Here is a 72,089-nt window from a genome sequence, read left to right on the forward strand (position 1 = left end):
ACATGACTTATCTATGCTTCCATTTTGCAAGCATGTCTCCCAAGGCAAATGCTACTACTTCATCTACACCGTCTGACAAAATCCTTTATGCTTTGATGGATGCCTATAGCTTATCCCAAAGCTCTCATTCAACAATTATGAGATGATCAATCAAGAGGAAATAGTTGAGAGCTTAGAGTGACACAATTTTTAGATGGTCATATGAAATGAAATGGGCATGTGAGTAGAAAGAAACTAGAAACACATTGTGTATAGATGAAGGCATGAAATGGATGGTTTTGGAGCACTCAGCATAGACACTCAACATTCAACACATCATTATTCGAGATCAAATGCGTGTGTGGGATTATACGCATAATGAATAATAAAGGAGAGAATTGAACCCTCCCTGAGGCTCACACTTGTGGAGGTCCACTTCAACAATGGCCCTTCCTGTGAAATTATTGTATAAAACCTTTCTAATGAGATAATGTGTTATGAGCTCTTCATTAGTGGGATGGAACATGAATCCAGGAGGCAGTTGTGCATCACCCATATCATAATTGTAACTAAAGTTAAGAGCCTTTATTATTGAATTCTCTTCCTTATTTCCCATAGCAAAGGAAATGAATATGGGAGATAGGGAAGAGAATTCAATAATAGAGGCTCTTAACTTTAGTTACAGTCATGATATGGGTGATGTACAACTGCCTCCTGGATTCACATTCCATCCCACTGATGAAGAGTTCATAACACATTATCTCATTAGAAAGGTTTTAGACAACAATTTCACAAGAAGGGCCATTGCTAAAGTGGACCTCAACAAGTGTGAGCCTAAAAAAAATTTTGACCAAGCATTGGTCGAAATTTTGACTAATGATTGGATGTTCTTGACCAAACATTGGTCAAAATTTTGACCAATACTTAGAGTTTTTGTCCAAGCATTGGTCAAAATTTTGACCAATGTTTGGTCAAGAACATCCAAGCATTGGTCAAAATTTCAACCAATGCTTGGCAGAATTTGGGACAACATGTTTGACAGTTCTCGACCAATGTTTGGTTGAGAACTACCAAGTATTGGTCAAAATTTTGACTAATTTTTGGTCGAGAACTACCAAGTATTGGTCAAAATTTTGACCACTGTTTGGTCGAGAACTACTGGTCAAAATTTCAACCAATGCTTGGCAAAACTTGGGCCAACATGTTTGACAGTTTTCGACCAATGTATTGGTCAAAATTTTAACCAACTAGTAGGTTGGTCAAAATTTCAACAAGAAAAACTTCAACCAATGGGTTGGTCAAATTTGGTCAAAAATTTGTTCAAAATTTTGACCAATTTTGGTCAAAAAATAGCCTCAAATGTACTAGTGTATGGATGAAAACGTACGAAGATGAGACAACCCTGAACCTGAACTGTTAGCATTACTCTTTCACACCTTTCCAATTTGTAATCTTTGTCCATGACTTAACCATGTGATGCTATGATCACCTTGACTTATCTATTTTCTCATTTCGCAACTTTGCAAACAAAATTCATAACTGCAGATGAATCCTTGTGATGTTGCACTAGTCATCAATTATATTACCATTTCTTTGTTTGCAGCTTCATAACCATGAATCTTAACTAATTACTTAAATTTACAAAACTCCAACAACATTTATTTTGCATCATCGTCACCTTAACCATGGGTTACCCTTAATTGCATGTGAAGATGCAAAAACATTCACTTTAACTATCCTGGTCACTATTCACACCTTTGCAACATAGTATTTCATTGCAGCTTAGACATTATGACAATGGGAAGACCTCCTCCTTTGACTGTTTGATGCCCCTTGTAGCTTTGTAACCATAGAATACTTACTTTTGATAACTATTGTGACCCAATAATAACCACCTAAGTGCCCTCATCATAGCTTCATAGCTTAAAATCATTAACTCGACAATTGACCTTGCGACGATGTGAGCAAAGAATTTCATACCATCGCCAAATTTACTCTAGGTAAACCTTGATTGCGAGTGAGGATGTGAAAGTTAGCTTTCACACATTCACAACTTGAAATCTCTATCGACCATGTTGACCTACGATGCTATGAAGACTACTCTGTTCGATGCCCATAACTACTTATCACTATATCTATCTTTTTGTGATTATCACCCACTAATGATTGCTATGGCCTATAGTGATAAGTCCAATTTTACACAGCTCTAACCCATGAACTGTCAAATGAGAAAAAATTATTCATTCGATAACCAACTCATCCGATATGATTCCTCTAACACACAAAATTGCACTATGTTTTGTGCACCTAATTTTGCCTAAAACTACACACTATTTTTGGCCAAAACTATAGAAATTGCATCATTGAGTGCCCAAAAACCATATAACTTATCCCATGGAAGATATCTCTAATCAATTATCTTCGATGGGATAAATGGTGAAAATTTTGTCAACAACAACCTCCACCCACTATGACACAGACAAAATCCTTCACTCAATGTTCCCCTTCAACAACCATGACCACTTATAAACACTCTATGTGCATACCATTAGGTCATCTAAATGTTATGCAAGAGGACCTCATAAACCAACTTACACAAAATACCTCTCACATTAGCCAAATGGTCAATAGATTGAGGTCGTCTAGTCTTTCTCACCACTCAATCTTTGCGGATACACTTGTTTACCAATAGAATACTTTAGCAAGATGCCAATCCATTTTAACTGGATATGACATGAAGGAATTGGTGGGATCGTTAAGTAAAATAGACAAAATATAAGAGAAGGAACTTTTTTGGTATGCAATTGGTTCATTTTGTGTAAGTGTTGGAATCATGAGGGAGATCAAGTGATATAGTTGGAAAGCTAATAGAGAAAGTAAGATATTGAGATGGGGGGTGGGTGAATCAGGATCTATAAAACTTTAACACTTCAAACATGAAACATATTTGATGTCTTTAAATAAACCCTTATTTGAACATTAACCTCATATCAATGCAATCATATACTTTAACATAACATCAAATCTAACTTCTAATTGCATGAATGAAACTCACAAACACATAACGCTCTTAACATAAAGATTTGGTAATGCAAAAACCCTCCAAGGTGAAGGTAAAACTGCGATAGGGATGATACCTAGGAAATCTTCACTATTGCAACAATAAATTGTGTATATTAAGGCTACAATGTTTGATCACTTTTGATGATCTACCTTGTGAGGGGTATTCCCTAGTTTACAAGACTGTTAGGTCTAGCTTGATTAAATGATTTTACTTCATAGATAAGTGAATAAGTTTTTTAGGAGATTTACAAAGGCCTGTTAAAGCTACTCTATTAAGAGATTTAAACCCTGAAACACATGTTAAAATGTATCAGTACCTAATCCTTCATTTTGCACTTCAATTTTGTTTTCAAATCTCCTTTATGTAATGTATTATCATCTCTCTATGATTGATCTTCAATAACTCTATTCACAATTCTTCACTATATTGCTTAGTTGCTCTTCCTAATTCACCTTCTACTTTGCATACAACTAAACTCTTAATCACATATGCTCCACAAATGCAAACTAGGTCTTGAGGCCTTCTTAAATAGTTGGTAGGTGAAGCTTCTATATCATGATCAATGATCTAGATTCATTCATTTTGTTGGTTAGTCCTTGCATTTTTTTGATTGGTGGATTTCCTTACGTAGGGATTAATGATCCTCTATTGGAGGCATAATCATCTCCTCAATTAGCTCATTGATCTATAAAACATGCTTCCATCTTGGCAAAAATGATTTATATAGGATTATGTGCCATTCCAAACAATCATACAAAATTATCTTACTCGGCATTTATACCATAGCAACGCTCAGTCCAAACTGATCTTCATGTTGTCCCTCAACCTTAACTATGCTTGGCATACTCCACTCTGCTCAGCCTCTATATCACTTGGCTTCTATTTATTTCTCTAAAAAACTCAGGAATCACTAGAGTACTCGGCGACCTCTATCTTGCTCAAAAATTAACTAAAATATGTACAAGTTGTTAGTACATGGTTCAACCTATATAGGATGGCTTATTCGAAGTGATGATCGACCAATCTCGCCTTGTGAATGGCTGCGTGTTTGACACTAATAGACAAATTTTCCTAAGTGATCAATAGATATTACATATTCTTTATGAGGTGAAATAAAATGAATAATGGTATAATTTAGAAAAATGGGCTCATGTGGTGGAATAGGGCATGAAGATGAAGAGACAAAGAGATCTTGGGAAGGATTTAGAGGGATGGTGTGATATTGTAATAGGCATAGAAATGTAGGAATTATTTGATTTGGAATTGGAAGGGGGTCATCAATGTCCATATTAAGGGTATTATGTTTTTTTTTTTGGATTGAACCATTAGAAATAAATGGGATGTGATGATATTACTTAGAAAGTGGAAGTTCAATAAGAATTGGAAGGGCGGTTTTCTTGGGCTAGATGGGATTCCTTTTTGACGGGATGGATATGGACGACAAGATCATCATTAGATTTTGAGAAAAGGGATCTCGGTTAAGAGTTGTATTGGATTGTTCATTCTTGGTATCTTGATCTTGATTTGTTTTAGGGTTCATTTGTTCATGTATTTTATACCATCCTCTTAACATGGAGTATTGACTATAATATGTGTGGGGGATTCATTGAAGAATTCAATCGTTTAGCATGATCTTTTAGCTTGTACTAAGGAATAAATTAACTTGATTTTTCATTATATAGCCCTTGGGAGGTTTCAACATAGGCTATTCTATTTAATGAAGGTGTTATCTAAATTTCCTTGTAAAACTTCAAGGGTTGAAGGAATGCTGATAGATATAGAGGTTAATTGAGTAGCAATTTCTTGATGGGATATGAAGGATTCATTAATGGGATTTCCATGGAATAAACTATTTCTAGACATGGGTAAGTAATTTTGATTACACTTAGACATGGCTTATTGTGTATGACCTAGTTTTTTAGTTAAATCTTTGAGAGTTTTGGGTTAAATTATGTTACTTTTGAACAGTTTTGTTTGGTTGCAAAGTTGTAATTTTTTCTCACCCCACCTAGATTTAAGCTCAAGCCTTGATTCTATTATCTATTAAAGGTGAAGGACACATGTAATAGGGTTACTAGGCATCAATTCTTTGATAGCTTCATCAATTTTCTCATAAGATATTTTTGCTAAAAGGTAATGACCATCTTGTGAGGGCTCTAAATCTAAGGATAATTAAGATTGAGTACATGAATTTTTTACAATTCCAAGATGATTCAACTTGGACATAATTATAACTTTTGTGGGAACTTGATTGAACATGTAAGGTAAGATATTTGTTTCATTTCTCAAAGTCAAATGCAAAAGAGGAGCTAGGTCTAGGGAATTGGGAATAATCTCAAATTTTGGGTTGTTGTGGTGGTCCAAATAGATTTATATACAATTTTATAGGTGATTCCCAATTAGAATCATAATTAAATATTTATGTGGGATCAAATAGTTTTGAGTGAAATCATCCATGGTTGGTTGTAAGGAATTTTCTTGTCTCTTAGAAATTTGGGACTTTATTTGAACCATGGGTATGCACCTATATGAGAAATACCTAAGGAGGATACCTAAAATCATTATAAATGGTGAAAGTAAAATACAAGATAACAAAGTTGAGGGGTACCTTATAGGTCTAAGGTGTTTGGATAATGCAAGCTAAATATGACCAATGGGATGAAATGAGACTCTAAAGGTGGAGAACAAGGACCTAAATGTAAGCTAGGGGTGAGTAATAAATGAAGGATGACTAAGGGATATGATAAGTCCAAAAAGATAATAAAAAATGGTTTACAAGGTCCTAAACAAAACCTAAGATCATAAACTAAGACATGTGGAATGGATGATCAAATAAGGTATTAAAGAAATAACCAAATGGGCATTATGGAAGATTAGACCCTAAGATCAAGCATGCAAGTAAAGCATTAACCTAAGGACTACCTATGTACAAAGGGTTGAAACAAAGTTGCAATTTTTTTTATCAAGGTTTGACAAATGTGTTTTGCTGTAAATTTTAAATGTTTGGACAATAGAATTTTGATTAGGAAGATGCTTTAAGCACACATTCCAAACAAAGTGTTGTTTAGGTATTGAAGACAAGCACAACTGAAGGTTTTGATAGGACTATACTTTTTGAATCTTTTTGTGGTGAACTACCACTTTCTATATTGGGTTTTATCTTGAACAAAATCATGTCACAACACCAAACACATCAAATATTTTGGATAAATTTTAAGCACCAAATGGATTTTTTTCTATACTGAACATAAATTTGGCTTCAAAAAAAAATCTTTGACAAACATCCTAAAATGTCACTAGTAAATTTAAAATTAGACCTTCAATAATCTATCACTACCTGCACAATCCCACAAATAAAACTCCCCCAAGAAAAAAGAAAATCAAACTACGATTTAATTAAAATATAATCCAAAAAAATAAAAATCATATCCAATTAAAAATAATAATTCTAATCTAATTAACAAAAAAATCTAATCTAATTTAATAAAATCAAATTTAATCTTAAAAAAAATTAAAAAAATTAATCTAAGTTAAAACCAAAAAAGCTATCCTAAAATAATCTCGACTTATCTATTCTAATTCTAAATCTACAAAATTAAATTAATAACAAATTAAACCTAATCAATCTAAATTAGTAGCAACAATAAAACAAATTAGTAACAAAGCTAACTCTAATCAAAACCAATTCTAAATTACTATCGGAATAGAGATTAAAAACTCATTCTAGGTTGGAAAACATTATTATACACATTCTTAATCCCACCAATAATGCATTAAACTTCTCAAGTAACTCATAACAATGACCAATTGACTCAAAAATCTTCAAATGCCATTGAAGTGCCAAGAATGAATTGGAACAGGTCAATAATAGCAATTATAGAGCATTAGCAGGTTTGTAAAATGTTTGGTACAGTCTAAATGGTATAGTCCAAATAGCAATAGGAAACTCTGTAATTACTTTACTAGGATGCATAGACCCCTCAAGGTGCGGATGGCTTAAATCTCACATACTAAGGCTTGATTCCTAGGCTAAAAGTGCTAAAAGTGTTAAATGGTCAAAGTTGACTTATTTTTCCAAGCTTAATTTCTTCCTTAGTATGAGATATTTAAGGGTGGTCCTCAACATGATCTCTAACCACTATATAACAACCCAACATTATTATTTTCTTGCAAAATGATGAGGTATGACAGATTCTAGGCTTGCAATAAGTCTTGAACATACCAAACATATATAGAAATGGAGATTGATCTAAACTTCAATAGTGACTAGCATGAAAGGCTTCATAACTCCTCATAAGCATGTTTGTTCTCCATATTAAGGCCTGGAATAGAAGGGAGAAAGGAGAGTGAGGTGCATGGTCAAGTTTCTCCCTATGTTGATACTTTTAAAAGAAATTGAAAGAAAGTTATTTATTAGATTCATTTTGTACCTAGCTATGAAGTACAGACAAAAAGGTTGTGGGTTTGAAATTAAGTACCACCTTCTTCATACTCACTCAAGTGATCCCTGAAACTTCTGGATGGCTTAAACATCACACACTAAGCTTCATTCTAAGAAAAAGTGTTAAATAATCAAAATTGCTTATTTTTTCTAAGCTTAATTTTCTCCTTACTATATGATGATTAAGGATGGCACTTTGGATGAAAATAACAAGCCAACTGAACAACCAAAGAAAACAAAATTCATTAAAGCAAAACGAAATTTATATTGAATTTTTCCAAACCTACATGAGGTTCTTAATTGTATTAGCCAAACTCAAATCTAAATCTTGGAGGCCATAAATTTAGAAATATCCCTAAATCTTGTATTCATTGTCGAGGGACATTCATTAACCCTAACAATTCCTTTAAATTTCGTACACTAATATGATGTTTGACCAAATTAACCAACAAAACAAGATTTATATATTTAAAAAAAGACTTGGTAGCCAACTAAGGATCGTAGAGAATAATTAATTTATGCAGCTTTACAAGATGGATTTGGCAATGAACCTAACATTTAGAGCTCTACGTCTACAGTAGATCCAAAAGTCAAAACCAATTTAAATTCTACCAATCTAATCTCTATTTCACCTTCCTTTCAAAATCCAACAAGCATGGACTGCACCTTCATGTTGGGTTTACTCGATTAAAAAAACTCCTTAGTATACTACGAAAGCTTCAAATTATATTCAAAACAACCCAGATCATTATAGAAAATGGTCAAAATCGACCAACTACTAAAAAGGGAAGTTAGAGACCTAGACCATTTTTAAGTATCTATAACATTTATGTAAATTCCTTTCCAACTAACCACCTATTATGTTTTCACATATCACCAACAAATATGAAAACAATTATAATTAATCCTACCAAGATGTTGGTAGCGACGATTTTTCTTTCTTAATATAAAACTAAGACTTCAAACCATGAAACATTTTACTTTAGAATTTGAATCATACAACTTCGTGACATGGGAACATGAACAATTTCATGGAATCTTCAATGGAAATAATAGGGAAGATCCATTTATGTCTTCCATCTATGTTTTATGCTGCAATAGTAAAGAGACTATTTTTCACCTTTTTTTCAAGTGCCTCTTTGCCAAACAGATTTGGCACTTTGTTTCCCCAATATTTTACAGAGAGTTTAATTATATTAATTAATTAGAATGGGAGAGATTAATTCTCAACAAAAATCAAAATCTTCTCTCTCCCCATACTTTTCTCTCTCCCCGTACTCCAACTTTTTGCCCTAATCTTAACCCGTACCAAAAATCAAAACAAGAACCAAAGTGTGTACATTCAAGCAAACATGAGAGCTTCTTTGTATAAACGAGGGTAGTTGATGAGCATAGAGCACAATGGTGGCAGGGTATGCAAAAATGAAATTTCTATATTGTCATTTTAATGCACTACAGATCTCAACAAATTTAGATACTATGCTTTCCCTATGCTAATTCATGGATTCATAGAATGTCAAGACCATTGAAATGTTTGTGGAGAAGCAACAACAACTCTCTTAGTTGGACAGGGTAGATTCTGGCAGTGAACAGAATTATGCAATGCCTCTTCAAAATGGGAAATTAAGTGGAAGAGAATAGATTAAAGCAGTGAGAAATTTGAAGCATTTATGCAAGATTTGCAGGTGGGGTTCGCAAGTGGAAGGGTTCTTTAATGGACATATGAAAGTTCATGGTAACCTTGAGAAATTAAAATTGACGTAAATTAGTACAGAGGTTGCCATTGATGGTGCTCTGAAGGTCTGAAACAAGAAGGGGGTGAAATGTCAATGTGAATACCATTCCTAATGCAATAAAGGAGAAGACATGACTAACTGTGTGGTAATTCTCATCTTGGCAGGAACAAGCAACACGGAGGAGAAATCCACCGAGTAATTCAAGCTCAAACAGGTGGCTTGATGGAAAAAGATTCCTGCCACGGTGGCACATGGAAATACGAAATAATATGGATAGTGGCATTTGATGGCTTGATTAAACTAGTTGTTTCTAAACTACTAACAAAGACTTTAGACCAGCCCACAAATTGTTGAAGGCACGTGATCTGTTTGCCTAAGCCACCAGTACAAGTCGTGGAACAATACGTGGGCAGAACATTTGAGGACGATTCAGAAGCCAAACAAAAGAGGCAACTGCACCCTTAGGGAAGAAGCATATATTTCTAAAGGTGCCTACTATCTGTTTGACATAATGCCCTTAACTCCACGCCACAACAATTCTTTTGAGGAAAGGCTCTGAATGGGATTGGTTTATTAATCTCAACGCTTCAGATTATCCAATTGTAATGCAAGATGGTCTACTTCATACATTTTCCTATTTGCCAAGATATCTTAATTTTATTGAGCACACCAGTAACATTGGTTGGAAAGAGCACCAACTTGCTAGACAAATTATTATAGTTCTTGGCTTGTCGGATGTTTTCTAGGTTACCAAGAGAAGAGGTGTGCCCACAACATTTAAATTATTTACAGGCTTTGCTTGGATGGCACTATCAAGAGAATTCATTGAATTCTGTGTATGGGGTTGGGATAATCTTCCTCATATAGTTTTTATGTACTATGCAAATTTTATTTCTTCCCCAGAGGGATATTTTCACACGGTTATTTGCAATGCTCAAAGTTTCAGAACACCACTGTCAATCATGACTTACACTATATATCTTGGGATACACTATATATCTTGGGATACTCCGCCAAAACAGTATCCCCATTCTCTTGTCCTGAGTGATTTTATAAAGATGAATGGAAGCTTTGCTCCTTTTTGCAAGGAAGTTTGATGGTGATGATCCAGTTCTTGATAAAATAGATAGTGAACTACTGGGTCAAAGAAATTGTAGTTTTTGCTCCTGGTGGGTGGTGTGTAGGAAATAGAGATAATGGAAACGATCCATGTTTAGTCATGGGTGATAAAAGTGTTCTTAAGCCCGGTCCAGGTGCAAAGAGGCTCAAGAAATTAATTGTAAAACTCTTGTCAAAAGAAAATTTTTGAAGCAGGCAGTGCAAGTAGTATCTTGAAACTATCTGCATTTGAGGAATCACATTGTAGACAGAGCATCCTGGGTATAGTTTACTGAAAAATTGGATACAACTTCAAGCTTACCAAAGAATACATCGTGTTGCACATGCTCTATGTTTGTACATTGATAACTTATATGACAAAGTCTTTGTTGGAAGGTGGTTTCTATTGGCCTTGTTGGGAAATTTAACCTAACAAAACATGTGCAAGAACAGAGTCACAGGAGAAGATATAGCATGAAAGACTATGTCCCAAGATTGTCCACAAATGTTTACAAAGAAGTGGAGATTATGCAGCATCAATCTGGTCACCCCAATATCGTAACACTACATTTAGTGTATGAAGATACAAACTCTTTGTATCTTGTAATAGAGGTTTTCTCTGGAGGATGTTTGGTTGGTTATTTCAAAAAGAAATTTTATTCTAAGAGAGAAGCCACACAATTCATCAAACAGTTTCTCAGTGTAATTCTACACTGCCATGAGATGGGAGTTGTTCATAGGGATATAAAACCTGAGAACATTCTTCTCACAAGTGATGGACAAATGAAATTGCCTAATTTTGGCATGTCTCTGCATGCTGCAAATGGCCCAAATTTATCAGGTTTGACAGGAAATCCAGTGTATGTTGCCCCTAAAGTTTTAGTAGGGAAATATACGGAGAAGGTGGATGTATGGGCAACTGGTGTCATCCTCCATGCCCTCTTGATTGGTAGATTACCAGAATGCTTTCAAGGGATGTTGAGAAGATGGTTTCTCCAAAGGAAGCAAAACCATACATATAGCAAGAGAATTGTTCGATGGAATGCTTCTGTAGCATATAAGAGTTGGATCCTTTAAAGTGAAGTTAAGATTTTGATGAAGTTGCATGAATGCCATAGATCAAGGAACAAGTTCAAGGAATTAAAAGTTAGAAGTATTTTTGTCTAAAGTTGTCTTAGAATTTTATTGATGTATTTTGGTAAAAATGTCAACTTTAGAGTTAACTCTGGTTTTGGTTTTTCTAACTGTAGTTAAAACTTTAAAGGTTAGAGTTGGTTATGAACCATCTCCAAGTAGTCCAAACTCTAATTTTCTGGGTAGTTACGAACCCAAAAAGTTGGTTGTTCTAGATTGGTTATAAATTCCTAAATCTCAATGTAATAAGGGACTTTTTGGACTTGGATACAGGGAACACTGATGCTCTAATCATAAAGCAATTTTTGGAAAGTGTGTACAATTGTTGTTTTTGTGTAATCAGTTATTCCTTTCTTTCTTGGTGCAAGAAATAAAAGGAAGTACATTTAGCGTTCTCTCTCCAAGGAATTTGGATTGTTAAAGTGTTGATTCATCTATGATTACTTTCATGGTATGATGTGAGTATTTGTGGATGGTTGAATTAGCATTGTGTTGGTGAAAGTTCTCAAGTGTAGTCCTTGATAGATCTCGTTTATAGTTTACATTATTTTTATGAAAACGTTGGAGGCGTGTGGTGCATTCACTGTCAATAGTTTTCCTTCTCATTTTCTAAGTTCTTTTTATCTTTATTGAAAAATCTAAAATTTCATCTTACGAGGGAGCTGCCCCTCTAAACGCAAAGGAAGGCCGAATATCAAGGGCCTATCCAACTGTTGTGAACGATTTGCCACATACACTCTGTTGGGCAATTTCTACAATGACAAATCTGTTTACCAACACACTTCTAGTGGAATGTGTGGGGATGCATGTGCTGCCATATTTCCTCCTTGCCTAAATTCTAGAACCATTTGGGCCATCCCCCTTCCAAAACTTATTTTCTTTAGGTCACTTGGACTATTGGCCCTTCCCTTATTTTATGACATGTTTGGCTTGAGAGGAATAGGAGGATCTTTCATGATGTGCAATTTGAGATCAAGCACCTGTGGGGAAAAAGTGTTAAACTCTTCATGAAACTCTCCTAGCTAAATGTGATATTGGTGGAGGTTTGGATCCTAGAGATGTTGGTATTTACTCGCACCTTTCTTTTCCTCTTCAAGGTAGCACTACCTCGGTCCCCCATAGCCACTCTAGGAATAGAGCTAGGCAACACTCTTAGCGTGTTAATCGTGAGGGGCATTGGACTCCTCCCAAGGCTGGAGTTCTTAAAATCAACACTGATGGTTCTTCTTGGGGAAATCCTGGTCCCGCTGGTATTGGGGGAGTTGGGCGTGACAGTTCTAGTGATATTCAATTTTTGTTTTCTATATACAAGGGTTACCATACTAATAACCTCATGGAAGCCTTGACTATCTTGGTTGCAGTGGAACAGTGCTATCAACATGGCTGAAGAAGAATTATCTATGAGACTGACTCGCAGGTGGTTGTGAATTTATCGAATAGAAGGAACTTTGTGCATGTAGATTGGCATTTGGCTATGGTTATTCAGCAGATCACTCAATTGTGCAATTCTTTGGATTATGTATCTTTTATGCATATTTCTCATGAGTGGAATGGTGTGGCTAATTGTTTAGCTAAATGAGCCTTTGAGCATGGGCTAGCTTGGAACATTATTGATCATAGGATGTTTCCGCTTGATTTATCTAAGATGGTGGATCAACCTATGGACCAGGATAAAGCTCTGTAGTTCTCTTTGTGTCTCGTGTTGTTCTACTCTCTTTGGTATTCAATAAATTTTTTACCCCTCTTTTAGTTAAGGTGCTTCAAATAAATCACAAGCAATTGACTCTTCCTATGAATTCTATCACACAGCAACACCAATATTCCCTTGAGATTCTTTTGAAAGAATATTTGTTAACTACTCCACTAGTCTTAAACTTATATATTTCTGTCATTTGTAACTTTAATTACAACTATTGATAAATTGATAGTTTAGTGTTCCTAACCCTTGTACTCTCATATTCAATCTTACTACACTCGCATTACCCCAAAAAAAATATGTGAAAAACAATATCTTTTTCAGTTCTTGAAAGACACTAATAATACTAACACCATCTAAGATTTTTATATTAAATCAACGAATCTAAAAGTTTCTTCATCAATCCAACCCAAAACAATAGACTTCCATTCGTCACTACTAGTATTCCCACGATTAACGTTCATAATGATTACATCTCAATTTTTTCATATTTTCGAACATAGCACTGATCAATAAATTCAAGAACAACATTAATGCTCTAATTCACTATCGACAATTTAAACAATGTTCTTTAACAAACAAAAGAATTCAGAAATAGTTGATATGATCACCAGAAAATACTTCAATCAAATGAACACGTTTGTTTTTTCATCTTTTTCCTTTTCTTCGTCAACGAGAATACTTTTCCTGGTTTTTTCCACTGAGATACCCACTCTAAAACACAAAAGATCAACCTTCACAAACCCATCCCATTTCCATGGAATCTCCTAGAAAACAATTTAACACAAGATATCACAACAGATCGACATGGATCTCAATGCAAAACATATATCCAGGCCTTATTTATTCCATCACCTGCAAACAACTCTCTTTGATCGATAATAATACAGACGACCAAAACAATGAAAGAGGAAACGAAATCCAAGATCAGAAAGTCCATCGATAGCAACGAGTGACAGCCGTGCATGATCTGTGGTATGGATTTACAGCTCCACCTCTTCCCCAACAGTTGCTAGAATAATATGACCTTCCTGAGCGTGGACGACATGCTACTCGATCTGCACTCAGCGCTCCATAACTTATGTAGTAACGCCTTCGCCACCCCCACAGTTCCCTCCCATGCTGATCGCATTCCCCATCGCCTGGATCACACATTTCACCACCTTCATCATCATATAATGCCGATATCTCTTCCTCTCCCTCAACGAAAACACATGATGCTGCAACCAGTACAATGCAGAGAGTCGCCATTATTGCTATGTGAAATCTTCTTGTGATCCCCATTGTAGAACTCCTTTGATTCAATGGAGAAAAATAGGATTTTGCAGGCGAGAGACCCATCTGGGCACGGTCAAATATATTGATGGGAAAGGAATGAGGCGATTGAAAAGCAAGAAAGTAGGGAAGTGTGATTGTTTAGGGACTTTCAGCTATATTCTCAAATTCGATGGCGTTCTCATGAATATGACTGTCTTACACTTCTGCCAGCTCATATAGGACAGTTGGATTAATCTAACCCATGTTTCCAATTTTTGACAAACTACAGATTAGTGGAGAGAAAAGAATTTGGAAAACTTTGGTCTTACAGAGCTAAGATTGGTGTAAGAGTTATCAAACAAAAAAATGTGATCAAACTTTAGAGAAGTTCTCTGTGTTTTGATAAGCATTACCAGATAATTTGATTTGTTTTCGATGAAGTTACTAGTGATTATTTGTATTCCCGTGTCCTGCCTTGAAAATAGTGGCCCCTAAAAGAGGAAAGATTAGAAGAGATATGGCTATTGGGAAAATCAAGGTTTGAAGATTAATAAGAAAAACTTTGTCCGAAGAGTGAATAGCTGGTGCATTGATTTTGAGGTGTTGAAGGCAAAAATTCTCGCATGTGAAGAAGAGTTTCGAAGCATTGGAGCCAGCACTGTTGATTCGTTGGGCAAGGCAAGACTTTCTATTACCGAAGCGTATGAAAATGATAGGATGAGTGAAGAAATTAATTTTCCGTCAGCTACAATAGAATATATTTGTATTTTTCATTTTTAATATTAAATGGTATTTTGTAAAAGATACAAATGGTCATAACGTTATATGTGTTTTTATCTGTTTTGTGATAGCATTGTAGTGTAAATTGTACGAAAATGCAAAATTCGAATTTTGTATGAGTCTATATAGTGGTGCTGTTCTGCATGGAGAGTTGAATTTTTAAGAGATACATTATATATATATATATATATAAATGGATCAATTACGGGAAAAAATAGACTGATGTGTTGAAGTAAAATTAAAATATTAATTGGATCAGTTTCAAGTTAATGTGATGATATTGTGACATTAATTATAAGATAGATTTTGCAATATAAAAATTGATAAAGAGAGACAACAAACAAATTTTTCAATAGGAAGGGTAATCCCTAAATCTAAAAGAATAAGACGCTGACTTCTATGGTAGAATATAATACCCTTCACCTTATGAATTGTGCTATGGGTAGGCTAAGCAAGCTAAAATATGTATAAATAAGTATTAAAATAAATCAAATGAAATAACTTACATAATACATCATTATAAGTAAAATTATGTGAATGGTGATAAATAATATAATATGTGCCCATATTAAAATTCACCATATGAAAGATACTCCCCTTTCTTTTATGAAGAAAGAGAAACAACCCCAAGAAAGGAGACAATGTGTCTTCCCTAAGAATATAAACAGAGGGAAAGGACTAGGTAGCTCCTCCCAAGGAATAATCCCTTATGTTGAAAAAATATTTTAAAAAGATGCTTTATATAAAGGGTTTTGTATGTATCTATATGCATATATATAAATACACAATTTTCTCTAAAAGGAGGACAATGTTGAAGATCAATTCAACTGCCTTAAAAATAACCATTTAATCTAGCATATATGGACCACAACATGTTTTTTTTATTAATACAAGGTCAATTTCCTTGACCTCTACATTAAATTCTTTTTGTCATAGTGAATAATAGATGATTTTGGAGAAAATAATTCTAAAATCAATGAAGACATTTTGAGCCTAGATGAGCTCTAAGAAAATATTCATAATACTTTAATATTTGACCTCGAAAGAAGATAGAGCGATAACAGTTGGCTTCTTGCTTAATCAACAAATGAGAAGAGAAACAAGATGAAACTTGTAACTAAAAGTGGTTCATAGTAAACCTTGAACTTATTATGGTTAGAAGATAGAAATTTAATATTTAAATGCAAATTTAATTTGTAAAGTTTAGGATTAAAAAATACACAAAAATAGAACAAGAAAATACAAAGAGTTTAATGTGGTTCACTCAATCTCTGAATTTATCCGCCAAACATAAAGTCCAATATTATACAAATAGTTTAATGTGGTTCACTCAATCTCTGAATTTATCCGCCAAACATAAAGTCAAACCAATTACAATCCACAATTCGTTTCAACTCAATATTGTTGCAAAAAGGCTACCAAATTCTTATATGAAAAACCATAACACTAAGCCATTTTATCAAGACTTATGACAATTACAAAATAGAGATAGAATATGTCATCCATTAGATAAATTAAAAATCTTGATGCCTTTGTAAATAATGAAATTTGGTTGAGCTTTCGGAGGGGTTGCCCCAGAAAACCCCCATGGGGTGGTGCCTGTTACTGAAATAGTCAGTGCGCTAGAGGAGTTGCCCCCTAACCCTCATTCAAAAATCTAGGGGGTAGGAGGAGGGGGGCCTGTGCTGATAAAAGTGGAGAAAATTTAAACTCAAAGTGTGATTAGGCTCCATATAATTAAAAAAACTTAGTTTTTGGGAATATATTTATTTGATCATGTATATATCTAAATGCCTAGTACATAATGAATCATGTGCGTAATAATTCTACTAGACATCTAGTGAAAGTTATCCTTTTTGATAGATGTAAATATTCAAACTCATATGACTAATACACAAAACCCTATAAAAATTAAATAATAAAATAGTAGCATAGCATTACATTTATAGATGCTAAAAACCCCTTAATGTTGTATTTTTAATAATCCTTTCTATACACAAGGATTATTATATTACATTCTTATTGTAAGCATGCTTTTAGCGCATGCTTTTTAAACTTTGAGAATTGACCCCATGAGAAGAATGTCTAAATCATCCTGATGATTTGAATGGTTTTTAGACTCAGAGAATCAGTGTTTTAAGGATATGTTGAACCTGAACTTTGAACCTCGAAGTCCAGAAGTTCAAGGTCAAAGTTCGAAGTTCAAAATCAAACTTGCAGATTGAAGTACCATGACTTCAAGTTTGAGATCCAAGTTCAAGGTTCAATTTCATTCAGAAGGATGCAGATTCAGGTTCGGTGGTTGTGGATTGGGGGTTAAGAGCCTTGTAAGAATGTTTGAATGTTTGAATCCTGATAGTATATATGTGAATCTTTGAAGACTACCAAAGGATGAGAACGAAATCCTGATAGTATATATGTGAATCTTTGAAACTAAATCCCAGTGAATTAAAGGAAGCCCACACGGTAGATGGAAGCTTGACATACTGTGAAGGTGAAGAGAATACATGCACATGGTTTGTTGTAATGACTGAAATTCATCCTCATGGGGATCATGATCACTGAGCATCAAGAGAGAAATATCAAGCATAGAGGATCAGGTGATCATCGGATCCAATCAATTTGCACGGCTACAAGGCGCTTAATCACATTTTCAACCTCAAAGCGACACCTCCACACAGGCTCTTGTAGCTCGATGGCAACAAGTTTTTCAGAAACCCATACATGTGGAACCTCCATAGGTTTGGCGAGAGGTTATCTATTTGATTTGTGGCATCAATATCAGTTTGAATTGCGATGGAGTAGATATATTAATTGGAGCATTAGGTTAAGGGATCGGGTAACACATGCGAACTGTTTGACAGAATGCCATCAATCTTGGGCGATGGTTATTTGATAGGTAGTTGGAAATCTTGTAAAATATTTGGTGACATGAAAGTTGGAGAATCTTTCGATAGAATCCTTGGACGCAAATGTCATCAAAGCTGGATGTCAAAGAAGCCTCCTTGCTGTCGCCCAGAAGCCACGAGTAAGGAACCGACTGTAATTTCACATGGTCATTCATACTGTTGACAGGCACGTCATTGGCAGCTGCCCTCAATCTATGTGATTTGGAATAGTAACAAGTTTGGAGGCTGCGTCTGTACTTGAACAGTTGGCAGGCTATATATATGCACAATAAGGAAGACACGGGCTCCCCCTTCGTATTCACATCAATAAGCCAAATTAAATCATCTTTGTGTAAGTGGAAGTAGAAGCCCGACAAACGTCAGAATAAGGTTTGACTCGATTCATGCTCCCGTGGAATTGGATTGGTAAATGAGTGCCGACTTCAAATCGATCAAAGAAAGAAACACACATGCTGTTGTGTTGATGCTTGAGAACCGCGGCATTCCCATAATGGGAAAAACCGAGAGTCCACCTCAGCGCATAACATTAAAAGCTTTAACATCATTGGGATGTTGAGGCTACAAGCCCGGCACGAACAATCAAACAGCGGCAGCAGCGGCATGGAACTCCGCAGGCACGATATTCACCAAGAGGTTCTTCTTTTTCGTGGTGGAGAGTCTTGAGGCCGCCACACGAGGAGGACACATTTTCTGAATGTCATTTGTGATAGACAGGGAAGGACGTATGAATGTGTTGTGTAAAACTGATTGAGAGGGGGCAGAAATGAAATAATTTGTTGGTTATTTTGTCAATGTTGCATGTTTGAATCTATAGGTTCTGGTGTGTCATTTTCTGATCGAGATATATCTGTTGGTGATTTCAATCATTCTTAAATATTGTTTTGTCCCATATCTTTAGAGTTATGTCTGTATTATTAGTCTGTAGACTTGATGCTTTCACGTTTATAAATTAACAAGAAGAGCTCCTTTGCCTTTCTGTTTTAGGAAAATTAGATGAGTGATCTACAGTTCACTTATTTGTTTCTTTCTTATCCTGCAAATCTTGCAATTGCATTCATGTAGGGCTCATTTGGCTGTGGGAATAGGAATAGCTATTCTGGAATAGAAAATGGGGCTATGTATTCCTGTTCTTTGTTTGGTTCAGCTAATATTTGATGAGGAATTCGCGGACTCCAAAATTTATGTTTTCTAAATAAATAAAAGTGAAATAGGAATACATATTCCAATAACACCTGTTTGGGTAGAATTGCAAAACCTCATTTTTTGGTCAAAATTGGAATACGTATTCCTATTTTACTTCATATTCCAATTCTGTTTTGGTGCATCCAAACAAAGAATTCCAAATTTTAAGAATTTACATATGCCTATTCTACTTGTACTCTCATTGCCAACCGAACCCCTAATGCTTATGGATGAATATCAGAAAGCCTTTGGTATCTTCAAGTTAAAGATACGCTCTGTTATTTAATTCGTGGTAAATCTTTCTAGGAGAGAGCTATACCTCTCAATTCAGAGGAGAGTTATCAACCAATGATAACTCATCCAATTGTTAGTAGATGTTTGTTCTTCTTTTCGGACGTCCTGAGTCATATTGTGTATTTCTTTTTGAAGGAAAAATTTGTTTACTAACACTTATTATCACTACACATCTAATGTATCAACTAAGGGTACTCTAGACCATCTAACTCAAATCTATGTTTGATTGTCATTCCATATACCAATGTCTTTTTACCTATGTATGTATTATAACTAGAGCATTCTAGAGATATCTACACATTCTACTTGATATAATTGTTACATTTCCAAAAGGTCTCTCTCAAAACATTTACCTAAAATTCATAAAATTATACCAAAACTAGAAGACCTTCTTCTAATTTTTTTTCCTTTATACAATAAATTATATTCAACATTCAACAAGTTTCCCTAGGTTTATAAGGGTCAAACACTATAATCTTATGTAGACTAGAAAAGAAATAACTCCATGATCATAGTAAGATAAACATATTGAATGACATTTTCTCAAATTAGTAGAGGAAACTAAATTTCACTTATAAATACCTTACCCACTTCTACACATGCTCTCAACCCCTAATGCATGTTTGCATGAGCTTGTAGACTAAAAAACCATCTTTTCCCTAATACCAAATCAATATATTAGGTTATATTTTAGTTAGTTATATAAAATCTTATTCTGAATGTGGACATGTATACCAAGGTTGTGAAAATAAATAGTGGTCTATATAGAAACTCAAAATAAAAAGATCGGCTAAACCTTAACATGGAGAAGAAATTTGAGATACGTGCACTCAAAATTTGATGATATCAAAACAAAAAAAAAATTAAATAGTCCAAATATGGTTTCTAAACTACTAAAGTTTTTCAAAAATGGATAAAATTAAGGAGGTAAAATCTTTCTTGCACCCAAATAGTTCCTTTTTTTGAAGCAAAACATAACATAGTATCTAAAGTACATATCAAAAAAGATATATCTATGTATTTACTCTTTTGAAAATCCTTTGGTAGTATACATAAGAAAAATGGTTGCAAAGGGTAAATTTAATTTCCTAATGTACGAATTGGAAAGAAGGTGACCCAATAGGCTCAAATAGAACTAAAGTGTTGAATGAGTAAAGGTCCTTAAGTGATAATGTATTTGGAAACAGAAAGATTGAATTTAAGAGGTTTTGATATGATATTGTGAAATAGAAGGAAAAATATAAGGAAATGTAACTAACTTTTAGGAAATGCATGTTGAAAATAAATAGTAAGCAACCAATAATGAATTAAAACAAAACATAGATAACTATACCAAACTGCATTTCAAATTTGGGCTGATTTTAGAGGGTGTGGGCATCCTGAACATTTTATACCCAAGTACAAGGCATTTTAGATATTTTGTTCCCTATAACTCTGCTATTTTCTTACAACTAATATGAAAAGTTACAAACTTTCAAGAACAGATCCAATAGTTGCACCACCTATTCCTGGATGTATAAAAATAGATAAATTTGGTTGGGTTGAAAGGGGGGTCAATTACCCTTAGGTCGAAATGTACTAATTCAACTTTTAACAACTTAATCAAACTCATAAATCCACTCGATCGATATAGAAAATCAAAAGTAATTCAAATTATTCATATCAACACCTAGCTCTTTGTTTTAGTGTTAGCCAAATTGCAAAAACATATAATAGTAAACAACATTTACACAAGTATAACACCAGGATTTAACATGGAAACCCAATCTGGGAAAGACCACCAAGTAACATGCTACTACTTTTTCACTCTTCTGAAGTGAGCTCAGTTAAGAGAAACCCTTGTTAAAGGTTACAAAACACATTATTAGGTTTGACCCTGTTAAAAGATTTAAAACACCCTATCAGTAGTAGCCTTGTTAGAGGTCTTCCAAAACATCCCATCTAAATGTCACAAATTGATTAAAAGGTTTACAATATGACTGTTAGGTCAATCTTGATTAAAGGATTTTCACTGCCATTATGGTTAGAAAGTAACAGCTAGGTTGATCTGATAAATCACAACACACTTTGCATGTTCATATCCTCATGTAGCTCATTCCTAGTTCATTGTTCAATCTTCATCACATTCTCCATCTCTAATCTGCTCGAAAACACCTCAAGAAATCTCACTTTCATCAACTTCTCTCTTTTCTTTGCAACCCTTGTTCTTCCCCTTATTCTTCACAAATTTGATAGCCAACCTTTAAAACACCTCATATGCCTCCTTAAATAGACAAGTTTAATCTTTTGTCGCTTAAACATAACTGTAGATCTTAGGGTTTGATTAAATACATTGAAGTTGCTCATCATTTTGTCTTTCTTCTTCTTTCATTGAAACTTCTAGAAACTTCTCATTGAATCTTCACCTTAGATCTCTTATCAAAATTAATTTATACATTAAATATGTTAACTAATCAATCCTCATCTTTAAAATATTTTGACTATTTTGTATATCCAACTTTGTTGGCCTAAAATCTTGATTATTTCTCAAACTGTTAATGTGATGATACTTGGCAATCACTATATTCTTTAGCTTGGTCACTACTGACCTCTCATACTCTTCTTGCACTGGCTTGCTTGGCCATCATTGTGCTCAATCACTACTTCATTTTTCCTTCATATTGCTCAGTCATTACCATCACTTGGCCATTACTTAAATTCCTTAATCTTCTATTCGGTAATGCTTAACTTCTTTATTGACCTATTAATATGTTGCTCAGTCAAAACTAGTGTTTTACATATCTTCTTGACTTGCATCAATCATCTCTTCTACACTTCAACTCATATTTCCTCTTCACTTAATAGAATGATTAAACAACATATTATCTTGTTAAATAGTAATTGATCAAGTGCCCTTTGTAGTTTCATCATAATTACTCCTCTTTACTCAACTACTTTACTAGTTCATCTTGTTATCTGCCTTTTCAAATCCCCTTCACCAATCAAATGATATGGCACTCTACACTATTAGCAAATATCTTACCAGTAAGGTTTGACATCAATGACAACATAACAATTACTCTAATTTTTGTTCCAATAATATCCCTTTTTGGCATTGATGACAACACCTTCAGTTACCATGCAATGGAAAAACTATTCTCTAGAATTTTACTGTCAACTTCCTCTTTGGTCTGTATCAAATCTTCATTAATATCTTTAGCTTCATTTTGATTCTCATCCATGGAATATCCTTAGTTTCATTATTATTCTCATCCATGTAACCTTTAATACGCTTCCTCTTTGCCTTTTTACATTTCTCCCTCTATGATATACCAATTAAAATTCTAATTGTAATACCAATTGTACTGGCTCCCTCTTTGAAATATCTCTCATTTCACTAGTAGTTGTTTATCCTCTTTAGATATTGGATGTTAACTTGGCACACATCTCCCTCTTTGACAACAACACCAAAGACTTCATGTAAAAGTCTTTATCCTCTGTACTAATTGATCTTTGAATTGTCTCTCCCTCTTTCATCACTTTCTTTGTGTATCTTTGTCCTTGACTATATCACCATGTACCTACTTGCACCTTTATCAACTTATGCTATTGTCCTTCTTTTCACATCTTTAGGTAGCTCCTAAAGTGTGACCACTTGCATCAATATGTAAGATATTCTAATCATAATAATTGATGCATTTCCACATCCCTTCTTAGTTTGCTTCAAATAGGGGAATGACCCCTATCTTACCTAGCAGATCATTTGACTATTACTTTCTTACCATTATAGAAGATAAAATCTCTTAACCAAGTGGACCTAACAAGTTTGTGAATTCTTATATGATAACATCGATTAATGATGTTTGTAAGTCCTTTAGAGTAGGTCACTCTTTAGGAATGATAAGGAGTGATAAAGTGTAGATGATCTTTGGTTAAAATCCTCTAACCAAGTTACAATAAAAATGTGCATGTAAACTTTTAACAAGTTTGGCTCTTAGCAAAGCTCACTTCAGAAGAGTGAAATTTTTGGGGGGTTGGTTCCTAGTTTGTTTTTTTTTTTTTATAGGGTTCCCACGATAAATATATGTGTCAAAATGTGTGAATTCTTATGTGTTGTAAGTTGATTTTCATATTATTTACTAAATGTTGCAACTCATTATAAGCTAAGTTAATGCATTGATAATAGATAAAATAAAGAAGAGTAAGATAACAATTTGAAGTAAAAAGATTATAAGTTTGATATGAGATGTTGAATGTAGTTAGGTCAAGTTATTGTTATAAAATGTTATGAAGGTTGAATTGATACTAAACTAGTTTAAAGGCCTGTAGGATAACTAGATATAAGTGATTCACCCCACCCCCTCCCCGCCCCCCCAATGGAGTGAGATAGTAAAGGATCAGTGTAAATTTGCAAAATCTAATTATAAGGTGTAGCAGACTTGTTTCCATAATTAATATCAATAGATATAGCATTGGACTCAACGAGATCATGGATAAAATCCTTCAAGGAGTAGCACCTCCATTGTCATGATTGGGTTGATGGTGATAGTTACAAAGCATTGGCATCAAAGGATCTAGGAAGAGATTTTATTGTGTCCAATGTTTGGATAGTGGGAAGTTTAATAATGTTAACATTAAGTAACTGTGTCATCACATTATGCAAATATTCAAACAATGGAGTATAAGTATGATTAGATCTAAAAATAGGGGACAAGGAAGGAACACCTTTAGATGTCATTTTCACTTGATTGTCTATTGTATGTCCTTGGGTAATGCCTTAGTGAATATATGATCAGCTATTTTCTCCTTTGTATTCACATATTCTAGTCTTACTTCTTTGTCTTTCACTAGTTACCTTAAGTAATCATACTTGATTGTAATGTGCTTTGTCTTTGTGCGCATCACATGATTCTTTGATATGTTTATGGAACTTGTATTATCACAATATATCACCACAAATTTAGTAATCTCTTCTTTTATAGCTTTCAATAATTGCTTGATCCCCACTATGTTTGAGAAATTAACTGCCACTGTAACATATTGATGCAGGAGCATCCTAGGGTAGTTGGCAATCCTGCATGTTCAAGGGATTTTGGCTTGGAGTTGTGGACTCAGTCATTAAAAGAGTGGTGCTCGGTTGTTATTGGGTGTAGTGTTGGTTGGGTTGTTCAATCACTGAAGGGTGCTCAGTCACTAAAGGTGCTCGACATATAATGTTTCTCAACATGGACCATGTTTCTCAGAAATGCTTGTGGGAGCTTGGCAATGCTTATGGTGGTTGTTGATGGTCGGCAGTGTGACTTGTGGGACGGAGTTCTTGTGGATTTTCTTAATCGAGTTGGAACATTTAATGCATGTTGCATGGGATCATGATGTGGAGCGATTATGTGAGTTTGTATGGACCTATTTGGGAGTTTGTGTTTGAACAATATTGACCCAAGTGGAACATTCTCCTATTGGAACTACAAATGTGGAGCAATTTTATGTTTTCATTGATGTCAAACCTCACTGGTAAGACATATACTAATAGTGTATAGTGCCATATCATTTGATTGATGAAGAAGATTTGAAAAGAAGAGATCATGAGATGACCTAGTGAAATGTTGAAATGAGATGTGAAAGTGCAATGGAATTACATTGGGAACTTGATAAGTTATTACTTGTCACGATAATATATTGTCTATTTATTACAATAAGCAAAGGAAGAAAGATTAGTTGTGAAGAAACCAAGTATCTAAAGTAGAAAATTAAGGAACTTAAGCATTGTTGAGAAAAACAACAATGGTAGAGTATTAGTATTGGTCGAGTGACAGAGAATGTTGAGTGGCAGTAATAACTGAGTTGCAAAGTGTAAATCGAGAAAGATGATTTAATTATGACCTAGTGACCTAGTGATTACAGAGAAATAGAGCATAGTCATGATTGAGTGTTAAAAAATTAACAATTTGAGAAAGAATCAAGATTGGTCTTCGACACAGTTAAATTCTTGAAATAATCAAAATGTGTTAACGATAAGGATTTGATGAGATGGATTATTTAATGATTGGAAAAGGTTAGTTGAGTGCTCAAAAGCTAAGATTTGAGGAAATATTTCTCGAAGTTTCAAGAAGGAAGAAGAAGAACAAAAGATGGCTAGATTCATTTAATCTGTTGAAACTAATCGTAACCCTAAGATCTACGGTTATGTTTAAGAGGAAAAAGATCTAAGCTTCTTATTTAAGGAGGCATATGAGATGTTTTATGTGGTTGATGGACTAGAATTTGTGGAGACAAGGGGAGAACAGACTTGTAAAGGAGAAGTGTGAAGTTTGTGAAATCAAAGATTGCTTGAAGAGTTGTCAAGCAGATCTAAGTTGTTGAGAGAGGTGGAGTCCACTTAATGAACCATGATTAAGCTTAATGGAGATCTGAATTTTCAAAGTGAGTTTTATGTTATTAGATAAAACCTAGTTTTCCCTTTCTAATCATTGTGGCAGTAATAAAATAATTTTCATTAAGGCTGACAAGTAGTAGTCATTTGTAAATCCTTTGAAAAGGTGACTTTCTAATGGGATGTTTTAAAGACCTCTAACAAGGCCCACTCTTAACAAGGTAATTAAATCCTTTAATAGGGTCACATCTAATAGTTTTTTTGTAACCTTTAACAGGGTTGGTTCCTAACAAAGCTCACTTCATAAGAGTGAAAAAGTGGTAGCATGTTACTTGGTGGTTTTTCCTAAATTGGGTTTCCACATTAAATTATAGTGTCAAACATATGTGTGGATGTTTGTTATGTGTTTATGCTACTTATTATTTTTAAGTTTGTAGTTTATTGTTAACTGTGATATTATTCTGCTAGTCGACACATACTGAATACAGAGCTAAAATGGAATGAATAACTTGAATGGTGATGAACAATTTTATTTGATGTGTTTCTCATGAGTTTGAATAAGTTTTTTGGATTTTTTATAAGTTGTTTTTATACATTTGGACCTAAGGATAACTAATTCACAACCCCCCCGCCCCCCCTCCCGCCCCTTAGTTATTCTAAATATTCTAACAATTACTATCAGAGCATTGGTGTTTGTGTGAAAGTTTGAAGGACTTAAAGCTAAAGATTAAGATGTGTAAGAGAGAGGTACCCAAGTTGAGCAAGGAGAACTTCTTAGCATGGCAAAGGCTAATGAAGTTGCATCTATCTAGTATTGGAGATTCTACACTTTATTATTTATAGAATGAGTACATTGATGTTCCTAGACCTATGACAGTTGAGCAAATGGAAGAGAAGCATGAGCATAACCAAATGATGATTAAACTTTCATCCTCCCTAAACTATTTTGAATTTGAAGAGGTAAAAGACTATGAAAATGCAACAAAGGAATGGGACAAGTTGGTACCAATCCATGTAGGAGACACAAATGTGTTGAGAGCCAAGGAAAGAAGCTTAAGAGGAAAGTTTGATGAGATGAAGATGAAGGAAGGTGTAAATGTCGCACAATATGTTGGAAGAATCAAAGAAGTGGTGAATGCAATAAGGAGTATCGGTGATATGATATCTGAGGAAATAGTGATCAACAAGGGATTGAGAACTTTACTTCCTATTTATGCTATTAGAGTTTTTCAATATAAGAACTTAGATGTACACCTGGTAATGATCTGACATTGGATAGTCTAGTTTGTAGACTCATAGGTTTTGAGTTAGCTAACTTTGATAATTGCAAACCTACTAATGTTGAAAGTGCTTTCAAAGAAAAATTGGCTCTTGATGAATTAAGAGGAAAGAAGAAAAGCAAGCATGCGAAGAGTGGCAGTGAATCAGATGATGAACTTGGCATTATTGGCTAAAAGGCTACCAAGAGGAAAGGGAAAATACAAAGGTAAACTCACTATTTGTTTGACATGTAACAAGGTTGGTCATATTGTAGCAAGGTGTCTTGATAGAAAAGAAAAGGATGAAAGGAATGATAGTAAATACCAAGGAAGGAGAGCCAACAAAAACAGTCAAGGAAATAGAGATTACAAGGGAAAATGTAAGAAATCATGTTACATTGTTGAAGAACTACTGATAGTGACACTAATGAAAATGATGAATAAATTGAATGTGTTGCTATGAAAGATGAATATGATGATTAAATGTATGAGAGAACTATTTTAATCTCACAGAGAAGAAAGAATGGTAAATGGATAATTGATAGTGGATGTTCATATCACATGACTAGTGATACAAGTAAGTTTGATAAGCTAGTACATTGTAGTGGAAGTAGTGTCAAAGTTGGAAATGATACACCATGTTATGTGAAAGGTAAAGGATCAATTGTATTGAATGACAAGATTAGATGTAACAATGCATATTGGGTTGAAGGTATAAAATATAACTTGTTCAGTGTGGCACAATCGATTAGTTTAGGTTATGGAGTTGAGTTTTAGAATAGGAAAGCAACGATCTATGTTGCTACTGGTGAACTAATTAGAAATGGAGAGAAAACTAGAGTTAACTTGTTCTATCTAGACCTATCTAATGAAACTTATTTGTTTGCACAATTTGAAGATGTTTGGCTATGGCATAGGATGTTGTGTCATGTGAACTTTGATAATCTTGTTAAGATTAGTAAGAAGAAGAGAGTAAGAGGATTGCCAAAGCTAATTAAATCTGATAAGGTGATGTACAAAAATTGTCAATTGGGAAAAATGACAAAGTCTAGTTTCAAGAGTAAAGTTTACTCTTCTGATGATGTTTTGAAATTAGTTCATACTAATTTAAGTGGTCCTATTGGAGTACAAATCTACTATGGTGATAAGTACTTTATCTTATATGTTGATGAGTACTCTAGGATGATGATTATGATGTTTCTTCAAGAAAAACCTGATGTTTTTCAAATGTTCAGGTGGTATTTGGCTAGAATTGAGAATGAAACACATAAGAGTTTGAAATTCCTGAGATCTAACAAAGGAGGAGAATTCAACTGATGTAACACCCCAACCTTGCTTCCAAACCCCAAGTTTTCTCAAGGCTTCCTTAGGTCATTCACCTGACCCATTAGGGCTTCTACACACCCTATGCTTCCTAGGATCTTGCTCAAGAGATCCTATTCCTTGAATTGGAGGCACACCAACAAAGTAACACCATTGCTCACTAGCCTTCCCCAGTCCACCATCAACCCTTAAGTCCACTTAGACCTCCAAGGGTGCTAAATAGTCATCTATGGTTTCTTTGGACTCCTTCTAACATCCAAGATCCCAAACAATTCTGATTTAATGGGCACATTCAACCCACAAGGCTTCAAACACCAAAATGCTCCAAAAAAGGCTACTAGGAATTAGCCCTCCTAAATAGCTGGCAACAAGATTTCTTGGAAAACTTCTTAACAACCCTACAAAAAAATTATATTTATGGATACCCTTTTCAGAGTACCTCAATATTTTGTAATTTTCCAACCCTCAAACTGTCGGTACAACCAAAGTACAAAATTTCGCTAAAATGAGGGTTTCAAAGGCTTTATCGATGTTGTGAAAGAAAACCACCTTAGACACCTTTCCAAGACCTCTCCTTTGGACTAGAGCAAGGTTAGACCTTCTCCTTAATTTCTGTGTGGTCGGATTGAGGCATTTGAACTCTCAATCCCCTCCATAGCTTGTTTTTTCAACTGTGATCCATAGCCAAGTTGCGTTTGGCTTGCCTAGGGCATCACTTTAAAAGTGCTTGCTGCAGTTTTCAAGGGCCCTCCTTCCTGGTACATAATGTACATGGACCTTAGTTTCAAATCCCAAAATACCAGAGGTTTCCAATGGTAGGAAGTGGCCCTGAGATCCCATTTTTCAATGCAGCCCTGTTCAGGACAGCAAACTGTCTAAAACAAAAATATTTTTTTAAACCACAACAAAATGATTGAAATGATCAAAAAAACTTTACACAAAGATTTAAAACAACATTTCAGAACTTTTCCCACACTAATATCAGGCCATACAATCCACTTCTATTGAAAAATGCTTCAAATGCATAAAACCGGCAACAAAACCATGTGCAAAGTCCATACAAATGCAAAATTCATCAAACCAACTTGTCCAACCTGTACAAATCCATCCATTTGACCTCTTATAGGCTCCCTCACGTGCACTCAACCAATTTTGATGGTTATGGCCTTCAAACCAACCAATATGACAAAGTTGTCAAAATTCCAAGAAAAAGTTGCAATGTTGTCATGACAACATTGACAACTTTTGAGCAACTTTTGCTCTAGAGGGAATTAGACCCTCTAACTTGCTCCAAGGACCACATAGACATATTAAATGACATATATGAACTCCAAAAACCTATTCAACCCTTTAAAATCCTATTTTGGTCACTTTCTCACATTTTGGACCTAAATCACCTAGTGAGCAACTTTAGGCCTATAGACCCATTTTGGATCCTTCTAGCTTAACCAATCTTACCTAAGGACTAGTCTAGTCCTATTATTGCACTAGTAATGTTGCTAGCATCACTACAAGCCAAAAACAAGGAAATACCTAGGTTTCAAACTTAGCCTGCCTAGGTGCTCCTGCACCATCAACATAGTCTGCAATGATAGAGGTATAATAAGGCAGGTGACTGCACCTAGAAATATGCCATAGAATGGTATAGCTAAAAGAAACAATAGAGATCTATCATGGATTGTGAAAGAACACCAATGATGGAAATGAATGTCTCACAAAAATTATGGAGAGAATCTGTAAGTAGTGTTGTTTATATCTTGAATCGAGTACAAGTCAAGAAAGGTTCTAATAAAACACCTTTTGAACTTTGGTATGGTCATGCACCTAATGTGAATTACTCCAAAGTTTTTGGAAGAAAATATTGTATTCTAAAAGATACTAGGAAAGGTAAACTCAATGCAAAAAATGATGAAGGCATATTCCTAGGATATTCCACAAAGAGTAAGGCATATAAGTGTTTGATTTCTAACACTAAAAATATTGTGGAAAGTGCAAATATTAGAGTTGATGAATTTGCAAAGAAGAATGAAGAGGAGTGCAAGAAGGAACCTGAAGATTACAATTTTTTTGTGTATATCCATAAAGCAGAACTTAGTACCATTTCTAAACCTAAGAGACAAGTTGAAGTGATGCAAATTGAGGACACTCTTGAGTCTTAGCAGAGGAGTGTTGTTGAGCAATAATAACCTTGTTAAAAAGTAAAGTCCACCAAGATAACTAAGGGGGGTGTGAATTAGTAATTAGATCAATATAACTTTTATCAAGCTTATTAGACCTTAAGCATGTGAATAATATAATCAAAAATCATAAGAAGATACACATGTACACAATAACACTAGATATGTTAACTAGGGAAACCCTTGTTCAAAGGGAAAATTCCAGTGTGGATGATACCCATAAAATGATACACTAATATAAAAGTTCCTTGTAAGAGGATGAACTCTGTTAGCAGCCAATGAAATACATTCATTACATATCAGTCCCTGTTAGGAGACTTTGAATCCATGTTAGGAGATTCCAACCCTGTTAGGAACTGTGCCAATCCTAATGGGAGTTGTAGAAGGTAGATAGATCCACTATCCAAATAGCTTCATGGGAAAGTCCACTAAACTCACTGTCCAACTAGTCTCTATATTATTCCTTGCAGAATAATAGAAGTGAAATTGAACTCTACAACTCAAAATATTTCTCTATCCGCTTACTATGTCAATACCACACCAAATACCTTCTCACATCTCAATACAAGATCTTCAAACTCGCAACACATTGATCCCTTTGATCACTTACACGTGTTTACCAACTTTCACGAATCTAATACAATTTGCTTGCAAAACTTACATTCCACACTTCACCACAAGGAAAATAACCTTGCTTGATACCATTTCCTCAAAATAATTCTCTAAGTTGGCCTTGAGGATTTCCAAATTAATTATAATAGGACTTGATGAAGATATTACAATTCATTACATATTTTCATAATTATAAAACATTGTCAGCTCATAGTAAATACATCTTATCACACGTGCGACTTCTAACCTCATACACTCACTAACATCATCATTAGGCTATTTACTATCATTTTCTAACTTCACTCATCATGATTCTATTCCTATTAAGAGATATAATCCAAACATCAGAAACTTCTTCTCAAGTACTTTTTCTATACATTATCTTTTGTAAATCATGAATAACTCTCACATGTCTTTGACTCTCTACATGTGCACTTTTCCATGCCATCAAAACACAATGTAGAACATATCATCAACTCCGCTTGATCACATCTTCAATACACAATCCATATGACCTCATTCTATGTATTCTACTATGTCAGACTTTATAGAAACAATACTATGTTGACATTAATGAAAAAACACAATCATGAATGCAACATGTCAATCATGTTAGTAATCTCTCCAATGCTTAGGATACTCCCCCAAAGGAATACCATCAACATTCATGCTAACAATCTCCCCTTTTGACATTGATGGAAACATAGATGAAAAATATCTAAGTTCTAAGAATACAAAATCAAGCTTTGTTGTTATTGTTGGTCTCATTTTTTCAAATCCTCTTCATCAATCAAATCTTAAACTCACAAGAACATCTCTTCATCTGTGCTTTCTCATTCTTACATGGATGGCATCAATTGTTCACACTTCTCCCCCATTGATATACTTCCCCATCAAATTCTCATGAACAATTCTCTATACATTTTCTTCCTCATATACATCTCTACATGCTATCAAAAGATGTAATCTATCCTCCAATGCTCATGCAATCTCTCTACCAGCGCTCATGCATTTTCTCACCTGGTGTACACTCTCCTTCATTCATACGAGATGTTTTTCATGAAATTTCTCCCCCATTAACATCAATGACAAAGGCATCATTATGTCAATCAACTACTCAAAGTCTTGAACCAACTCAATTGTCCAAAGACATTTTTTCATACTAGCTACCAAGAGTCCTTAATGACTTGGTTCAACCATATATACTCCCCCCATATAGGAAGCATCAACATTTAGTCCATATAAATAATAGTGCTATGTACAACTAGACTAATTCACTCTCTACATCATCTACTCAAAAGTAGGTAGGGGTATAACCCCAAGAATACCTCACAAATACTCAAATGTATCCTTAAGAAAAGGCTTCGTAAAAGTATATGCAATATGCTCTTTTGTATTCACATACTCTAATATGATTTCTTTCTCTACCACTTTCTCTCTCAGAACATGATACTTAATCGATATATGCTAGTCTTATAATGTAACACAAGATAATTAGACATAATCATTGTACTTGTGTTATCACAATAGATGATAACAGATTCTTAAAACTCTATCCCGATATCCTTCAACATATTTTTCATCCACATGATCTTATTACAATTGTTTGTTGTTATTACATACTCTGCTTCTACTACACTTTGTGAAATACGTCTTTTTTCTTGATCAACAAAGAAACCAATCTTCCTCCAAGGAGAAATGCTCAACCACTTGTACTCTTTCTATCATCCATACTGCCTACCCAATCTGCATATGTATATGCACATAGAGTAAAGTCATTTGATCTATCGTGTCGCAATCCAAAATCAAGTGTACCCTTCAAATATCTAAATATTCTCTTTATTGTTCCATAGTGTTATTCCTTAGGTTCTTCTTGAAATATTACTACTATACCAACTGCATTCTCTATATCTGGTCTTGTGTGAGTTAGATATTGTAACCCTCCAATCATAGCTTTGTACTTCTACTCAAGTGTAAGTATCTTATCTGTGCTAGATAACTTGTGACCAGTTATCATAGGTGTACCGATAGGATTACAACTTTCCAAGCCAAATCTTTCAAATACTTAGTATGTGATAAGAAAATGTCATCACTATTCTGCACAATTTGTAAATCTAAGAATTATTCCTCTCACCAATCATACTCATCTCATATTCATTCTTCATTGCATCAGCAAATTTATCACTTGCTTCATCATTATCTCCAAAGATTATGTCATCCACAAATATCACAATAACCAACAAGTCATTCTCAATTTCTCTCAAATACAAGTTAATGTCTACAATACCTTTAGAAAATCTCAATTTTTTCAAATACTTGTCTAACCTCGCATACCAGGTTCTAGGTGCTTGTTTTAGTTCATACAATGTGTTCTTCAACTTGTATACCATGTCTCATTCTATTGTCAAAGGAAATCCTTTAGGCTACTTAATGTAAACTTCTTTTTCAAGTTCTTCATTCAGAAATGTTGACTTCACATCCATTTGACACACTTTGAACTTCTTACTTGCTACATAGGTCAAGAACATCCTTATTGCTTCAATTCTAGCAACAAGAGAAAATGTCTCTTCGTAGTCTATATCTTCTTTTTGTAAATATTATTTACATACCAATCTTGCTTTATTTCTTACAACCTCACCTTGTTCATTCATCTTGTTTTTGAAAACCTATTTAGTTCTTATAACATTCTTATCTTTAGGTCTAGGAACCAATTCCCATGTCTCATTCTTCACAACTTGATCTAGTTCTTCCTTCATTTCTTGAATCCAATGATCACCCTTGCATGCCTCATCAACAATCTTTGGTCCAACTTGAGAAATAAAACACAATTCTTCATGAACTCTATTTCTTGCCATAACTCATTTTTCTTTGCTTCCAATAATCTAATTAGTAGAGTGATTCTTTGTCAAGTTCCTAAATTAGGTGTAGTCATTTTTTACTTAGCTCTTACTTCTTCTCTAGGCTCAACTATTGGTTCTTTTCTTTGTTCCACAACTTGAACATCATTCTAAAAATCATTGTTAGTCTCAAAAGAAGTTTCAATACTTTCTATGATAGGCTTAGGATTAGCTTCTTCTTCATTAGAATTATAATCATTAACAATAGTTACTAAAGTTGTATCTTTTATAACTTCCTCTTTCTCAACCAATCCAAGTTTGTCATCTTCATCATCATTGTCATTCAAGAATATTTCCATACTTTCTTTAAAAATATTATCATCATCAAAAAAGAAATCATTTCTAGCCTTCCTAAAGACATTTGGAAGAAAAATGACCAAATTCTTTACATGTCCAACACAAAAATAAAAAAAATCATACCATCTGGCTCTCTTTCCATAAGAAAGGTTATTCCTTCTTTAATCTTTCTGTCCTCCTCAGATTTGGATCTATTGCTACTAGCATAGTCTTCACTAGTGCTTGCACTCTTTGATAAAGTAGGTATATTCTTTTCTTTGCAAAAAAAGGATTCTGCATCTAGAAACTCAATGTTATGTTTTGTACATAATTTTGATATCTTACCAAGGAAATCCATCTTTTGAATATCAACTCCATCAAACTTAGGACTTTCTTTTCTAAAATGACCCACTATTGATCTCCTTGAGTTGTTAAGATTTTCGTTCAAGGACTTGATGCTTTGATACCAATTGTTAGAAAATAAATTCCACCAAGATAACTAGGTGGGGGAATCGGTTATTAGATCAATATAAATTTTATCAACCTTATTAAACCTTAATCATGTGAACAATATAATTAGAAACCATACAAAGATGTACATACACAATAACATCAGATATGTTAACTAGGGAAACCCTTCATTAGATAGAAAACCCCGATGGGATGGTACCCACAAAATGATGTACTAATATAAAAGTTCCCTATAAGAGAACAAACACTATTAGGAGCGAGCGAAATACGTTTAGTACATATCAGTCCATGTTAGGAGAATTTGAATCCCTGATAGGAGATTCCAACCCTGTTAGGAGTTGTAGAAGGCATATGGACCCACTGTCCAAACAACTTTAGGATGAAGACCATCGAACTCACTGTCCAACCAGCCTCTGTGTTATTCCTTGCAGAATAATAGAAGGAAAATTGAACTCCACAACTCAAATTATTTTTCTTTCCTCTTATTGTGCCAATACCACACCAAATACCTTCTCATGTCTCAATACTAGATCTTCAAACTTGCAACACATTGATCCCTTTGATCGCTTACACACATTTGCCAAATTTTACAAATACAATACAATTCACTTTCAACACTTACATTCAACACTTCATTGTAAGGAAAATAAGATTCCTTTATACCATGTCCTAAAACATATATATCTAAGTCATCCTTGAGGCTTTCCCAATTATTAATAATAGGACCTCATTAAGATATTACAATTCATTACATCTTTCTACAATTACAAAACATTGTCGGCCCACAATAATTACAACTTCTCACACGTGCGACTTTTGACCTCCTACACTTGTTAATGTCATCATTAGGTCATCTACTATCATTGTATAACTTCACTCATCACAATTCTATCCCTATTAAAAGATACAATCCAAACATTAGAAACTACTTCTCAAGTACTTTGTAAGTACATTGTCTTTTGTAAATCATGAATAGCTCTCACATGTCTTTGATTCTCTACACGTACACTTTTCCCCTTCATTAATACATAATGTAGAACATATCCTCAACTGTGCTTGATCTCATCCTCAATACACAGTCTATATGACTTCATCTCTGTCTGTTGCTTTATCATTCTTTATAGAAATTATACTATGTTGACATCAATGACAAACACATACATGAATGCAACATATTAATAATGCTAATAATCTCTCCAATGCTTAGGATACTCCCCCAAAGGTATACCATCAACGTTCATGCTAACAAACCTGTCAAGCATCAAATTGTTGAAGTCGAGCAACAAGCAAAGTCCATCGACCATTATATGGATGAACCTATGATATAGCCAGAGATACAAAAAGAGGGACATGAAAAGATTGAACATGTTGAACCAACTGAACTACCATAAGACGTAAGAAGATTTGAACCTATACTAGAAAAGTAAGAAGACATCATACACCAAATCGAATCATTGGAGATAAAGATTTAGGAGTTATGATGAGAAACATATTGAAGAATGATACATTTTTTTAGTGTGAGTTTGAACTTAGAGCAGTTAAGGATGTACTTGAAAATGAAGATCGGATAAGAGCTATGAATGAGGAAATTGATCAAATTGAAAAGAACAAGACATGGACACTAGTACCTAGAAAAAAGAACAAGAATGTGATTAGCAAAAAGTGGGTATTTAGAAACAAGTTGAATGAAAAAGGTGAAGTCACAAGAATAAAGCAAGAGTAGTTTATAAGGGATATGATCAAGAAGTGATTGGTTATGGAGAGACATTTTCTCCAGTTGCAAGGTTGTAAGGTGTAAGAACTTTTCTTTCACATGTTGTTTAAAAAAAATTTAAAGTTTATCAAATGGATGTGAAGTCTGCATTTCTAAATGATATACTGGAAGAAGAATTTTACATTGAAAACCTAAAGGATTTCTTGAGCCTAGCAAGAGAAACATGGTATGTAAATTATACAAAGATTTGTATGGTTTGAAACAAGCCCCTAGAGTTACATGCTTATTTGATAAATATTGGTTTTGTAAGAAATAATGATAACAACAATCTATACTTGAAGAGTGAATCTAAGAACAAGGCAATGCTAGCTGAAATTTTTGTTGATGATATCATATTTGGAGGACAAGATTCATTATGTAAAACTTTTGCAAATGAAATAAAAAAGGAGTTTGAGATGTCAATGTTTGGAGAGATTAAATTCTTTATTGGTTTACAAGTTTATCAAAATAAAGGAGGAATATGCATTGCACAATCAAAGTAAAGGAGATACTAAAATTTTTTGGTATTGAAGATTCAAGACCAGTTGGAACACCTATGGCCATTGGACATAAACTTTCAAAGAATGATGATTTTGCAGAGGTAACTCAAACATTGTACATATCAATTATTGGAAATTTGCAATATGTTGCTCGTAGCAGACCTAACATTGCATTAGCAATTGTAATAGTTGTAAGGATTTTTGTTAATCCTAAGGAGAATCACATGATGGTTGTGAAAAGAATAATGAGATATTTGAAAGGCGCATAAGACTCATGGTATAAGAAGAATGACAAGTTTGAGTTGAAAGTATATATAGATGTTGATTAGGCTAGTAATGTTGATGACAAAAAAAGCACTAATGGAGGCACTTTCTTTCTAGGAAAGAGCTTGATTTCATAGACAAGCAAGAAGCATAAATGTATTTCACAATCCGAATCAAAAGTTGAACATGTTCTTGCAGTAGTCAATTGTTTAAATATTGTCTAGATCAAGCAATTGTTGAAAGGTATGAAGGAAGATATTATTGACTCTATAGTGATCTACTGTGACAATACAAGTGCTATAAATATTTAAAAGAATCATGTGATGCATACAAAGACAAAGAATATTGAGATCAGGTCTCATTACTTGAGAGAGTTAGTACAAGATAAAGAAGTGAGGCTTGAATATGTGAACACAAAGGTGTAGGTAGCTAAGATATTCACTAAGGAATTCCTTAAAAAATCACATGTGCACCTAAGAGGAAAGTTAGGGGTCATTCCCCTATCTAAAAAAAAATAAGAAGATATAGCATTGCGTCAAATGTTGTTATCAGAATATCTTAAATATTGATGTAGGAGATCACCATTTAGGATCTTCTAAAAGGTGTGGAGTGATGTGAAGTAGTGAGAAGAGATGAAACAAAAAAATTTACCCAATGACAAAGGAAGTAATACTGAAGGTCATAAACAATTGATATTTGCATGAAAATACAAATGTCTAACAATGAACCTGATACGGTGATTGGAATGTCTTTGGTATTTTTCTCATAGAGTGAGAGAAAGATATGAAAAGGATATGGCGACCATGTAGGAGTAATATGATGAATATACAAGATCATGCGAACATGAAGCTAATATTTAGAGGGAGCATATTTGATTTGATGGATGAGAATTGGAATGAAATTAAGGATATGAATGAAGATCTACCTACTTGAACATAGAGTGAGCTACTGAGGTGTTGATTACTTTTTGGATTGTATGGGAACTTTGAAGGTGTTGCATGTTGATGTCGTTGTCATCAATGCCAAAGAGGGATATTTTTGGAACTACAACTGTGGAACAATTGTTATGTTTCCATTGATGTCAAACCTTACTAGTAAAACATTTACTAATAGTTTAGAGTGTCATATCATTTGATTGATGAAGAGGACGTGAAAAGAAGAGATCATGAGATGACCTATTGAAAGTTTCAGTTGAGATGTGAAAGTGTGATGGAATTACATTGGGCTCTTGATAAGTTAATACTTGACAAGATAGTGTAGTGTTTATTCATTGCAATAAGCAAGGAAGAAAGATCGGTTGTAAAGAAACTAAGTATCTGAAGTAGAAGATTAAGGAACTTAAGAATTTCCTAGCAGAATAATGTTGGTCGACTACTATCAGTATTGGTCGAGTGATAGAGAATGTTGAGTGACAATAACGATCAAGTTGCACAATGTAATCTGAGAAAGATAGTTTAGTGATGACCTAGTGATCCAATGATGACCCAACAACAAAATTTAGTTATGACCGAGTGTCAGCAAACTAATAGTTTGAGAAACAATCAAGATTTTTGGCCAACATAGTTGAATTCTCAAGATAATCAAAACATGTTGATAATAAGGATTGATGAGTAGGATTATTTAATGCATAGGAAAGACTGGTTGAGCAATCAGAGGCTAAGATTTGAGGAAATGTTTCTAGAAGTTTCAAGAAGGAAGAAGAAGAAGAACAGAAGATGGGTAGATTCATTGAATTGACTGAATCTAATGATAACCCTAAGATCTACAGTTATGTTTAAGAGGCAAACGATCTAAGCTACCTATTTAAGGAGGCATATGAGATGTTTTATGTGGTTGATGGACTGGAATTTGTGGAGACAAACAGAGAATAGACTTGTAAAGGATAAGTGTGAAGTTTGTGATGTGGGGGATTACTTGAAGAGTTGCCAAACAGATCCGAGTTGTTTAGAGAGATGGAGTCCAGACAATGAACCAAGATTGAGCTGAATGGAGATCTAAATTTTCAAAGTGAGTTGTATGTTATTAGATCAAACCTAGTTGTTACTTTCTAATCATTGTGGCAGTAGTAAAACCCTTTTGAATAAAGTTGACCTAACAGTCAATTGTAAATCCTTTAACAAGGTGACATTCTAATGGGATGTTTTAAAGACCTCTAACAAGGCCACTCCTAACAAGGTGATTAAATACTTTAACAATGTCACACCTAATAGTGTATTTTGTAACCTTTAACAAGGTTGGCTCCTAACAGAGCTCACTTTAGAAGAGTGAAAAAGTGTTAGCAAGTTACTTGGTGGATTAAACTTTGGTTTCAAACATATGTGTGGATGTTTCTTATGTGATTATGCTACTTACTATTTTTTAGTTTGAATTTTATTGTTAATCATGATATTATTCTGCTAGTTGACACATACTGAACAAAGAGCTAAAACAAAATGAATAAGTTTAATGGTCATGAACAATTTTATTTGATGTGTTACACATGAGTTTGATTAGGTTTTTTGGAGTTGTCAAAAGTTTTTTTATACATCTGGACCTAAGGATAACGGATTCACCCCCCATCTTAGTTATTCTAAATATTCTAACATCTCCTTCCAATGTAAAAAGTGAAATAGGCCTAAGATTCCTAGTTTTCATTTATAGACTAGTGAACTATATCTCACCAAACATACATTTCTATGAACATGACAATTTATGTTGTAATTAAGATTTGGATGTCTACATATGAGCTTTATTCATTTCATTAAGGTTTTATTCAATAATTTTTATAATTTATCTTTAATGCATTCATATTAGATCTTATTTATCAACATTACATTTTCATAAACTTGGCATATATGCTTGCATAATATTTAATCTTCATTTTAGGTCTTATTTTTATACTTCATTCTTATTTTGATCTAATTAATATACTTAATTATTTCATTTTATGCATTTAAAGATCTCATTTTACTTTTATGCAATGTTTAGATCATCAATTCATTAATAATTCACATTGTTTTAAAATATCTTTCATATCTAGCTTTGTTGGTGAGTAGTATGAACTTGATAGCTACGTCTAATACCTCTAGAGAAGAAGCTATGGGATTATGACTTTACTAAGATCAAATAACAAGGATGTAGAGCCCAAGTCAAATAACATTTCCATAGGAATTTCGGTGAAACTTTATGCCTACACGTAAAATACCTACCATTGTGAATCTAGCCATTCTTCGCACACTTCTCATGATGAGGATGACTCCTTAACACAAGTATCTCCTAAGAGATTTGGAAAGCTTGTAAATAATATAATAAATGTTGAACAATGGATGTGTCAAGAATACTTGAATAGTGAGGTGTTCCCCTTGATTGAAGAAGTGAAGAGAGATTTTGGGGTGGAAGTAGTGTTTGGCATTTCTCATATTGTTGATAATAATTTAGTGCCTATGAAAAGTTGTGTTGATGCTCTTAACTTATCTAATCCTACCAATCATGATGATAATTCCATTCCTACACCAACATTATTGTATAATGTGCCTACTTATATATCATCTATCATGGCTACTTCCACAGAAAACATCACCCTTTTACATGCTAGTTTTTGGGGAATCTCTATAAATCAAAATCTTTATATCTCCTTGTGTAAGTCTTCCATGTATTTCTCAACCATTACCTTTACTTATTGTTGGTGTAAATACGTATTTACTATTTACACTTACTTAAGTTTACTTAGGTTGATGCATTATTTTATTATTTTATTTTGTGAGACACTTAAGAATTTGCACACCTTTTTGAGTTGTCATGTTGACAACGCAACTCTATTTTAGAACATGGTGTCTACAACACTAATTTGTGTGTCACACCCTTGTAGGCTTATCCTCTCATCACTACACTTACTTCCGTGCTTAATGGAGGATAACCCATACCTGGTGGACATGTGTCTTGTTGTATGACTTATCATGTAATTGATTTCAAGGCATTCTAGATGTATCTCAAAGGCCCTTATATACAGGCACTCCTAGTGTACTTTCACAATGCATATTGAATGAATATACCGTCATTTTGATCATACTCTCTCTTTATGGTCTACAGTTGTGCTTGTGTTTGAGTTCTTAGTTCCTAGGTGAATTTTTTCCTAAGAAAAATTCTTACATGGTATCAGAGATTGGAGATTTTCTCATCACATAGTTGTTCGAGACCATTGTTGCTTCAGCACCTTAGCCCGAATATGGGATACTGCAGAAATTGGGAGCATCTAGAGCTAGATCTGACCTCGCCATTGCGTCTGGAATGTTGATTCAGTGAAAATTGACTATAAATTTGGCTATCTTTAGCCAAAGCCAATTGTGAAGCAATTTTTTTTTACAAATCGGCATTTAGAAGTCCCGATTGGTAGTTTGAGTATGGTCATTTGTAGATCTATTTGATTTATTTTTCAAATCTGTACTTTATTTCTCTGTATTTTTGTCAGTATTTCTAAAAAAAAATTTCCCTTCAAGCGCGCAGGAGAGAATTTTTTTTTTGCCAAGCCGGGCTATTAGCTCTCGACCCTACACAAAGAAAAAATCTTCTATAATTTTTTCGTGCACAATATAGTATATTCTGCAAGCATATTTATTAGGCTTCAAATAATGATCGTACTGCACATCTACACCATAATCCGACAACCTATAGACATCATCGGCGGCCATTGTTAATTCTCCGTTGAACACACAAATTTGGCCAGAGGGTTCACCAAATATTGGCGAGCAGGCAACTTCCACCACTATGGCTTACACATACTTTTGGTGGCTTTGCGTTGTTTTCTGCGGCCTTTGTTTTTCAAACACCTGTAGGTGTTTCCCCACGGGCGATGTGGGATATATAAAATAAAGTCAGGCACCCGTATTAACATCCTTCGGTGCTGCTCAAAAACTTTGGCAATTGCATTTAATACTCCAACATCACATTTGGAAATCTGCATCAACAGTGTTTCTCGGCCCGCAGTGTTCAATCTTTCCAACACCCGGCAAGGCTTTTCCCAGCATCACGAGCAGTATAGATTTCATGGCAATGGAATACTCAAGCTACGAAAAGTCTTGACGATGACTACATTTTTGTTTCTTGGCATTACTGAACACCAAGTTTTGACGTCCTTTACGAAGATTTTGGCACTCTGCAACATTTGGCACCATATTCACAAAACTCCAGCAACTGGTTTTTGAATTCCAGCGTCACAAATTTAAAATGACTCCACACAGACCCCTCCTAGTCATGCCATGTGGACAGTCCATGTCTGTAGTAGACACCACGTGAATTTTCTGCCAACACAGCAACCTGCCACTATGTCATAGGATAGTTGCCACCATGTGTACAGTGCAGGTACCTCCCGTCTAGTCAGTGTCGACTACACACCTTGCCACATCACCATATAAATATTCTACCATGTTAGCGACACACATCTACCATGTCAGCATCTGTACAGTATGAACACACAATCAACTTAACACATCAGCAAGGGGCCTAATTTTTTTTTCTAATGTCATCATTTTGCTAGGTTAAAATTGATAGTCATCTAACCGTCAAAACCTAGTCATTTACAACTGGTGTGATGACCATTTGATCGTCAAATTTAAGCACACAATTTTTCTTCCAAACCCCTCTCCAGATTGCTTTTTGATTTGGAAGCCTAAATTTGTGAGCCCATAACTTGGTCATCCAAGCTCTGATTCAAGTGCGAATTTTTTTGAAATTAGGTAGAATTTCTTAAACTTTCCAGTGGTGGTGTTCTTTTATGATTTTGGTGCAAGGATTTTTTAAAAATTGCATTTTTTGGTGACTATACCTGCATAATCCTACATTTTTCAACTTCAAACGCTCTGTACAGGCACATTTGGTCACTTTTTCAAGTTCCATTTTTTTTGAAATTGTGTTATTTTTTGTCTACTTTCCAAATCTGTAGTGAAATTCTAGAGTTGTGTGGACAAGATTACCACTTTCAGAATTAGAGCTTTTTCTCCATTGTAAAGCTTTGATTACTTTTCAAAATTGTTGTACATCTAACCTATAGTGCTTAGTGCCAGATTTGGGCCTCAAAAGGAAGTTGTAAAAGCAAAATCAAAAAGTCTACTTTGTTCATTTTGACAAGTGGCCCATTGTACATGCACTAGTTATAAAGTACCGAAACCATCTTTTTTGGGGGGGTCTTTTGATTGAATGAAAGGGGGGGTGTGTACTGTGTTCTTGTGTCTCTCTTTTGTGCTCTTTTCATTTCTACATCATGGGTTCATTTAAATATCCACCTCTAACTTCACACAATTATTCTACATGGAAAGATATTGCATTGAGTAGATTAATGGAAAAAGGTTACAATCTTTATGTTGATGGTACAATTACCAAACCTACTAATCCTAAAGAACTCATTGAATGGAAAAGACAAGACCAACAAGCTTTAGGTGTTATCAAGAGTTGTGTACATAGAGATCTCTTCTTTCACATTGTCAGTTGTACAGAATCCAAAGCAGCTTGGGATAAACTTGAATCATTGTATAGTAAGGTGGATGAAGAAAAGGGATTTCAGATTGAGGATGATCTACTTCTCTTGGATCCGAAGAACTTTGACACAATTCAGGATTACATCAACAAAGCCAATGAGTATAGGGCACTTCTTAAAGATTGTGGAAATCCCATGAAGGATGAAAAGCTGATTCATCACATCCTAAAGAGGTTACCTTTAGAGTATGCTTCCTTTGTTTCGATTTTTAATACTCACAAGTTGGCCATGGGAACTGCTTACTAGAAGCCTACATTTGATACATTTGCATAGATGTTGAACAATCTCACTTGATGGATTTGGGACTTCTCAAGTCATCAAAGACCAAAGCCTTGGTGGCTAGTGATGAGCACCAATCAAGTCAAGGAGGGAAAAGTTCTAGCAACAACAAGAAGAAGCAGTGGAAGCAGAAATCACAGTCTGAGACACAACAATCCTCCTCACAACAAGGTGGTTGTTCTTCCAACAAGAAGGTAAATAGTGACAAGAAGGACAAACTTTTTTGTGCATATTGTTAAAAGCCAAATCATGATGAGCATCATTGCTAGACTAAAAGAATTGATGAGTTGGTAAACCTACTCAAGAAGAACAAGATTCAAGTGCTAGGTACTTCCAAGGATTCAACTTCAACCTCTTCAAAGGGTAAAGGGCGAGCACTTATGGAAAACTCAAGTTCTTCCTTGGAATGGATACTTGACTCAGGTGCCTCTTACCATATGGGTTCTTGAAAGGGAGACTTTTCTTCATTGAAGCAGTCAAAGGTACCACACATCTTCATGGGAGATGATACTAAAATGGAAGTTGAAGGGAAAGGACATGTGGAAATGGACAATGAGGAATTCAAATATGTTCTCTAAGTTCCAAACCTTAGCTCCAATCTCCTATCAGTTTACCAAATCACTCACCTTGGAGATGGTCATAAAGTTGAGTTCCTTCTAGATTTAGTGATGGTGCGAAGTCTTAGAGATGATTCATTAGTTGTAGTGGGGAAAGTCAATGATGACACGAGGCTTTATTCCTTCTCCCACTTTGTGCCTAAGTCTCCTTCTCAAGCCTTGTTGTCTCGCTCTACTTCACAATCTACATAATGACATGAGTAGTTTGGTCATCTTGACTTCCACTCTCTTCATCAAATTTGCTTCAAACACATGGTCAAAGGTCTACCTAATATCAACTTTTCTAAGGGAGAGTGCTCATCATGTTCAGTGGATATGCATCTCAAAGAGAAGTATGATAAAGGGAAGTCTTCACGAGCTCCAATTGTTCTCTAGTTCGTTCACATGATTTTAGCATGACCCTTTGCAGTGACATCAATTAGCCAAGGCTGCTACATCCTTACATTTGTTGATGATTTTTCAAGATTCACTTGGGTCTATTTCCTTCATCACAATAGTGAAGTGGCTCATAAGATTCAAGACTTTAAGACTCATGTTAAACACAAATCAAGGAAATCCATCAAGGTTTTAAGGGTGGACAATGAGAGAAGATATGTGGATAGAAGACTTAGAAACTTTTGCAAACTTGAGGGAATTGATCTTTAGAATTCACCAGCATTCAATCTGCACAAGATAGATGTTGCAGCACTGAGGATTAAGACTCTTGAGTCCATGACAAGCTGCATGATAAAGGCCAAGTCTCTTGATCCTACACTTGAAGTTGAAGCCATTAGTAGTGCTACTCACATACTTAACAAGTCTCCTCATAATGCCTTAGATGGGAAGACTCCTTTTGAGGCATGGAGGGGCAAAAAACCACTTGTGAGTCACTTCAGAGTCTTTAGTTGTCCAACATGGGCAAACCCATCTTCCACGGGTTGCAAGGCACCAACACCTAAGCCTTGTACTTTCATAGGATATGAAGAGAATGTAAAGGCTTACAAACTTATGGATCCAGAGCCTCATGAGATTTTTGTGGAGAAGGATGTCCCCTTTGAGGAAATTTCACTCATCTTATCCTCTAATCCTCTTCGCACTTCATACACAGTGGAAACTGATAGTGACACCAGTGATAGTGCTTCAACAAATTTAGACATGTGGGGTTCTATTGACAATTGTAGTGAGAGGTCACGACATCAAGCTAGTCCATATGCTTACATTGCCATAGTGAAAGGTCTAGCACAATAGGGTACATGTTGTTTTCTAGCTCTAGCTTCAGTTGATGACTACATGACAGACATTGCAGGCTTGTTCATGGACTCACACACCACAGATTTGGGAGATAACCTTGAAGACTTACATCTTCTCATTGATGATGATGATCCTTCTACAGTTGTTGTGAGGGCTCACTTTGACCCTCATGTCCATTCTCTACATGATCAATCTTCACAAGCCGGCATGATTGTGGATCCTTATGAACAACAATTATTAGAGGTCTCTTTGTCAGTTGAGGAGACAGATGGTTCATGGGAACAGGTTCAACAGACATCCTTGTCAGATCTGCATTCGTTCTTTTCAACACAGTTGGAAGGGGCAAGCATTAGCATCAGCACAAGGATACTTGGACAAGTTCTCAAAGGCCTTTATATATAGGCACTCCTAGTGTACTTTCACAATGCATATTGAATGAATATATCATCATTCTAATCATATTCTCTCTTTCTAGTCTACAGTTGTGCTTGTGTTTGATTTCTTAGTTCTTGGTTGAATTTTTCCCTAAGGAAAATTCTTAGACTTATTTACCATAACATCCCACTTTCATACTCCAATGCTCAATCTATTTCTCACAATATTTCACCTCCTTCACAATCAAATAGGTTCAATACCAATCCATCCACCAAAGAAACCATCATCAACCTAGCTCAAAGTGCTTCATCCTTGCAACAAAAATTGGCTTCCATGATCCAAATTTAACACTTTGGAACCTTTGTCATTGGTGGCCCACTTTCAAAAGACATTATCTATTCCATTATCTCAATACACATGGTAATTCCTCAATTGGAGACATACAATGGAAAGGTGGTCCCTTGACTAATATAAAAATGTTTGAAACCTTATGTAGTGACTTCTCAAATGATCAAAAGCCTATGGCTAAATTACTTACTAGGTAATTTAGAGATAAGGCCTTGCAATGATATTGTGTGTTGCCTCCTCATTCTATTGATTATTTCAAAAACTGGCTAATGCATTTATACATCAATTTCAAAATAATATTGGCCCTCAAATTACTTTAACTAATATGATTCATTGCAAACAAGCTAAAGAGAAGATGACTTATTTTAATGGTAAATATTAAGATTTTCATAATCAAATTGCTTGACATGTGCTTGGTATTGATGTTCAAAGAATTTTCATTTCTATTTACAAAAAAAAAAGACATTAGAAAAAGTTACAATTTTATGAGTTCACTTCCTTCACCAAATTGTGTACAGCGCTTCAAAATCACCACCTTCGAGTGAGCTAGTTTAGATAATCCACATAAATAGCTCCAATTGATAAGAATGATATTGTTCAACAATCATTCCAAAATCTCCTAGATCCAAACACACGACACACCAAGATAAACAACAATTCTTCAAATCAAGTTGAGACACAAATGGCAACTACAACCTTCGTCATGGCTCCTTTATCATTAGTTTTTGAACCTACACATAATTTTAGTTTTCTTTGTGGTTCTTTACATAATATATGTTTAAGTTACTTAATGCTAATATTTTGAAGCTTCCTCTTGTAAAACCCATCAATCCTTTAAGCCCATTACCATTTTATTATGATCCCACAAATTTTGTAAACATCATCATCATCAAACTGATATGATGCAAGAGCATCCTGGGTGTAAGAGAAATCTTGCATCACCTAAAAATATTTCCTTTTTGTTTCTTCAATAAGGGTTGTCTTAGTGCGGAGTTGTTATTTATGGAGGCTTGTTACTTAGTAAGTTAGTCATATGAGCTTGGAATGTCCTAATTTTAGAGGTGGATATTCATCTTGGATATATCAACTCGCCAATTGAGGCTCAATGCCATATCATGAATATTCATGAAGTTATTGTGGATTTTGGTGTGCAATTTTGGTATAAAAACTTCAGGCTCAGTTTTGAAGGCCTTAGAGACCCTAGATGGTCTCTGAAATGGGGTTGACTAGAGCTTGCACAACTTAGCCCTATAGATCTGAAGCTAAGGATTCCAAGAAGGGGTTATAATAACTAATTGAAACAACAATTAAAAATTTATGGTCTTCCAAAGTGGGGCTGACTGAAAATTCCAAAATAAGTGTCAAGGTTGTATTTGGCCAACTATATATGTTATTTTAGGGTTAGTCGGTCTCAAGGGTTAGAGTTTGACGTCTAGAAACTTCTCAGGCAATGTGAAAATTCCTATATAAAGAATGCCCATACATTTTCTAGGACAACTCTAGGTGATAGTTTATAGCTTTGTTTTACAAATTATTGTAAGGAAGACGCCTATGTGGGTTTGCATATTGTATGTCAAAATTTTCTAATTTTGCATTTGCGGTGATAATAAGAAGCCCATATTTTGTTCTCGCTAATAGTTGTTATTTCTTTCTTTCTCTTATGTGTTTGTGGTATTAAGGGGAGCACTCTTCATCATGATCATTGTATTGAAAAGTATTATTCATTGAGACATCTTATTGAGTACCTCATTGATTCCAATGTCATGAGTATTGAGGGTCTAAATGATAATTGAAACAAAATCGTAAAACCCACTAACCAAAGATTGCTAATCTACATCAATCATTTACCTTCATATTCTACCAATATTGTTGAGCCTACCAAATATTTTCCTTCCCATTCAATTAATATGATTGAGCCAAGGAACCTATCAATAATGAAGATGGACAATGGGTGCAACATGTCCAACAATGTTGTCAACCTCATTGAGAAACCGAAACGAAAAACAAAAGCCTTAACCTTGCATTACTTTCATCTACAAGGACATTATTAACTTGCCTGATGGACCCACATATTATTAAGCATGAATGCTTGATGTTAATGTGTGGGGTAGTTTGTTAGTATGTCAGGGAGATGATTGAATGCTTATGTGTTGCATTCATGACATATCAATTTTCTAGATAGTTCAGCTAGAGTTGCAGAGGAAGATTTATTCGACGAAGTTCGTAATTAGATAATTATGTTATGTGCACTTAGAGGTTTATTTAGGAATGTGTTATGATGATATGTCTATGTTTATGGAAAGAGATATGCAAATTTGCACGAGTTACATAATTTTTTGTGGAGATTGTTCTCAGAGTCAGTTTCTAGTAATCGAGAACTGATAGTAGCATTATATCTTTTAGGTGAAGCTAAAGATTGTTCAGCAGGCTTAGATTGTGGTAGAAGATATGTTTAGGATGTTATGGTTAACTTGGAGGAATCAGATGTTCATTCTGTGAGTATTTGTGAAGATTGTTCAATGTGTTGTTCCCAGGAAGCCAACTATTGTTAAAATCATTATGGGAAGTTTTAATTGTAATGTAACGTGTAATGTAATATCTTATTGTGGTCCTATACTATTCATTGTAAATTGAGAAAGACTCAAGGCCGAACCAATACTTTTTTTAGGATTTGGTATAAAGGAAAGCTTGTTTCTTTGTGATAAAGTATCCAGTGTGGATGGTTATTGTTTATGTGAGCTTAAATGTGAATTATATATGATCAAAGTAGAGATTAGTGTTGAGGATGTACTGTGAGATTCAAAGGAACTGTATTGGAAAAGGAGTTGTTGTTTAGTCAGTTCAATAATTTGGATATGTTATCCTAAAGATTGTTTAGTGAAGAAAGTCTAAAGCTATTTGAACAACGAGTTTAGTTTTCCTCCTTTCAAATCCTAACAAGGTTGGCACAACTCCTAATAGGGTTGAAATCTTTTAACAGGGATTCAAAGTTTCCTAACATGACTCATATGTATTGATTGTATTTCATTGATTCCTAGCAAAGTCCATCCTTTCACAAAAAAAATTTATATTAGTACATCATCTTGTGGGCATCATTCCCACCAGGGTTTTCCCTCTGATCAAGGGTTTCCCTAGTTAAAAAATTGGGTGTTACTATGAATGGTTATCTTTCTATGGTTGTTGCATCTTTTGATTACATGTTTCATATTTGATAATGTTATTGAAATTTTTTTTTAAGAACATAAGTAATTCACCCCCCTCCCCCTTAGTTATCTTGGTGGAATTTACTTTGTAACATATACATTACTACAAAGATTCATTGAGAGCTCTCCCAATGATTGCTTGTTGATCTTACTATTTATGGTTGATGTTAGTATCATAGAACATCTCTTTACAATAAAATGTCATTAAGTCTTTAAAAAGGTAATGTATGATTAAGGTGCATGATGATTTTACTCATCCTAAGTTTTATTACCCTTCCCATCAAATTTGGTAAGAAGTCCTTATATTTGACTTTGTTGTTATCTTGACCTCTTATCAATTCAAGTAATACTAAAATCTACTCCCTATACTGTCCATAAGTGTTTGAAGTTATCTCATAATAGAGAAACTATCATGATTTGTTATAATCTCTATAAGCCATAAGCAAGTCAAGGAAACTTCACTCTTGACTTTTTCTAGCCTCAAACACCTCAACCATTAAGACCCCAACAAGAAATTATGTTCCTATCCTATCCAAAAATCAAACATGTTATGATATTAAAATTGGGAAAACTTAAGTGTAATACACCTCCTCGTCCTAGACTTTGATTCTTTCATATGCCTTTAGTCTCTCTTATTCCTATATCTTATAAATGTCCAACATCTTCCATGTCTCAACCTAGTAAAGGTTTCTCATATTATTCCTACAAAGGAAGATAATGATTCAACAGTCCATCTATCACAAACCATCCCAAATTTCAAGTTAGACCGAGAGAAAACACAATGCTAAAGATCGACGCAGAAGACATCATAGCAAGGCCCCTAAACTTTCTTCCCAAAACATTTTCTCCCCTAAGACACCTAATGATGTGTTGATCTTGTATAACCAAGCTTTGACTAATCCAAAGGGGAAAGAAATATCAAAAAGATAAAAATTGTTTAATTAATCTTAATTGTGTCCCGCATCAAATATCCTAATGTGATTAATCTAGATGATGATATGGATTAGAAAAATATCAATGCAAATAATGTTAATTCTAATTATCTTTAATGATAAGTATGAGGTTATTGAAATCAATCACAACCTTTTTTCAAGATCTTCAAAAGCATGGTCCCTAATGTGAGCTTGTCACAGCTCCATATATCATGTTTTTTGTTTCTCCGCTTGCATCATCTCCACCATCTCTAAGTGATGCTATGCAAGATTGGGAGGTGAATGATATGCTTGATAAGGTTTTCTTGTGTAGTAGACTCTTTTATTTATTTTCTTGTATGTACCATGCTTCCCTTGTGGTGTCTTGCTTGATATTGTCTTTGTGTTATGTTAACCTCTCTGTGGATGACCCTTGGTTCTATGTTAGTGGGAGGTAATAAAAGTACCAAGCCTATCATGTCATTCTTTTCTTCATAACTTAATTATTCTTTATGATATATCTATATCATCTCATACGTATGCTATTGTGATAAATGTACCTTTGTATTGTCTATTTGGGGACAATACAAAGCATTATGATCTATTTATTTTTCTCTCTAGCATAATGACCCAAAAAAGCTTTTATTTGTTCATCTTATGTGCCCTTGTTCCATTGTCCTTTTAGTTCAAGTACCTTAGAAAAATTTGTAGTTGTCATAAAATGTTTATTATTATGTTTGATAATATTCATTATTGGTCAATGTGTTAATTATAGTCAAAACATTAATTGTTTGGTTGTTGTCACTCTTGAGTAGTTGTAAGTGTAAGTTGGTTGACAACTTGTCTCTCTTGACAACTGTCAAGTCCTTTAAACATGTTGTGTATTGTCAAGGAAGGGAGTAGTGAAGACTCAAATGAATTGTAATCCTTAGTTGATCATCTCTAGTATTCTTCTCTATGATGATTTCATAAGTGAATAAAGATATATTTTGCTCCTATATCTTGTATGTACTACCATCTATATTATTATTTCATGTACATAATTTACTAGGCATAGTAGTAAACATTTAGCATAATTTTCTTAAGTATAATTGGGTCAGGATTGCATGATTCATGTCCTTAGACCCCAATAGAGGCAAGAAGGGGCTACAAGGTGATCAAGATCAAGTGATCAAAAAAAATTTAAGGGTCATAGAAGGAAGAGAATGAAAGGGGAGATTATGAGAACATTTGAGAAAGAACCAGTTTAGCAATTACCAAGTTAGAGCCCTTTCGTATAGTCAATATAGGACAAGGAGTGTGAAGAAGAAAATCTTGAAGTAAGAGACATATTCCATTGCATCAAGAATCTATCCATCTTAGGAGAATCTATAACTAGATTCAAATCGAAGACTCTCAAAAAAAGGGAGTACAAGAACAAGTCAAAGCCTAAAAGCACCCAAGGTGTTGAGGACACTCAAGGTGGATGTGTAGAGGACGTGTATGTGCTTTAGAGTACAAGTAAAACATCAAAACATAGTGGTTAGAAAAATCAACCTATGTCTGACACATAACGGAACAAGGAAGTGAGAAAGATGATGACTCCTTCAACAAGTTTGACTATGGATTAGCAAAAATTGTTGAGGTTACAAGTCAAAAGATCTTACAAGGAACTGCAAGATTTGTTAGACTATGAAAGTAGCAAGCAGTTAGGTTGAAAACAACTATTGGCTTAGAGTGTTTCCAATAGTTATATGGGGTACAACCATCTACTAGTTCACAAAGTTTTTTACTTCACATATAGCATCTTAGGATGAGCTTAGGAGGGCATTTAAGGAGAAGTTTAAACTATGATGAGACAAGAGTGAGATTGTTGCTAGAACTTATAATACCAAATAAGAGAAGATTGAAAATGTACAATCTTACAATCATAGGCTCAAGAAATTCATAGCCAAGTTGGAGAATTTGCAAGCTAATGTGTTGAAGAAGAAGTGGACCATTGAGGACGTGATTACCTCATTACACATGTACAAGCAAGTGAGAAAGATGGTGACTCCTTCAACAAGTTTGAATATGGATTAGCAGAAATTGTTGAGGTTACAGGTCAAAAGATCCTACAAGGCATTGGAAGATTTGTGAGATTATGAAAGTAGAAATCCATCGGGTTGAGAACAACTACTTGCTAAGAGTGTTTCCAATTGTTCTATTGGGTACAACCATCTAGTAGTTTACAAAGTTGGATGATTCATCCATAGCATCTTGCAATGAGCTTAGGAGGGCACTTAAGGAGAAGTTTAAACTATGATGTGATGAGAATGAGATTGTTGCCAAAATTTATAATACCAACTAAGAGAAGAATGAGAATGTACGATCTTACAATCGTAGGCTCAAGAAATTAATAGCCAAGTTGGAGAATCAGCCAACTAATGTGCTAAAGAAGAGGTGGATCATTAAGGGCACTACCACCTCATTGCACAAAAATATGAAAGTAGTGTCTTTGTCCTTGTATGTCAATTCCTACAACTGGGCAATGGACATCAAGAGTAAAAACAAGACATTCACCTGAAGGGAGAGGAAGATAGATGATGAAAAGAGCACCAAGAGTAGTAGCAATAAAAAATTGTCAATAGGTCAAGCCTTACAATGTCATTTGATGAGAATAATGAAAGAATTAGAGGTCAAGAAAGGAAACAATAAAGAAATGAACATTGGTGTATTCAGTGAAAAAGTTTGGGGCACACAAAGGGTAATTGTCCTTAAAGGATGTTTTGTGAGATTTTTAAGGTGGTGGTTCATTTAATAAATGAGTGTCCATATAATTTAAAGACTAGAAGTATGCAAGTATTCTTCACATAGGGAGAGTCCATTCCATTGAAACCATAAAATGAATCATCGAGTAGTTATAGAAATCAATGGTGGAATCCAATTACAATACAACAAAGGATGTGTTATCATATAGTCCCAAAAATCTAATGAATGAGGAAACTTTATGAGACTACCAAAATAAGAAAGCCAATATAAAGATATTGTACAAATGACATAGACCATGTTATCGTGGAGATGCTAACTGTATAAAGAAAAAGGGCATAAAAATATTGGATGTGTAAGGGCAAGACAAGGAAATTCTAGCAAGTATAAGAGCACAAAAGAAGAAGCCAATGTACACTCATACAAAGAAGGAACAACTCTAAGAAGCTAGAAAAGTTGAACAAGCAATGGAAAAGGAACAAATAATCTCCAATGGAATGGAAAGTACATCAATTCAATTGGATTTAGAAAAAAACATAGTTCAACAAATTCCATAGGCACAAACAATACCTACCAAGGTGGTAGACCTTCAAACTATACCATAAATAAGAGTGGAAATTACCAACATGATGGGTGATGATTCACTCGACTAGAACCAATGTAATCCACAAGAAGAACCAATAGAAAACTGCCACCTAAATGTAATAAGGTTGTTGATCTCATGTTGTTAACAATGAGCATTGGGAGGAAGTTGACGATTGTCAAAATAGAAATAATTGAGAAGATTATGGAAAACACCATCATCAATGGAGGCTTGGTAGTAGATGTCTTGACAGAGGAATCCTAGAAGTGCCTTAGAATTGTAGGTTTCAACCAACACAACATCAAACTACCAGGATGATCATGGCACAAAAAATCACCTTTGGTACTTAGCATTTCTTTTTAGACTTTGTCGTTATCCCATTAAAAAAGGTGTAAGGAGCCCTCCTTAGAAGGGGTTGACTAATCATGGAGAAGGAAAATCATAATTGGAATAAGAATATACACTCCATCTAGAGTAACAAGAGGAAGTACATCATTGACCTACAAAGCCAATAGTGAACTACAAGTTGGCATCAGACTTAGAGTCTAAGGGCGAAGAGTTCAAGATGGAGGAAGGACAGTGGAACCCAATAATGAATGGGTGTTAAAATTTGGAAGCTACTAGAAGGATGAGACAAGCTCTTTGAATGAGTTATTTTACTGGCGAGTGGAGGACTATGGGATATTTTTGCCAACTTAAAATTTTCTTGAAGCTAGAATACTTTGCGAAGGGAAACCAATGAGAACCTATAAAGTTATAAATGACACATACAAAAAATAGGAAGGGAAATGGAAAGAAAGAAATAATGAAGACTATACAAAGGCCATTTTTTAATTCATACTCTTGGTAAATTTATAAACAAACTCTCAATGAGGGAATTGTTATTTGTAGCAAATTTAGTATTTGGCATATAAAGCATAAGTATAGGTAAAATTTATTAGATCTAAGATTATAAGGCTAGTAGGAAGATTAGCAAGTGTCAAAGTCTAGAAAGGAAAACAACATAGGTGTCATCTACACAACGACATGAACCACATACAGATCCCAAACTTCATTCTATTCATAAGGACGTCAAGATTTTGGTACATGTCACCACATATGGAGACAATTTATCGAATGAAATTTCCAACCATATTCAATCATATAGTACAACACCCATACAATAATTCTACACAATACCTAATGAAGCACGCACTCGTATGGAACCTTCAAACATTACCTATTGAAGCTTACTCTCATATGGCACCTTCATACAGTACTTGGCAAGGCATAATTTCATAAAGAACTAGTACAACACCACTATACATTATGTCCATCATCTTGTACCATAGACATTTCATTGTGTACAACAACCATTTTGTCTCGTACAATAGAAAATGCAATAAATGATCACCCCACACAACTAGAGCATACTAGGAGCATAACCATACGTCAATGTTTGTATATTAGCGAGCCCTCAAATTAGGTGTATGGTCAACTCATCATTCATCAATATGATAAAATAGTGTTGTTTTCATTGTATCAAATGTAGTGTGATCCTCTCAGTGTCATTCTTTTGTACAATAACTGAACTCATTCCAATATTTTAGTAGAATTTTATTTTTGAGGTGTGAGTTTTGATAGAGTTAACAAATGCATTGAAAAATACAATGTGAATAGGCCATTGAGCATGGTAGTTATAACAACATAATTCCATACAACTTCTACAATGTCTATATCATGGTTTTGACAAAAAAATCTTTATTTTTGGGCTTCTTCTACATTATTCTTGCCATCTTGAAAAGTCATGAAAATGATGTTAGTCATGGATTTTTGTGTGGTTATGAGGCTGTTAATTTTTTCTTGGTGAAGAGCATGTTGCTCCTCGACCCTACCCTATATTGCGATCAGGAGTGCACCCTATGCACTACCCCTCGACCCTACTTGGAGCATTGCCCCCAAACCCCATTTGCTTTTTGAAGTACACTACAATGTTAGGTTTTTATTGTACAAGGCATCATTCTTTCCATTAGTCTTTTTGAATATTACTCTGTGTATACTTGTTGTTTGGAAGGACTTTCCTTTGTGGGCACGAGGGGGTGTGATGTAGTTGTTGCACAATGCCTATTGTTATGTTTAATAATATTGATTATATGTTAATGTATTAAGTATTTGTTGTTCTTCACTCTCAAGTGATTGTATTAATTGGTTGATGGTTATGCCTCTCTTGGCACTTGTTGGTTCCTTTAAATATGTTGTGTATCACCAAGAGAAAGAATTTATGAGAGTTGGACAAATTGTAGCCCATGATCAACCATCTCTGTAATGAATTCATGAGTGAATAGGCATTATTATATCATATATGTATTTTACCAAGCATAGAAGAAAATAAAACGAGCTCAATTCAATACAATAATGCTTGGTATGCATGAATTATCAAATGCACAACTTGACCCCAGTTGGTGAATCCCTTATGTGTTCTCCTTTTGTCATGTTTTCTATTGCCCTTGATTTTTTCCTTGCTTGGGGGCATATCATAGTGGCAAAGTACTTGTCTATTGGATGCATGTGTGCTACCTTAAAGCTATTACTCTTGGTAAAGTGTATACAATTATTTTGACATTGGGACAAACACTCTACTCTTTGTTACATATATGCACACACAACATTTAGTTTTTGCAATCATTTTTTTAGGTTACTTATATTCAACAGTCTACTAAATGTGTGAAAATTAACACTATTGCAGTCAATAATTATTAATCTCCTATAAGAAAATGATTATTAAATTGCTATAAATAAATTCCTAGCTAATTTTGAAAAATAACACAATTGCAACTTCACCAATAAAATACAGAAAGAAATTCATAACACAAAGAACACAATGTTTTCAGACAAATCGTCCCTAGAAAAACCCCCAACGGAAAACCAGTTCTGCAGATGAGGAATTATATTAACTTCAGCAAATCAAGAGATACAAAATTCCTTGCCTCTCACTGGCAGAATTCAGACAACCTCCTAATTTCTCCTGTTGATATTCCCCATTTCTATCCACAACGGTATCACTACGCCCTTGCTAACACTGCAAGACTGTTTGCTATCACTACAAACTCTTTTGCTAACACTCCAAATGCTTCTACAACTCTTCTTGTTCTATGTTCTATTTTGTTCTCCAAATGCCTCCCTTTACCCCCTTTTATACTACTTAACCAAGAGGTTTCTAGTTGCTTCTTGATCAAGACAACTCAACTAAGAAGTTTCTAGTTGCTTATCGATTAAAACAACCTAACCAATAGATTACTAGTAGCTTCTAGAAGGAGTAAATTAATTAACAAATATGTGTCATAACTCTAACAATTATTTGCCAATTAATCACATATGGATGAACAGTTGTCCAAGCTACCTAAAACTAACACTCCCTCTTAGCGAGGAAGTTGTTCTGCATGACATCCAACTTATCTCTGAAGAAGATGAATTTCACCTTCCCCAATGCCTTTTTCAGAATGTCTGCTACCTGCTCCTTTGTAGGTATGTACTCTAGCTAAACAATCCCCCATTGTACACAATCTATGATGAAGTGATATATGATGTCTATATGTTTAGACCTATCATGAAACATTGGATTCTCAGACAACTTGATGCAACACTGATTGTCACAATGTATCATAGTAGTCTCAACCTTCTGACCAAACAAAGCTACTAACAACTTTCAAAGCCATATAGCTTCACATTTCACCATGCTAGTTCCTATGTATTCTGCTTCTGCTGAACTCAAAGCCACAAACTTTTGCTTCCTACTAAACCAAGATTTAACTCCTGATCCCAAACTAAAACCCTAAAGTTCTCCTTTTTCCACTGTACTTCCTACCCAATCTGCATCACTATAGCCCATCAACCTAATACCTTCACCTCAGACATATATGATCCCATGCTCAACTATACCACACAAGTAATGCAATATATTCTTGGTTGTTGTCCAATGCATTCTCTTTGTTTCAACCATGAATTGAATAAGAGAGTTTACTACACATGCTATATTTGGTCTAGTGTTGACCAAATACATAAGCAACCCAATCAACTGTCTGTATAAGGTGGGATCTACATCCTTCTCCTTAGATGTATCTACCTTCCTCCAATTCGTGATCATGGGTGTAGACATGGCTTTGCAATCCTCCATCCCAAATCTCTTTGAGATTTCAATGCAATATTTCCCTTGACCAAGGAAAATCTCTTCATCTGTCTACCACACCTCCATGCATAGAAAGTAATGCATAAGTCCTAAGTCCTTCATCTCAAACTCTTCTGCAAAGTCCCTCTTGCAATCTTCTATGAGCCCTAGTCAACCTGTAAAAAATAAGTCATCAATATAAAGAACAAGAATGAGAATCTCACCCCCAACTACCAAGTAGTAGAGGTTAGCATCCACTTCACTCTTCATAAAGCCCATTTCCTACAAGTAATTATCAATGTGCTAGAACCACACTCTAGGAACTTACTTGAGTCTGTACAATGCTCTCTTCAATCTGCACATGTTGTTCTCTTTGTTGTGTGCTACAAAGCCTTTTGGTTGCTCTATGTATACCTCCTCCTTTAACTCACTGTTAAGGAATGTTGTCTTGACATCCATTTGATGGATCTGTCATCTCATCTATGTTGCGAATGAGATCACAACTTGTATAGAAGTATACTTGGCCACTAGAGCAAATGTATCCTCATATTCTATTCCCCCTTCTAAGAGAACCCCTTAGCCATGAACCTTACCTTGTATTTCTCGATGCTACCATCTGCACCATGCTTTATCTTATAGATCCAGTGAGATCCAACTACTGCTCTATCTGTTGGTCTAGGAACTACCTCCCACATATTATTCTGCATTATTGAGGAATACTCCTCAACCATAGCATCCCACCATACCTAATTTTTTATAGCCTCCTAATAGCTCAAAGGTTCACTATCTACCAACTGACTAACTAATGCCATATAGTCATTGAACTTGATTGGTTGTCTTCGTTGTCTATTACTCTTCCTAGGAGCTCCCACAAACTCCTGAGTATCACTCAGTGTCTCTTGAACCTCACGATTCCTGCTACACACTATAGAGGATGAGATATCAACCTCTAAGTCTTCTAGATGCATTTCCTATTGCACCTGTTGCTCCATGCTTTGTGAAACTTCACCACCTGAGCCTACACTTGTATTGATAACTATACTTGTGCTTTGCTACCCTTGCCTAGGCCCTGGAGCTTCTGCTAGCTGCTCACTCTGATCATTTACTAGAAAATCTCTGGACCTTCTAAATGTCTTGTCCTCCATGAACTTTACATCACATCTAACAATAATTCTTCTTGTCTTGGGGATAAAAATCCTATATGCCTTTGAGGTTTCACTGTACCCAACAAAGTACCCACTCTTTGCAGTCTGATCTAACTTGGTACATGTATCACCTGGAATATGACAATATGCCAAACTCCCAAAAATTTTAAAATGGCTGACATCGGACTTCTTTCCTATGAAAGCTTCCTCTTGTGTCATCCTTCCTAGTACATTTTGTGGAACTCTGTTTTGAATGTAGATTGTTGTACTACACACTTTTGCCCATAAGTAGCAGGGCATATCCTAGTCATGTAGCATAGTTCTTGCCGCCTCCAATATAGAATGGTTGTTCCTCTTAGCAACTCCATTCTATTGTGTTTTGTAAGGAACAATCCACTCTCTCTTGATTCCTTCCCTGGTATAGAACTCCTTGAAGTTATTTCCTTTATACTTGCCTCCATTGTCTAGCCAAAGAACCTTTATCTTCTTTCTTGTTGAGTTCTCCACTAGAGCCTTGAACTCTTGGAACCGAATAAAAACCTCATCCTTGGTCTTCAAGAAGTATGTCCAAGTCTTTCTAGAGAAATCATAGATAAAAGTAACATAGTACTCATATCCTCTGATAGACTTTGTCAACATTGGTCCACATACATTTGAATGTACTAGATCAAGAACACCTTCAAATCTGGTGTCACTCCTCAGAAAAGATGCTTTCACAAACTTCCCCAACACACATCCTTTACATACATCATCATGTTGTGTGCTCACCTCTGGAACACCTATCACCATCTCACAAAGCGATATGAGTGCTCCATGATGAATATGGCCCATCCTCCTATGTCATAGCTCTCCAAGATCTCTAAGATTATTGTTGCTCATGAGTGCCTTAGGAGTATCAAACTCCAACCTATAAAGTTGACCACTCCTAACTCTAATAGTTATGGGTGATTTCCAATCCTTGTGCTTAATCAACACATGTGTCCCTCTAAAGAGTACATTATACCCCCTATCTTGAAGAACAAATACGGAAATCAAATTGATACCTAATTTGGGAAAATGCAACACATCATGAACTAGAATTATCTTTCCATTCTCCCTTTGAAACTGAACATTCCCTTTCCCAACCGGGTTGAGTTTGGACAAGTTTCCCATAGAAATCTGGATGTTGATGTTTTCCTCCTTATAAATGGAGAAGTACTCTCTAACTTTTGTCATATGAAATGACGCTCCACTATCTATATACTAGATAGTCGGTGAGGTTGAGCTCACCATACAAGCTATAAGTGCAAACTCATCTTCCATTCTATTGGAGAGTTCTTCTACACTTGCTAAAGCTACCACCTACTTCTTTGCCTTCTTCCTTTCTGGGAAATCACTGACATAGTGACCATACTCGTGACAAACAAATCACTTGACCTTAGAAAGGTCCTTCTTTTTCTTCTCACTTTGTGAATTTGATCCTTTGCTAGATCCCTTCTTTTCTTTCCCTTTCCCTACTAGGGCAACGTTCTCCTGTTCCATCTCACTTTTTTGACTCTTGGGTGTCCCATTGACAAGACATAGTCAAGACATAGTCTAAACTGCTCCTAAGTGAAATCAATCCATAGTTGATTCCAACTCGGTAAGGTATCTCATCCACTGACAACTTGAACAAAGACACTCCACTATTTAGAAAACCCATTTAGGGCTATTCTCACTAGCTCGTCATCACTAGGACTATCTCCAATAGTTGCTAACTCATCCTTGACAAGTCTAAGCCTAGTGAGGTAACTTGTAATGTCTTCTCCTTGGTTCATCTAGGTATTCTTCAGCTTCTCTCTGAGAATCATCTTCCTGTTAGTGGTAGCATTCTGATACAGATTCAAAATGGCATCCCACATCTTATTCATCGTGTCTAGCTCTAAGATATGTGGAACAATATGATCCTTGACACCATCAAGGATAATCCTCCTCACCTTGGCATCATCCCTCTTATATGTTGCAAGTTGTGTCTCATCCATTGGTATAGGTACAACACTAGTAGCATAATCCTTGATACCATTCTCTTCCAATAATAAAGAAATTTTGGCCTTCCAGACACCGAAATTGGAGGCACCATTGATCTGTCCTAATCTTTCAAACCAGCTAAAGCCATCTCAAGGGATTAAAGGAATAGATCAAAATTTATTTCCTAGGGAAAAACTCTTCTACCCTCAACACTGCTCTAATACCATGTGAAAATTAACACTATTGGAGTCATTGATTATTAATCTCCTATTGCACGTGATTATTAAATTGCCAAAAATAAATTCCTAACTAATATCAAAAAATAACACAACTGCAACTTCACCAATAAAATACAGAAAGAAATTCAAAACACAAAGAACACAATATTTTCAGACAAATTGTCCCTCGAAAAAACCCTAAGGGAAAACCAATTCTACAAATGAGAAATTATATTAACTTTAGAAAATCAAGAGATACAAAATTCCTTGCCTCTCACTGACAGAATTCAGACAACCTCCTAATTTCTCCTATTGATATTCCTCACTACTATCCCCAACATTATCACTGTGCCCTTGCTAACGCTACAAGATTATTTGCTATCACTGTAAACTCATTTGCTAACACTACAAATGCTTTTACAACTCTTGTTGTTTTCTATTTTATTCTATTCTCGAAATACCTCCCTTGGCCCCCTTTTATACTACTTAACCAAGAGGTTCTAGTTTCTTCTTGATCAGGACAACTCAACCAACAAGTTTCTAGTTGCTTCCTAACCAAGAAGTTTCTAGTTGTTTCTCAATTAAAACAACCTAACCAATAGGTTACTAGTGGCTTCTAGAAGTCAATTACTTAACAAATATTTGTTGTAACTCTAACAATTATTTTCTAATTAATCACATATAGACAAACAACTGTCCAAGCTACCTAAAACTAACAAAATATAGAGTTCCTTATAAATAGAACATTGTTTGGTTATCATTTGCAATAATTTTTCAAAGTGAATTGTCTACCATAACACAACGTGCTAGAATATTCAAGTTCTCTATTGCATTGATCTCTCTACATGACTTATAGTAAGCTTAACTTTACCAGGCCCAAATAATCATGCCCTTGTTCTCTTTCCATTCATGTCTTGTTGTTTTTGTCTTGTTATTGGATCGATAAAGTTCTAAGCCACTAGAGGGCTTGGTGTTCCCATTTAAGAGCTATACTTCAAACAAAGTATTAGTCTTATTATGTGTCTCAACCCCACCATGGATTTCACACAAGTTGGGTTTACATGATAAAAATATGTGTGTTGTGTGATGAATGGTGTTTATTCTAATTTATGCAAATCAATATCATAGTTTAAGGGTGTAAGGGTTTTCTTGTTCAAGGGCTTTAAGGGCTTAATTTTGTGTGGTTTGGAAAAAACTAATTCACACAGACACACACACACACCCCACCCCCACCACTCAAGAAACTAGTCCACCTCATGAATAAATAAGAGGATGCACCTGCAAAGGGTACTTTCTTAAAGTTTTACAATTAAGAAAGTTTTAGTCAAAGAAAGTTAAGCAAACTATATAGAACTGCAAAGGTGGATCTACAAAATTATATATGTCTATTGAGTGAAACCAACACCTTATGTGGTTTATCATATTTATTCCCTCTACCCCTTGGATTCATTGATCAAGGTAGATCAGTTCTCTCTACCCAACAGATGACAATGTTATCTTCTAATTTATCAAGAGTAAGAATGCAAGTTACACTGCCAATAAAGTAGGGGCTAAATGTAGCATTGAAAATTGCTTGTGCATACAATTTTTTGCTCATGTAAGCATCACTTTGGCATTCTTGGCCCCGTTTTCCCAATCATGCTTCATCTCTACAATTTGAACCTCTATCTTGATTTTGGCCATTGTTGAGGGGATTATATTACCTTAGACAACTTAATTGTAAGACTAGGTTGCCCAAGGCGACTTGGTTCTATATTTAAGCACTCTAATGGATATCTTGTGAGGGTAGTACATTTAATTACATGTTGCCTTGTTCCAAAGTTCGAAACATGAAATGCTACAAAGAGGTATAAAATCAAGCAATCAAGAATCCAAGGCATTGTAGACAAAGAATAATATTCAAATCTATACACTCATAATGGCATCCATGATCAATCATTCCTAACATCAACTCTACAAGGTCAGCATCCAAATTTTTGTGAGGATTTTGACACAAAGAAGACCTATGAAGGTATAGACCTTTTTTAAGATCCAACCTCTACTACATGACAAAACACCTCTATTTCCAATTCAAATAATTTCAATTTCAAGCTTCACTCCTAAATCAAGGTTTGACCTAAGCAAACCCCCATCAACCCAACAAAGTCATTTCTTTCTATCTATAGGTTGCAAGTTATAGATGCATAAATTTAGGTTTAGAGCAAGTGTTAAAAATCTTAGAGAACTCCATTTCACGTATCTAAAAAGTTTGAGAATGTGTCAATCTTATCACCAATGCCCCTCTAAAAAAAATCCAAATTTCGACCACATATTCCTTGTCCATATTTTCTATATATAGTTAAAGTGTGTATATCTACTTTATGTTCTATTTTATATGCTAAAAAATCGTGCCCTAGTTTTTACATTCCTCTTTCACAATTACATAAGTATTTGTTACTCCCAACAAAGGACTACTGGAATCTCTTTATGCTCAAATAATCTTTGACAAAGAGGATCATTCTCCCTCCAATATAGAAAGCAAAATAGGTGTAAGATTCCTAGTTTGCATGCATAAGTAAGTAAGTAAGTAGACTAGTGAACCTTCTTTCACTAATCTTATAACAACTATATGATTTCCCTAATGCAGCTGCAATACCGAGTAGGTAAGTTCAGTTTTTTTTTTTATTAATCCATCTGATTCAGAGAGAGAGAGAGAGGGGAGGGAGGGAGAAGTGAGAGAGTAAGGGTAAGTTTTGATATGTGTGATTAAATTTTAGATGACATGTGATAGGGGGAGAAGGGGAATGAGAGAAAGGGGAGGAGGAAAAGAGGGAGAGAGAAAGGAAGAGGGTGAGTGGTGGGGGAGGTGTAGAGGGGTGAGAAGGGGAAGGGAGAAAACAAGAATGGAAGTTTTGATGAGGGGAAGATTTTTAAGATGTTATTAAATTTTAACGATATGTGAGTCACATCTATTTGGCTTCTTCTATCTTCCCAACACTTGTTTGAATTTCTATGCGAAGTGACCCCAAAAACAAGAAATGATGATAAGATGAGAGAAATGGAAAACATTGCCAAGGGAAATGATTTTGGTAATAGTGATAGTCTACTCTAAAATCAAGCTAAACAATGTTAAGATTGCAAAAATGTTACACATGCATATGGGTCTCTTAGGTGTACTATTTGGTACTTCCTAAATTTGGAAGGAGCTTAAGCACTTTGCAAGTAGCACATTTCTCTTCAATTCTAATTGACTACATATTTCAAAGTGGCATGGTGAATCCAATTTGGAATTTTGCCACTTGTGCAAAAAACATTTTTAAACTCCAAAATTTCAAGGTGGCTAGAATGTAGCTCAAAAATACCATGAATCATATTTTGAATTTCAAGGTCATTGGTAGCTAGGTCTTCTAAATCCCAACAACTTTGGCATACTCACTATAGGTTCATTTTCCTTTCCCTTTTCCAAATTTGAGATATGTAGTTAAGGGGTCTTGTCAACAATGTTAGCAAGACATATTGATCATTGTTTCTGTGAAATAAACATTTCTTCTAGCAAGCATGGTGAATCCAATCTGAAATTTTGTCACTTCTAATACACATTGTTAAATTGCAAAAGTTCAAAGGGAGTTGAAGTTAAGCTCAAAAATAACAAAAATCATCTTAGTGGCCAACACCAAACATATTCTTGGTTTCTTTCCTCTCAACAAATGTACCTAGAGCTTACTCTTTCATTTCTCTATCTCACTTTGAATATTGCTTTTGAGTATTCTCTTACATCTTGTCTTTCAGTCTTATCTTGATCATCTTGTCTTTTGTTCTTATCTTGTTACTACATCTTGCTATCTTTGTTTTTCTCTCCCTGTCATCTTGATACCTCAATTACAAATTTCCTCCTTTTCTTCAACCTTATCTTTTGGTAACTATGTTCTTATTACCTTGTCAAAATGGACGTACACATATTTGTCCAAAACTCTTTGAACATAACTAACCTCCTCTACCAAGATCTTTTAGGGCTCTAATACCAAATGATGGGAACAAGCTCCAAACCAAAAGAATGCTAACTTTATTATATGGATATGAGAGCTTGAGAACTACAAACTAATGATAAAATATTACAAACCATGGTAGCAAAAAGTTTGAGTGACTAATAACAATGTGACATGAATTATTGATCATCTAACAATACGCTTAAGTGCAAACAAATCAGTTATGCAACGTACTATTTCAAAAAGTTAAATGCAACTACATAATCACAATCATTGATGTCATCCTTACTCTCATCGATAACATCCTTGCCTGATTGAACCCCAAGCATAAAATCATTCATCTACTATGTCGTCATTCAATCCCACCAAAATTTGTGTTTTACTTTATTCCATCGTTCCATACCTAACCTGTTTGATCTCTCCTCTTTGTATTTGTTTTCTTCTTTCCATCCTCTTACTAGATTTTGTGTGTTGCCCTTTCAATCCAGGTCATTGCCTCTTTTAGTATTCGACCAAAACCAACCCTTTCCAACCAACATCTCCCCCTCCTTGATAGTCCTCTATTTTGTCCTCAAAAAATTGGATCATCTCCAACTGATCAGGGTTGTCATATCTCCTCTTCAACAAAAAGCCCTAAACCAATTCCCTTGTTCTCTTCTCCAACGGCTCTATATGGCAACTTCTATAATTGTAAATCACGAACACAAAAATTGAACTACCAAAACAAATAATATTTAAGGTGGCTCAATGCTCATGCATCAGGCAAAAATGAACAGAGAAGATATTTTAGAACTTTTAGAATTATCATATGTGGGTATGGAAGCATGCTTTTAATTGTAAGAAATTATAGGATAAGATTCTCTCTCTAATGATGAATATTTGTCCTACAATATTTGGAAGTTTAGTGAAAATGACATTGAACATGGGGAATTGACTCTTCAAACAATGAAATGGACACATTTAAGGTTAGGAAACCCAAATCCAAAAGGAATCCTTTGCTGAAAATTGAACTGAGATTGCACATACAAAAAAATAAAAATTATTTCATTATGGTGTTGGTTAGCTGAGTTGTAGTGAGTTTGTTTGTAGTAACCTGACAGCTTTGAGAATGGTTACAGTTAAACGGGATCTTATTGATAGGATTTCATTCGAAAGTCTAACCTAGTAGCTTTAAGAATGCTTACAGCCAAAAAGTTTCATTTAGATAGGACCTCATTCGAAAGTATAATGTTCCTTTTATATTTCATGGGTAAGGGAGCCTTCGAGGACCCCTATTAATGTTAGTTAGTTAGCTTGGACAGTTGTTTTTCCATTTGCTGAACACTAGTAAATAATTATTTCTAAAACAATATTTGTTAAGGTGGAGACAATTATTTTATGAATTGTTTGATTTCCCTAGTGACACCTTGCAACCAATTTTGCTATTGGTTGTTAGGTTGTTTTTAAATCTCAACCGTCGATTGAGAATCAATCTCAATCGTTGTTTTTCCAACAATAGTATATAAGGGGGTATGGGGGCATTTAAAGAACACAAGTTTGTGAAGTATTTCCAGTGATAGAAAATAGTCTTGCAATGTTAGCAAGGGCGCAATGATAGCATTGGAGATAGCAGTGGGGAATATCAGTGGAGAAATTGGGAGGTTGTTGGTACTAGTAAGAGGCAAGGAATTTTTTATCCCTTGATTTGTTGAAGTTTAATATAATTCCTCATTAGTAGAACTAGTTTCCCTTAGGGGTTTTCCCAAGGACAATCTGTATGAAAATATTGTGTCATTGTATTGCTTATTTCTTTCCATATTTTTATTGGTGAAGTTGCAGTTGTGTTATTTTATAATTAGTTGTGAATTAATTTTTGTGAGTTAAATAATCATTCAAGATGGGAGATTAATAATTAGTGACTGTAATAGTAATTTTCACATAGTATTAGAACAATGTTGAGGGTAGAAAAGTTTTTCCCTAAGAAAGAAATTAAGGTTTTATAAAACCTAGGCTGATCTCTTTTCATTTATTATTGTTTTTATCCTTTGAGATGGCTTCAACTAGTTGGAGAGATTAGGATAGAGTGGATGGTGCCTCGAATTTTGGTGTCTAGAAGGCCAGACTTTCTTTACTATTGGAAGAAAATGGTATCAAGGATTATGTTACCAGTGTTGTAGTTGTGCCTACAGATGCGACACAGCTTGCAACATACAAGAAGGACGATGTTAAGGCGAGGAGGATAATCCTTGATAATGTCAAGGATCATATTAGTCCACATATCTCGGAGCTAGATACAACAAAGAAGATGTGGGATGTCATTTTGAATCTGTATCGAGATGCTACCACTAAAAGGAAGATGATTTTTAGAGAGAAATGAAGAATACCCGGATGAACTGGGGAGAAAATGTCACAAGTTACCTCACTGGGCTTAGACTTGTCAAGGATGGGTTAGCAACTATTGGAGATAGACCTAGTGATGATGAGCTAGTGAGAAAAGCCCTAAATGAGTTTACTAAGCAATGGGGTGTCTTTGTTCAAGTTGTAAGTCGACAAGAAACCTTACCTAGTTGGGATCGACTATGGAGTGATTTCACTTAAGAGGAGTTTAGACTAAGCCTTGTTAATGGGGCAGCAAGAGTCAGAAAAGTGAGGTGGAAGAGGAATACGTTGCCCTAGTAGGAAAAGGGAAAGCAAAGAAGGGGTCTAACAAAGGATTGGATTCACAAAGTGAGAAGAAGAAGGAGGACTTGTCTAAGAGCAAGTGCTTTGGTTGTAGCGAGTATGGTCACTATGTAAGTGATTTCCCAGAAAGGAAGAAGGGAAAGAAGTAGGTGGCAACTTCAACAAGTGTAGAAGAAACCTATAATAGAATGGAAGATGAGTTCTCACTCATAGCTTGTATGGTTAGTTCAACCTCATAGTATGTTTGGTATATAGATAGTGGGGTGTCATTTCATACGACAGGAGTTAGAGTGTACTCCAATTATAAGGAGAAGAACACCAGTATCCAAATCTCTATGGGAAACTTTTCCAAACTCAACCCAATTAGGAAAGGGATTGTTTAGTTTTAGAGGGAGAATGGAAAGATAAGTCCACTTCAAGATGTGTTGCATGTGTTAGGCTTGGGTATGAATCTGGTTTCCATAACTGTCCTTTAGGATAAGGGGTATAATGTATTGTTTGAAGGGGTGCATGTGTTGATCAAACATAAGGATTGGAAGTCACCCATAACTATTGGAGCTAGGAGTGGTTGCCTTTATAGGCTACAGTTTGATACTCTAAAGGCACTCATGAGCAGCAGTAATCCTAGAGATCTTGGAGAGCTATGGCATAGAAGGTTGGGCCATATTCATCATGGAGCACCTAAATTGCTTCATGAGATAATGATGGTTGTTCCAGAGGTGAGCACAGAGCATGATGTATGTAAGGGATGTGTGATGGGGAAGTTTTTGAAAGCATCTTTTCCAAGGAGTGACACCGGATCTAAGGGTATTCTTGATCTAGTGCATTCAAATGTTTGTGGACCAATGCCGACGAAATATCTTAGAGGATATAAGTACTATATTACTTTTATTGATGATTTCTCCAAGAAGACCTAGATATGCTTCTTGAAGGCCCAGGATGAGGTTTTCAGTTGCTTCCAAGAGTTCAAGGCTTTTGTGGGGATCTTGTTTGGAAGGAAGATAAAAGGCCTTCAGTCAGACAATGGAGTCGAGTACAAAAGAAATGTCTTCTAAGAGTTTTGTACCAGGGAAGCAATCAAGAGAGAGTGGATTGTTCCTTTCAACCCATAGCAAAATAGAGTTGTTGAGAGGAAGAACCATTCTATATCAGAGGCAATAATGGTTATACTACATGACTTGGACATGCCCCACTACTTATGGGCAGAGGCGTGTAGTACAACAATTTACATTTAGAATGGGGTTCCACATAAGGTGCTAGGGAAGATGACACCAGAGGAAGCTTTCACAGGGAAGAAGCCAAAGGTTGGTCACTTCATGATAACTGGGAGTTTGGCATATTGTCATATTTCAAATGCTACACATACCAAGTTAGATCAGACTGCAAAGAAGAGGTACTTTGTTGAGTACAGTGAAACCTCAAAGACATCTAGGATTTTTATCCCTGGGACCAGAAGAAATATTTTCAAACATAATGTCAAGTTCATGGAAAAAAAGGCATTTAGAAGGTCCAGAGATTTGCCAGCAAAAGATCAGAGTGTGCAGCTAGCAGAAGCTCCAAGACCAAGTCAAGGACAACAAAGCTCAAGTATAGCTACTAGTACAACTGCACGTTCAGTTGGTGAAGATTCACTAAATATGGAGCAATTGGTGCAATAGGAAATGCATCAAAAAGACATAGAGGTCGGTATTCCATCCTCTACAGTTGGTAGTAGGAAACATGAGGTTCAAGATACACACAAGGATACTCAGGAGTTTGTGGGAGCTCCTAGGAAGAGTACTAGACAACGGAGACAACCAGCCAAGTTCAATGATTATGCGGCATTAGTTAGTTGGTAGATAGTAAGCCTTCCAACTATCAAGAGGCTGCAAAGCATCAAGTTTGGCGAGATGTTATGGCTGAGGAATATTTCTCAATAATGCAAAATGATGTTTGGGAGGTAGTGCCTAGACCAACACATAGGGTAGTAGTTGGATCACGATGGATGTATAAGATAAAGCACGGTACAAATGATAGCATTGAGAAATACAAGGAAAGGTTTGTAGCAAAGGGGTTCTCTTAGAAGGAGGGAATAGACTATGAAGAGACATCTGCTCTAGTGGCCAGGTACACTTTTATACAAGTTATGATCTCATTTGTAGCACAGATGGGATGGAAAATCCATCAAATGGATGTTAAGACAAATTCCTTAATGATTACTTGAAGGAGGACATATACATAGAGCAACCATAAGGCTTTGTAGCACACATAAAAGTGACCCACATGTGCAGATTGAAGAGAGCCTTGTACAAACTCAAGCAGGCTCCTAGAGCGTGGTATGAGTGCATTGATACATACTTACAGGAAATGGGTTTTGTGAAGAGTGAAACGGATGCTAACCTCTACTACTTGGTGGTTGGGGGTGAGGTTATCATTCTTGTTCTTTATGTTGATATCATGTCTCTTAGAGGTTCACTAGGCCTTATAGAGGATTGCAAAAGGGACCTTGCAAAAGAGTTCAAGATGAAGGATTTGGAACTTATGCACTACTTTCTAGGCATGGAGGTGTGGCAGATAGATGGAGAGATTTTTCTTAGTCAAGGTAAATATTGCATTGAAATCTTGAAGAGATTTGGGATGGAGGATAACAAAGCCATGTCTACACCCATGATCACAAATTGGAGGAAGGTAGATACATCCAGGGGAAAGGACGTAAATCCCACCTTATATAGGCAGTTGATTGGTTTGCTTATGTATTTGGTCAACACCAGGCCAAATATTGTAGTGCCTCGCTCGGGAACCCAAAAGAGATAGACCTAATATGTTACAAAGTTTATTAAACTATTTTTTTTTTAAATTTAAACATCAAAGTAACAATAATGTGGAAGCAATATATACATACACATCAAGAACATGTAATCAATTACAATAACAGTTTTCAATTCCTCAAAGGTAACACAAACTACTCAAGAAGAAGAGATAATCAAAATTAAAAGGACACTCACCCAATACCAACACCACATACCAAGTCAACATACAAATACCAAATATAAATCAAGTATCAAAAGCCCAAAAGACACAACCACCTCCAAAACGATGTCAAGTGTCACAAGCACAATAACCAACTTATAACAATTGTCATCAATAAAAGTAAACCACCAATCACTAACTCCAACAATAAAAACACCACTAATGAATAACTGATCATTCATTAATAAAAGAAAACTATCAACAATAAATGACATACAATCAATGAGTAACAACTCACAATAAATACAGCATCAAAAGTAATACCTAACAAGTACACCATTAGAGGCAAATATTAAAAAAACTATAAAGGAGACTCATGCTACATACTATGGAGTGTCATCACATAAGCCAACTCTAGAACTATGTTGGCAGTCTCTCAAGACCCCGGCCCCCTAATGACTTTATGCAGAACCAAAATACCCTCTCATGATGACGATGAAACTAGTCATACCTCTCAAGGTATCATCTCCATCTCATCCTTAGTCTATTCAAGCACTCAAGGCATGGATGAGGAAAAATCTCTAACTTATCTTTTTAATGTATCTCAAGGAAAAAGGCTAGGCAAGATATTTTAATTACTATGTTATCACTTATTACACAACTTAAAATGAGTTATCCTGGCAGCCATTTTGGGCCTTAGCCCCCATTGCAAGCCACTCTCATTGACATGCACCTAGCCTACCTTCTCAAAAAATCGCAAACCACAATAGTGTCTCATACCACAAAAAG

General features: G+C 35.1%; 2 pseudogenes; both read left to right on the forward strand.

Annotated features, from left to right (window-relative positions):
• Positions 1-9,744: 9,744 nt before the first annotated feature.
• Positions 9,745-10,529, forward strand: LOC149554209 (beta-glucuronosyltransferase GlcAT14A pseudogene; annotated as a pseudogene).
• Positions 10,530-10,792: 263 nt separating this feature from the next.
• LOC149554210 (serine/threonine-protein kinase PEPKR2 pseudogene) lies at positions 10,793-11,395 on the forward strand (annotated as a pseudogene).
• The last annotated feature ends 60,694 nt before the right edge of the window (positions 11,396-72,089 follow it).

This window comes from Cupressus sempervirens, chromosome 6 (assembly GCF_028749045.1).
Source record: "Cupressus sempervirens isolate cs-2001-9-10 chromosome 6, ASM2874904v1, whole genome shotgun sequence".
NCBI classification, from domain to species: Eukaryota; Viridiplantae; Streptophyta; class Pinopsida; order Cupressales; family Cupressaceae; genus Cupressus; species Cupressus sempervirens.